We start from the raw sequence: 72,089 nt of genomic DNA, 5'->3' as shown, positions 1-72,089 counted from the left end.
TCTCAATGACAGAAAGAGACATGGCATGCATATCTCGTTGCTATTAAGGATAAAAATATGGGGTCTATTCCTACATGAACAGATCTTGTCTACATCATGTCATCGTTCTTATTGCATTACTCCGTTTTTTCATGAACTTAATACACTAGATGCATGCTGGATAGCGGTCGATGTGTGGAGTAATAGTAGTAGATGCAGAATCGTTTCAGTCTACTAATATTGGACGTGATGCCTATATACATGATCATTGCCATCGTCATGATTATTCGCTTTTCTATCTATCGCCCAACAATAATTTGTTTACCCACCATATGTTATTTTCTCGAGAGAAGCCTCTAGTAAAAACTACGACCCCTGGGTCTATTTTTCTATCATATAAAACCAAAAATACCTTGCTGCATTTTTCCTTTATTAATTTTATTTCTTGTTTTAGTTAGATCTATTTATCAAATCTCATACAATTCAATCTATCTCAATACCGAGGAGGGATTGACAACCCCTCTTACGCATTGGGTTGCAAGTTTTTGTTGTTTGTGTGCAGGTGCTGTTTACATTGTGTTGCTTGGTTCACCTACTGGATTGATAACCTTGGTTTCATAACTAAGGGAAATACTTACCGTTGTTGTGCTGCATCATCCTCCCCTCTTTGGGGAAATACCAACGCATATACAAGCAATCAGGAAGAATTTCTGGCACCATTGCCGGGGAGGATCAAGTCAAGGTGATCTCCCATCAACTTGCCAATTTCTGGCGCCGTTGCCGGGGAGATATCATCAAGATATATCAAGTACCCAATCACAAATCTCATCTCCTTGCAATTACTTTATTTTCCATTTGCCTCTCATTTTCATCTCCCCCACTTCTAAAACGTTTTTGCAAAAATAGAAAAATATTTTCCGTTTGCCTTTTCTTTAGCCTGTTTATTTATTTGCTTGTTTTGCCTTTATGACTCGAAAAACAGAAAAGAAACAAGAAATTAAATATGGATCCTCATCCACTTGCTAATCTTTTTAAGAGATCCAATTATGATGAACCAATTGCTAGAGATTTGAGTGCACTATATTATCTTTATGAAGTTTTGCTTGAAGATCCTGAATATGGAAATTGTAATGAAGTGTTAAACGGAATTTTTTATAAAGTGATTCATGATAGCTCCTTCAATGAAAAGCATGATTGCAATGATGTTATTATAAATTCTATTAATGTTAACTGTGCTAATAATGTGCAAAATCCAAAGGTTGGGGATGATAATTTTGTTATGTCTACTACTTGTTGCAATGATCATCATTGGGGTGATAATGTTTCTTATGATCTTGAAAGTTTATTTAAGCCAAATTATGAATATGATATTGATAATAATGTCTGCAATAATATCGAAAGTGGGTTTGGAAGAGCATCAATTTTAGGTAAAAATAATCCCACATTTTTGGAGAGTGTTCAATCTTATGAAATTTTTGATGAAAGTGGGTTTGGAGAGGTCATGACTTTAGTTAATGTTAATCCCACTATCTTGGAAGATTATAAAATTGTTATGCATGTGGGTCATGAAGAGGAAATTTTATATGATAGCTATATTATTTAATTTGATTATGATCCTACATATAATTATTATGAGTGAGGAAAATATGGTTGTAGAAATTTTCATGTTATTAAATTTCCTCTTGTTATGTTGAGATTGTCAATGTTTTATTCCTCTCCTTTGCATATGCTAGATATTTCTTGTCTTGATAATTTGTTTGATTATAAAATTTCTATGCATAGGAAGTATGCTAGACTTAAATGTGTTTGTCACATGTTTTGTGATGCTCTCTTTGTGTTTCAATTATTATCTCTCATGTGAGCATCGATAAAATCTCAAGCCTATCTTAATGGCTATACAGAAAGAGCTTGTTGGGAGAAAACCCAATGGTTTTATTTTCTATTTTTCTATAAATACACAATTATGCCTCTGTTATGATTGTGTTTTTTATGTTTTAATTAGTGTTTGTGCCAAGTAATGCCTTTAGGATGGCTTGGGTGAGGTTGGAGAACAGAAACTTTGACGTCCAGTAGCAGAATTGTTAAAAATAACCGGAGAGACGACAAATTCTGATTTTTTACACAAGATTTATATACGAATTTCCTCTATTTTCCTAGTTTTTTTCAGAATTTTTGGAGTTACAGAAGTATGAGGTTAATTCGGTTCTCTACAGACTGTTCTATTTTTTGACAGATTCTGTTTTCGTTGCATTGTGTGCTGATTTTGATGAATCTATGGTGTGTATCGGGGGTATAAGCCATGGTAAAGTTAGAATACGGTAGGTATAATGCAATAATAAAATATGAATAGGTTGCAGCAGCACTTATAGTAGTGAATTATTTTCTTATACTAACGGATCTCACGAAGGTTTTTATTAAGTTTTATGTGATTGAAGTTTTCAAGTTCTGGGTGAGATCACGATGGATGAAGTAATAAGGAGTGAAAAGAGCCTAAGCTTGGGGATGCCAATGGCACCCCAAGGTAATTCAAGGAGAACCAAGCAACTAAGCTTGGGGATGCCCCGGAAGGCATCACCTCTTTCTTCTAACGGCCATCACTAATTTTACTTGGAGCTATATTTTTATTCGTCACATATCATGAGTTTTTTCTTGGAGCATCTTGTATTATATGAGTCTTTGCTTGTTTTGCTTTTTAGTTTTCCATAATCATCCTTGCTAGACACACCTATTTGACAAAGCCATAATGATGTGTAACATCCCAAATTTTCAATTTGGAATGTTATACATAGGTCATCATATGCATATCATATTTTATTTGCATTTTGGTTTTGATCCTAGAAATTCTAAGCAACTCAACGACCCACGGAGAGAGTTGGGGATTTCATTCATTTACATATTTGAATTTTTTCAAATATTGAAAAGAGGATAATTTTGGTTTTAATTTTTTTTCTCTCCAAAATATTTCCAATATTAAAAATAAAAGAGAGGAAATAATATGACTTCTCCAAAATAAAAGAAATATTGGAGGAAAATATTAAAATCAAATAATAATAATAATTTTATTTATTTATTTTATTTGGATTTTTATTGCTATTTTATTTGAATTAGGAAAATATGCATTTTTCAAAATTGCATTTTTAGGCCAAGAAAATGTTCACTGTGTTCTAAATATTTTATTTAGACGGTGAAAATTGCTTTTGGCATTTTTAGAATTTTTTTATTTATTTATATATGATTTTTTCGGCGGATTTTTTTTTAAAAGCCGCGTCGCCCGACTGGGCCAACGGCCCAGCCGAGCGGGCCAAAGCCCCACGCGCCGCCGCCTCCCGCACCGGCTCGGGACCGGTCTCCCGCGCCGCCGCCGTGTTCGAGCAGGACACGCCTCCTGAGGCCGGCCCCTCCCCAAGTCAACTGCCCCCGACCCCCTTTATAACCCCCCGCCGCCACCGCCCCTCCCCACCTCGCCTCGCCAGCCGCCGCCGCAAGCCGCAGCTGCAGCGCCTGCTCCGCCACCGCGCCGCTCGCTGCTTCGCTTCGCCCGCCAGCCGTCGCGTCGCGCCCCACCCCACAGCCCCACGCCCATGCTGCCTGCGCGCCGGAGTCGCCGCCGCTTTTTTGGTTTTAGGTCTAAGACCGCCCGGTTTTTAGTAACCCTAGATTGGTTTTTTTATTTTATTTTATTTAGATCGGTTCGGTTCGGTTTTCTTCGGTTTAGGTTACTCTGCGAACGTTCGCTCGTTCATTCGTTTTAACGAACGAATTCGCCCGTTCGTCTCTGTTAGCGGGCGTTCGTCCGATAGCTTTTTCTTTTTCCGTTTATTTTTTTGGCCAGGGACCTATCCATGATTATTTTTATTGCAGATTAGCCCCTGATTTTCAAACCCTCGCAACTTTTTAACCGGTTGTCCAAATCCAGTGAAACCAACGCCAAATTCTTCGTCTCGAGCCCGTGTTTTCGGTTAAGCAACTTAAACATGATTTTGACAATTTAAAATTTGGTTTCAAGCAGATTTGAATTCAAATTTCTTTTGATCGTAGTTTCAGTTCCGTAGCTCCGATTTGATTGATTCTTTTTGCAAATTGAAGCTATTCAGTTGAACTTTCAGACTGGATGTTCTTATTTGAGTTTTACCCTTGCATCTATGCTTGAGTGCTTATGTATGCTATTGTTTGCTTGCGATAGAATATCCGGAGTGCGAAGCGTGCTACTACGAGTCTCTAGGGTTTGCGGATCGTCAGCAAGGCAAGTAACACATTGATCATACCCCTTTATTACCCAGTTTTATGCATTAGTTACAATCCTCAAACACTGCATGATTAGGATGTGATTAACATGTGGGTATTGGGAAGTAGATGTTGAGGTAGAACCTATTGCCCTTTTATTATCAAACCCTTGGGAGTTACTTCTACGTTATGCTCATGTTGCTATGATATGCTCGTAGACGTGGATTGCGTTGAGTGTATCCATGACAGATGTGAGATTATTAATTAATGGTTAACTTAAAATGGCTACTTAAATACACATCTGGATGGATTGGTTGCGGGCACCTGGGGATATACCAGTGTTGTCCTTTGTTTCGCCACCCAGGCTCAAAGGGATCATAAGATTATTCATGCGAGAAACTTCCGTGTGCAGGCACAAGCTATTATGGGCTCTAGCATAGTTGAGTATGTTGCATGACCTCTTTCAGTGGTAGGCTAGCAGATGTAGGGGATGTAGGTTGGTACTGTCTACCCAGAGTAAAGAGTTAATGCTTCTGAAAGACTGTGTCTCGGTCATCCGTTTCTCAAACACCATGTTGTGCGAGAAATCCAACGGAGGAGATGGAGTATTGTGGGGAAAAGTGCGCAAACCTCTGCAGAGTGTACAAACTAATCATGGTTAGCCGTTTCCCCGGTTATGGACATCTTGAGTATCTGGTTCTTGGATTATCATGTTGATCTCATCACTCTAAATTAATTTGTTGGGTTGTTAATTACTGTTTAATTGGGATTGAGATGGGGTTACCATTCTCAATGTTTCAACTACCATAATAGTTAAATAAAATATATTCCTTTGTTGTAGGAAAAAATTGGCTTTTCGCAAAACAATATAACCGTAAAGCCTCCACCAGCCATATATGCATGTAGTGATAGCATTTACTTATTCATTTGCTCTACTGTGTTATATTGCCAGCATATTCCATGTGCTGGCCCGTTTCGGGCTACAACATATCATGTTGCAGACTTTTCAAATGAAGAGTAAAGGTGCGCTAGGTCGTTGTCGTGCAGTCAGCTATGCCATTGGAGTTGATGGACTCACTTTATCTTCCAAGTCTTCCGTTGTTATCTTATTTAGATGGCCTTAAGCCATATTATTGTAATGAGTTCTCTTTTGAGACGTTCAATGTAATAAGTGTGTGATTGCACTCTGTTATAAATCCTTCAAGTACTGTGTGTGTCAGCATTACCGATCTAGGGATGACACTTAAGCACAGAGATTCGACCATTTGAGGTTGGATCGCTACAAGATGGTATCAGAGCACACGCTGATTGTAGGACACGACCACTAAGAAAAGCCATAGGTCACTCTTCTCTACTCATTTCTGACTCCTCTCCATTTTCCACTCTATAGGATGGCGGACTCAAGGAACAAGTTTGCACAACCGGATGAAGATACCCCTTTTGGGGGACACTTGAAGGAAGTCACTAGGTACCAGAACATCAGAATACCAAGCTTCACCGGGACCTACACCGCCACTTTACCAGAAGAGGAGCATTGGATGATTCAAGTTCAAGTTCCAGGAAGGACATTCACGCCAATTACTGAGCCCATAGAGTTTTCCTTTGATGCACCAACCTGGAGTCTAGGTAAGAGCATGGAAGCCAACATCGCCATGGGACGCATCGACGAAGTTTATCACAAGGACCTTAAGGACACCATCTACCAGATATGTGGGCGCCGAGATGAGCAATGGGAGATGATCAGCACCGGGAGGGACAGGTCCATTGCAGCTTTCATCCAGGAGTTAAACCAGCACATTCATCGATGGGAGAACTAGATGTGCGCAAGCATGGTAGATTTGAAGAAGGTGATGACCAGGAACATGGAGCTTGAAGAGGAACTCAAGTCTACACACGACGACTACAAGGAGGAAATCGCAATACTAGTGGAGAAGAATGACGACCTGACGAGGAAGCTAGGAGTATTCATGGGAGACCCTGCGCCAGGAGGATATGAGAACCATGCCGATGACATCCGTTCGGAAGACTACATCATCATCGACGACACCGACACCGACCCCGACAGTAGTGATGATGACTATGAAGACGAAGCTGGAGCGGATACCATGGAGTCTTCCATCGATCAAAATTTCTAGTAGACCACCATATTGTTAGTAGTATTCCCCCATGTGTATAGTAGTAGTCTGAGCACTTCTGTAACGATAGTTAGATCAATTGTATGCCCTTGCTTGAATTGATTTGGTGTGATATGAATGTGTTTGTCTCATGTGCATATGGGTAGTGCTTTCTCACTAGACCTCACTCTATTCTAATCTCTTCCCTCTAAACCCATCAGATGCCTCCGAGACATGACCCCGGATTTGTCTTCCCACCGGAGCTCACTCAGTTGATCCAACAGCAGAATGCCTTGATGCAGCTACTAGTCCAGAACCAAGGCAACAACAACAACAATCCACCACCACCACCTCCAGTTCACAACTTAGCCCGTTTTCTGAGGTTGCAACCGCCGGTGTTTTCCAGTAGCACCGAGCCGATAGTTGCTGATGACTGGCTACGTAGGATTGGAAGGGAGTTGACCCCGTAGGTTGCACAGATGCTGAGAAGGTGCATTTTGCCGCACATCATTTGGATGGACCCGCAGCCTCATGGTGGGAGAATTACACAACCACTTTCCTTATAGCCAATGTCACTTGGGAGCAGTTTCAGCAAGCATTCCGCACTGCTCACGTCTCAACTGGAGCTATGAGCATGAAGAAGCATCAGTTTCGCAACTTACACCAGGGAAACCGTACTGTGGGGCAGTACATGGATGAGTTCAGTAAGTTAGCTCACTACGCCCCAGATGATGTGGCCACAGATGTCGCGAAGCAGGAGAAGTTTATGGAAGGGCTGAATGATGAGATGAGTATGCTGTTAATGGTGGCAACATTTAACAACTACCAGGAGTTGGTAGACAAGGCTCTTATGATTGAAGGGAAGCAGCAGCAGATTGAGATCCGCAAAAGGAAGTATGGACAAGGGAAGTACAATTCAGGAGCTCAGCAGAAGCCTCGTTTTACCCCGAACTCATAACCATGGAGGCCACACCCACAATGGAGGAAGTTCGCATAACCACAGTGGCCCCAAGAATGGAAATGGGAATGGAGCAGGTAGTAATCAGAACCGTTCTAACCCAGCCACACCCGCCAAGAAGGACCAAAGTCACATTACTTGTTTCAAGTGCGGGACGACTGGACACTATGCCAATGAGTGTTCTGAAGCAAAGAATGGTAATGGCAATGGAAGCTCTGGGAAGAAGCCCAACCCTTTCAACAGGGGACAAGTGAACCACGTGAACGTGGAGGAGGTTGAAGAGCAGCCAGATGCAGTTATCGGTAAGTTTTTGGTTAAGTCATTTACCGCTCTCGTTCTTTTCGATACTGGTGCATCGCATTCATACATATCAAGGGGATTTGTGGACAAGTTTAAGTTACCCACCTTAGCCCTTAGGTCACCCATGCTAGTAAGCTCACCAGGAGCAGAGTATATGGCCAGCCGATGGTGCGATCGGTTACCCTTAACCATTGGTAGCCATGTTTTCCCCTCAGACCTAATAATTTTGGAGTCACAAGGATTGGATGTGATACTAGGAATGGATTGGCTATCGAAGTATGGTGGAAACATTGACTGTGCTAGTAGATCAATTCTGCTCACCACCCCGGCGGGAAAAAGGATTAAGTATGTACCCAGGCACGCGCCAAAGAGAACCCAAGTAAATTCCCTCTCAGAAGTTGTTCGGGGGGGAAGTGCCTGAAGTGCAGGATTATCCGGATGTATTTCCAGAGGAGCTACCAGGCATGCCGCCGGATCGAGACATTGAGTTTTTGATAGAGCTGTTGCCAGGCACCGGACCGATATCGAAGAGACCATACCGGATGCCCGCAAATGATCTGGAGGAGATTAAGAAGCAGATTAAGAAGCAGATTAAGGAGTTATTGGAGAAGGGTTACATTCAACGAAGTTCGTCACCATGGGGAGCCCTAGTGCTCTTGGTTGAGAAGAAGGATGGGTCATTGAGAATGGTTGTTGATTATCGTGCATTGAACAAAGTGACGATCAAGAACAAGTACCCACTGCCGATGATCAATGATTTGTTTGACCAGCTGCAAGGAGCTAAAGTATTCTCCAAGATCGATCTACGATCAGGATACCACCAGCTGAAGATCCGAGAATAGGATATACCCAGGACAGCCTTCACCACAAGGTATGAGCTATATGAGTACACGATTATGTCATTTGGATTGACTAATTCCCCTACCTATTTCATGAGTATGATGAATAAGATGTTCATGGAGTTCTTGGATAAGTTTGTTGTGGTGTTCATTGATGATATTTTGGTGTACTCGAAGAATGAAGAGGAGCAGAAGGAGCATTTGCGTTTAGTTCTCGAGAAGCTCAGGGAACATCATTTGTATGCCAAGTTCAGCAAGTGTGAGTTTTGGTTGAAGGCAGTTGGATTTCTTGGACATGTTATATCAGGACAAGGTATAGCCGTGGATCCTACCAAGGTTAAGTCAGTCACTGATTGGCTATCACCCACCTCAGTTGGAGAGATCCTCAGTTTTCTTGGACTTGCGGGATATTATCGGAGATTCATTGAGAATTTTTCCACGATTGCGAAGCCCATGACGGAGTTGTTTAAGAAGGACATCAAGTTCAAATGGACAGATGAATGTGAGGAAAGTTTTCAGGAGCTGAAGAAACGATTAGTTACAACCCAGTGTTGATTCTTCCGGATATACGCAAAGATTTCCAAGTGTATTGCGACGCTTCCCACTTAGGACTTGGAGGTGTACTTATGCAGGACGGAAGAGTTGTTTCATATGCCTCACGACAGCTTTGACCACATGAGTTGAATTATGCCACGCATGATTTGGAGTTAGCAGCTGTAGTTCATGCACTCAAAACTTGGAAACATTTTCTTATTGGAAACCATTGTGATATGTACACGGATCACAAGAGTTTGAAGTACATTTTCACACAGAAGGAGCTGAATCTCAGGCAAAGGAGATGGTTAGAGCTTATAAAGGATTATGATATGAAGTTGCACTATCATCCAGGCAAGGCCAATGTCGTAGCAGACGCCTTGAGCCGGAAGAGTTATGCCAATACCCTCGTAAGCGGAGGCTTACCAAAGGAGTTAGTCGAAGATCTCAGGGAGCTACGTTTGGAGATAGTCCTTAGAGGCTTTGTCGTAGAAATGGAGGTTCAATCAACATTATTGGCAAAGATTCAAGAAGCTCAGAAGGATGATAAAGAGATTGCCGGGATAAAGGAGAAGATGAGAAAAGGAAAAGCCAAAGGTTTTCGTGAGGATGAGCACGGCACCTTATGGTTTGTGGACCGTGTTTATGTACCCAATAATGCAGAGACCAGGAAGTTAATACTACAGGAAGCTCATGACTCGCCATACTCGATACACCCCGGAAACACCAAGATGTATTTGGATTTGAAGGAGCATTTCTGGTGGACTGGTATGAAGAAGGATATTGCTGAGTATGTCGCCGTATGTGATGTATGTCAGAGAGTGAAGGCAGAACATCAAAAGCCAGCAGGATTACTGCAGCCTATGCCGATACCAGAATGGAAGTGGGACAAGCTTGGCATGGATTTTATCACCGGATTACCCAGGACCCGATCGGGATATGATTATATCTGGGTAGTAGTGGATCATTTGACCAAAGTGGCTCACTTTATCCTAGTGAAGACCACCTATACAAGTGCAAAGTTGGCCAAGATATATATGACCAGGATCGTATGTCTGCGTGAAGTTCCGAGGACTATTGTATCTGACAGAGGGACTCAGTTTACTTCAAAGTTTTGGCACCAGCTGCACCAGACTTTGGGGACCAGACTAGAGTTTAGTATAGCCTTTCATCCGCAGACAGATGGACATACCGAGAGAGTCAATCAGATTCTGGAGGACATGTTGAGAGCTTGTGTGCTAGATTATGGATCTAGTTGGAATGATAATTTGCCCTACGCAGAGTTCTCATACAACAACAGTTATCAAGCCAGTTTGATGATGGCCCCTTTCGGAGCTTTGTATGGAAGGAGGTGCAGGACACCGTTGATGTGGGATGAAGTTGGAGACTGTCAATTGTTTGGACCAGATTTGATCAAAGAGTCCGAAGAGAAGGTTAAGTTGATTCGAGATAGACTGAAGGTAGCTCAGTCCAGGCAGAAAAGTTATGCAGACTCAAAGCGCAAGGAGGTAGTCTATGAAATCGGAGACAGAGCATATCTTCGTGTGGCACCTCTGCGAGGAGTTAAACGTTTTGGAGTTGAGGGAAAGTTATCCCCGAGATTTGTAGGACCATACCGAGTTTTGGAACGTATGGGAGAAGTGGCCTACAAGTTGGAGTTACCCGAAGGACTGTCCGTAGTTCATGATGTGTTTCACGTTTCCCAGTTGAAGAAGTGCCATCCTGAGATGGCCGATATTCCTCTGAGAGATACAGTACCCCTGGAAGCAATTCAGTTGGATAGTGATCTGACTTATGAGGAGAAACCTGTAGATATTCTCGAGTTTGCCAGCCGAGTTACCCGCAGCAAGGTTATCAACTTTTGCAATGTTCAGTGGAGCCACCATACCGAGGATGAAGCCACCTGGGAGCGAGAGGAAGACCTACGAAAGACCACCCACACCTACTTTCTAGCCAACCCGAATCTCGAGGACGAGATTCATCTTAAGGGGGGTAGGTTTGTAACATCCCAAATTTTCAATTTGGAATGTTATACATAGGTCATCATATGCATATCATATTTTATTTGCATTTTGGTTTTGATCCTAGAAATTCTAAGCAACTCAATGACCCACAGAGAGAGATGGGGATTTCATTCATTTTCATATTTGAATTTTTTTTCAAATATTGAAAAGAGGATCATTTTGGTTTTAATTATTTTTCTCTCCAAAATATTCCCAATATTAAAAATAAAAGAGAGGAGATAATACAAGAAATATTGGAGGAGAAATGTTAAAATCAAATAAATTATTTTATTTGGATTTTATTGCTATTTTATTTGAATTAGGAAAAATATGCATTTTTCAAAATTGCATTTTTAGGCCAAGAAAATGTTAACTATGTTCTAAATAATTTATTTAGACGGTGAAAATTGTTTTTGGCATTTTTTATTTTTTATATATTTATTTAGGATATTTTCCCGGCGGAATTTTTTTTTTAAAGCCGCGTCGCCCGACCGGGCCAACGGCCCAGCCGAGCGGGCCACAGCCCAGCGCGCCGCCACCTCCCGCACCGGCTCGGGACTGGACTCCCGCGCCGCCGCCACCGTGTCCGAGCGGGACACGCCTCCCGAGGCCAACCCCCTCCCAAGTCAACCGCCCCGACCCTCCCTTTATAACCCCCCCGCCACCGCCCGTCCCCACCTCGCCTCGCCAGCCGCCGCTGCAAGCAGCAGCAGCAGCGCCCGCTCCGCCGCCGCGCCGCGCCCCACCCTGCAGCCCCGCGCCCGCGCCGCGTCACGCCGCTGCCCGCCGAATTTCTCGCCACCGGTTTTTTTGTTGTTTTAGGTATAAAACCGCCCGGTTTTAATTAACTCTAGATTGGTTTTTTTAATTTTATTTAGATCTGTTCGGTTTTCTTCGGTTTAGGTTACTCTTCGTTCGTTCGTTCGTTTTAACGAACGAATTTGCCCGTTCGCCTCTGTTAGCGGGCATTCGTCTGATAGAATATTCTTTTTCCGTGTATTTTTTTGGCCAGGGACCTATCCGCGATTATTTTTATCGCAGATTATCCCTTGATCTTCAAACCCTCGCAACTTTATAACCGGTTCTCCAAATCCAGTGAAACCAATGCCAAAATCTTCGTCTCGAGCTCCTCTTTCCGGTTAAACAATTTAAACATGATTTTGACAATTTAAAATTTGGTTTCAAGCAAATTTGAATTCGAATTTCTTTTGATCGTAGTTTCAGTTCCGTAGCTCCGATTTGATCGATTCTTTTTGCAAATTGAAGCTCTTCAGTTGAACTTTCAGATTGGATCTTCTTATTTGAGTTTTACCCTTGCATCTATGCTTGAGTGCTTATGTATGCTATTTATTTGTTTGCGATAGAATTTCTGGAGTGCGAAGCGTGCTACTACGAGTCTCTAGGGTTTGCGGATCGTCAACAAGGCAAGTAACACATTAATCATACCCCTTTATTACACAGTTTTATGCATTAGTTACAATCCTCAGACACTCATGATTAGGATGTGATTAACATGTGGGTATTGGGAAGTAGATGATGAGGTACAACCTATTGCCCTTTTATTATCAAACCCTTGGGAGTTAATTCTACGTTATGCTCATGTTGCTATGCTATGCTCGTAGACGTGCATTGGGTTGAGTGTATCCATGACAGATGAGAGATTATTAATTAATGGTTAACTTAAGGTGGCTACTTAAATACACATCTGGGTGGATTGGTTGTGGGCACCTGGGGATATACCACTGTTGTCCTTTGGTTTGCCACCCAGGCTCAAAGGGATCATAAGATTATTCATGCTAGATACTTCCGTGTGCAGCCACAAGCTATTATGGGCTCTAGGATAGTTGAGTATGTTGCATGACCTCTTTCAGTGGTAGGCTAGCAGATGTAGGGGATGTAGGTTGGTACTGTCTAGCATAATGATGAGCATGAATATTACAAGTACAACACTACTCATAGCATAACATGACCCTTATCATCAACATTAAGTACCATGCAAGAACACATCAATAACATAACCGAGTAAACACTTAACCAACTAACAACAAGGAACAAAGCATATTAACGATACTCGGTAACCGACGTTAGTCATGCATCGAAGAATATGACCAACCCAACATGTACTACTATCAAGCATGACCAATATGAAAGTAATACTAGCAAGTAATTCATGATAATAGAGTGCAAGAAAACAAAGCATGACGGTAACCACCGATCCATAAGCATAACCGGAATAACGACAGTAGTAGCAAAACAAGCATACAGTTATTAAAGATTCAAGTTGAAAACCAATGCTACTGCATGGCTATCATGCAAATGGTGGTTGTGGCTTGCCTGGGGATGAAGAAAACACCGGGAAGTTGTGGGAAAACATCGCAGAAAGATTTGGCTGGTTAAGAACAAGGGAAAAAAGGTCATTTTCACAGTGCCAAACCATAGTCAAAATGATACCAAAAGTTCGGGCTCGAAGAGACAAAGATGTGGGCGTTGGTATCACCTCAATTTGAGTTGGGAGTAAAAAGATATGATAGTTTTTCTGCCAGGGACCTATGTGTAATGAAATCATCACAAACAAGCCCGCGGCGGGAAAAACAGAAAGCGCCTTCTAAGGAAATACGTTTTTCGGAACAGAAAGCGTATTTTGGCTCGAAGAAGAAGCAGAATGCGCTTTCGGTTAGCGAAGGCGTACTCCCTGGAGTACGTCTCCACTTATCCATGTGGCAGTGGGGGCCCGTGGCGCTGTGCGGCTGACAAGTGGGGCCCGCCTTAGCCATCTCTTTCTCTCTTTCTTCTCGCCTGGCTTCTTCCTCGCGCCCGACAGTGGATGGAGGAGAGGCGGGGTTGGCTCGGCCGGCGTGTGGCCTGGCCGGCTCCGGCCGTCTCCGGCCATGGGGATGGCGCCGGTGAGCGAGGCTTGGCCCACCGCGCCCATCTAGAGGGGAATCAGGCGCCGGGGAGGGACAGAACGGTGGCGCCGCGCGGCAAGCAGAGGAGGCAGCGGCCGATCTTGAGGACGACGACCACAACTACTCCGGTGACTAGTTGAGGGGAGGGGGAGGCTTGGCGGGTTGTTGGGAGGCCTCTGGTGGTGGTGGACGGAAGAGAGGGGCTCGGCTTCGAGCTAATTTAACGGCGAGGAGCGGCGGCCATGGAGGCAGAGGGAGGCGAGGAGAGGTTCTCCGGCCTTGGGGTGGGATTATATAGGCAGGGGAGGGGTGTGCCACGCTGTCATCGCCGCGGACGCATGCCGGCACCGCGGACGCGTGTGCAGGCGCATGAGCTCGGAGGCAGGCGACGCGGGAGGCACAGGGGAGAGCTCATGGGGAGAAGGAGGCCAAAGGAGCGCAGGGAGGAAGAAGACGGCGAGCTCTGAGCCAAACCGCCACTGTTCGCTCATGGGCGCGCGGCGGCTTGCATCGGTCAGGAAGCGGATGGAGGGGGAGAGGGGTCAAGGGGAACAGCGACGACGAGAGGAAGACACTGGACATGGTCACGCGCGCGGAGGCGACGAGAGGAGGAGGGGCCCGAGCAAGAAGCCATCCTAGGCGCGGCCAACGGCAGCAGAGCGCGCGCGCAGGCTTGCCATTAACGCGGTCACCGCGTGCACTGGCATGTAGCGGGGGAAATGAGCTGCAGCGTGTTGTCTAGTGGTAAGTTCTTCCAGAGTAGGTCTCAACTACGGTGGTAGATCGATGAAAACTGCTATGGTTAAATGGTAATCACCCTCTGAAGTTTACTGCAGTAAACTTGGGTGAGAACTGCTGATCAACAGGAAAGGGATTGGAGCCAGAGAGTTTGTCTGCGAGGTTTAGGGTAAGAAGGACCTTCATTCTGGTAACTTTGAGAAGATTTGGACCAGTAATGAATATAGTTGCTTCACAACTGCATTTTTGGTCCATAAATAAGATTTGGATGATGCACTCACATGGAGCATCAACTTGAGCTCAAATTTGGCAAGGCTTAGTGATTTGGTCATAGTAAGAAGCTTTAACAATTTCATACCAATTGGATTCACCAAATGGTACTTCCTTCACAGCTATCTTCACTGACCAGAATCTTGCAAGAATTTTGGAGAAACATTGGCTAAGTGAAATGGTGCTAAATTTGGTGGAGAGAAGTTATTTGGGTAGGAGAACAATCTGGTAATTTATCAGGATTTTTAAAGCAATATAAAATGCACTTGCTTCACAACCTGAAAATATTGCCAGAATCAAAGATTTGGTCCTGTGCTCACATAGATCAAGGGATGTAGCTGAAATTTGGAGGAGGCTAATTATATGATCACATGTAGAGGCATGCAAAATTTCAACTCATTTGGATGCTCCTATCTAGTACTTCCTTCATAGTGGCTTCTGTTTGACAGAAACTTTGAAAAATCACTGAGGAAGATTGGCTAGGCAAATAAAGTTGAATTTTGGCATGTGGCAATGATTTGGACATAAAAGAATGCCCAACAAGTTTGGTAGGAAACAAGATTAGATAGGTGGCACTTCCTTCACAAAGTGCCACTCTGGACAGAATGGAAGAATAATTATTGGGGAATTATTCTTGGGCTAGGACATGAAATATTTTGGGCATATTTGAGCAACATATGACCCAAAGGAATTATGAGAATTATTTGGGAATTTATGGATGGGCAGAAATATAGGTTGCTTCACAACCTAGGGCAGACAGGGTTATTCCTTTAATAGAAAAAAGGAATTTTCCCTAGAAAAAGAAATTAGGGTTTGGTCAAGCAGTGGAGTGACATGATCTTGGAAAGGTTTTGAGAATGATGAGCCACTTGGGAGGGGGAATGAAGATGATTTCCCAGGTGGCAAGGCCACAGAACCACTCCAAAAAGAAAAACAAAGCAAAAACCAATAAAATTATAAGAAAAAGAAAAGGGCCAAAAACCAGGCTGTTACAAACCTTACCCCCTTAAAGAAATCTCGTCCTCGAGATTTGGTTGCTCAGGGAACAAGTATGACTTTAGGACACCGTTTCCAACTCGGGTATCCTTTTTCCTTTAGTTATTGTTCCCCCAAGAATTTCAGATGATTAACTTACCTTGCTCTAGGGTGGCTTGCTTCACCTTTCCCCAAATTCTGACGGGTCTTTTCTCATATACCACTTCCTTTTTACTGACGTTGATTCTCCATACATGTGGTGATATCCAGTGGATCCGAGCATAAATTTTCTTTTGGTCATGAAAGCCTTTTTACTCTTGTCATGGGGTTGCTTCAAACAAATGCAGGCTTTCTGGTTTCAATAAATGCTGAGAATTAATCATGGCCATCTTCTGACGGAATCTGACTGCTCATAAGTGGTACTGATTTATTTTTGATTCATTCCTTTGGCTCGAGCATGAGATATGTACCAAAGATTCGACTGCCTTTTGTCGTGAGCAATATAACGGGGCATGGAGTTATAGCTGAGTCATACCTCAAATATTTACATCTTGAGATTGTCCTGACAGGTATGCTGGTGGGAAGATACTTTTCATGACAGGCTGTCCGGGTACTAGGTTACACAAGTGGATATACCTGGTCTGAGCTGATTGTTCGATTTTTGATTTGCCCATGTTGTCGGTATACCCAGATGTGGTAATAAGTTGTGTGATGCTTTATACTGTTGCTGATGTCAAACTGCTGAGGTTGCAAAAGAATCTGGACTTGACATAACAGATTTGGATATTCCGCACTAACCATTTTTTTAAGCAGGTCGGCAGGATATGAAGTCCTTGTAGAGCAGAGTAATCCACTGAGGGTATGCCTTTGTGGCTCCATATGTAATCTGGCCACTAACTGACTTGGTCATCCGGACCCTGATGGTGATGCAAAAATCATCATACCGTTGCTATCAGTCTCATCCTTTTGATGGTCATGATTTTCTGTGTCAGGATATCTTACTGAAATAGGTTGGGCACATATATCCTTGATTCTTCGTATGACCATGGTCGTGGCTAGTGCAATATTTTTGTCATTACTCCTGGTGCTTGGGTTCCGCATGTATATGACATATACTCGGGGCTTGTAGCTATACAGATCTCTTTGTTGAGGCCAACCATACAAGAGTTCATGAGATCTCCTTGTCGGTGCGGGAGTATGGGCCTTGGTGGCCACTGTCAAGACTGTTGATTCTGTGATGTCTTATCCAGATCTTGTAGATCCTTGTATTACATAAGATGTGTATCTCTGCTTATCTTCATTTGCATGATTCATGAGGCTGTGGGATCCGCACTTTCCTTGGGTATATCTGTTAGATCCTTGCCGTACCTCGTATGGGTGACTGATATGATTGGGGATGCATGCTCACCATATGTGTAAGAATCATATGCACCCGAACACTTGATTCTTGAGGTAGGCATATGTTTTGACTGATTTGTGCTTCTGACCAAAATTATTGCTGATCTGACTCTTGAGATGCACTGCCATATATTGCCAACTCGCCGCATAATCTCTGAGGGTGGTGCAATACTGTGGTACTGACGCGGACTAATTGGCTTACAAGAGAAGCCATCCGAGTAGTTTGTTGAGGAGGACTTGTTAAGTTCTGCTCAAATCTTTTGTCTCGGTATCGTGCAGAAGAAGGCTTTATAGCTTATACACGAAGCTTGGTCTGATTATTGTGCTGGAGAAGCCTGAGTTCCGTACTTGAGAAGCTTCTCCTCGGGTTTACTGGTTGAGAAAAATTCATTTCCGTCTGTCAGAAGCTTTTACTGAGATATCTTGCTGAAAAAGACCGGGTATCTTGGACCGGAAATTGTTCACATATCATGCTGAGGAAATTTGAGGAGCCTTGCATCATAAATTTCTTCCGATAGCGTGTGGAAGAAGACTGAGTTTCTTACATCCAAAGCTTCATACTAATATGCAGACTAAAATCTACACACACGCCCATAATATTCGGTGGCTGATTATTTGCATGAAGAAATTTGTTTGACTATCTTCCTTGAGCATATCTCATTCTGACTTTATTTCGGATGATAACATATTTCAAGCATCATGCATTGCTGAGCCAAATTTTTTTATATGATCCATACCTTTGACTAAAAATATAATATTGCTCTTGTACCTGACTTGTCTTGCTGCTGACATGATCATTACTGTTGTGAGGATTTTGTACTGATGTAGACTTGAGTTATCTGTACTGATGTGAGGAGTGCACACTAATGCAAAATTGATCGTCAGCCTCAAAATCAAATATTCCCCATTTCACTGCAGTCGGCTGAGAATTCCATTCTGTTTAGCTGAGTTTCCAAATATTTGAACTCCTTATTACTCCTTCAAGTCCGGTGTCAGTTGATGAGCAACTCTTTATAGGGAAAAAAATAATGTAACACCGGGGCCCAAAAAGAAAGAAGCAAAAGAAAACTCAACTTAAACAAAAGCACACAACAACAATCAATTCACGCACAATCAATGTCACATATTACTGCTAATCACACAATATGCATGCCTACTTAAGCACACAAATCTCGCGGGGTCTCCGGTTCTACGATCTAGCATGCTGTGACGGTGTGCACGCGGACGAATAAATGTGTGGAAGAATTGATGTAAACAGCGCTACACCAAGTGCTAGCTTATCCAGGCAGCAACCTGGACTAGCTCGGAGGCGAGGACGCACTCGGTAATCATGTAGTGGAACACGAAGGTCGCAACCACATTATTATCAAGCGGACGGAAAAAGATGCATACTCGTCCAAGAAATAGGATAGCTGGGAAAAACTGAGGCTGCTGACATTGCCCTTTCTTGATGACTAAGATCATTAAGGGTTGCCAACATGAAAAAATGAAAGAGCGATTTGGGATACAAGCATGTCCATCACCGAAATGATAGACGGGGCTGAAAGGAGGATATCGGTGAGATACCTGAGCACCATTTTTGCAAACGGTGTCGGGATCACTTGGCATCACTCTGCTGGGACAGAAATGACACCAAACACCGAAGAACGAGCAGGAAAAGAAAACTGGAGAAATGCAAAGGCTGAGCTGTAGTGGATCCGAACCGATGCCAGCTACACTCACCAGATAAACCGTTAGCAACAACTACTAAGGCTATATGCATGCTATGCAACAAACAAATGCAGCAACCAAATGCAATAAACAAGACGGACTTTAAACTACCGATTTCTACCGGTTTCTACCGCTTGCGCTGACTAGGGCGTCCTACAGCCAGACCTGCTCTGATACCAAGCGCTGTGGCACCCCGGCTCAGAGAAACAGGAACGCCCCATATTCCAGCCCAGAGATCGAGGAGAAGTCCTCTGGAATACGACACTGCTTAGCATAGAACAAACCAGCTTTCTATTATTACACGAATATGAATACAAGGTCTTCGATATTACAATGAATAACATTGGCACGACGACACTACGCCATCCTCAGTTGCTCTATGCAAGCAACAAAACAACTCGAAGCAGCGGAAAAACTTCTAGCAGCGGAACAACGACGACGGTGGTGAACTCCACTCTGCAGGGACTCTGGCTGGAACGCTTATCCTCGCTCGCACGAACGGAAACCACGACAAGCAAGCAATAAAATTCGGCATGACCTGCAAACTGGCATGACACACCAGGTCAGTACATTGAATGTACTTGCAAGCTCACAATAACCAGAAGCATTCAAGATAGACAACATCATGGCAATTGCAGGTTAAGCAGGAATTATCATGAGATCATCAGGATGACATGGCATGAACAACATGAACATAATAGAACAATATGAGCATGGCATGAACAACATGAACATAATACCGCTAGAACAATATGAGCATGGCATGAACATATAAATCTGACGATACTAGCATGCAACAAGATGACACTATATGCACCACTTATTCTGCTCGGGTTATCTCGTAACCATCACATGCAGCACTTACCAACCTCGGACATCACACGATCATCTCAGGATCAAATCAAGTCTGGTATAAACAATACCGTAGTAATCATTAAATGACCACAAGGAGCTTGATCTTTACCCATGATTCTCGCACAAGATCACGAATATACAACATCTTGGTATCCTCGATACCACGGTGATCATTCACGGATCACAAATGGAACCACTCTGGGTTCAATGGGCTACCTCGTAACCAAACGGTGATCTTTCCGGCGATCACAACCCTAACCAACACCTGGTTTCAAACGGTGATCTTTCCGGCGATCGCAACCAACTTATCTCATCATCGAACCAGGGTTGTCATTAATCAAGTTATTATTAATACTGTTGACCGATAGTATGACCAACTACGAACTGGGCCCTTATCCACGGGCGCAGCTATCGATAGATTTAATATACACTCTGCAGAGGTTAGTACACTGTACCCACACCACGGGAACCCATGGCCTCACACTCCCATTCGGGTGGACCAACGGCGTTCCGACAAAACCGATCTACTGCCATGACACTCTCCCGGCCACTCCAACTCACTCCCCACTGGGCTAGTCCTGGGTGGCCCCGTGTCTACCAAAGACACCAACGGCCACCGTCGTGGCGAAAACAATAAACCGTCCCAAACACGGACATGTGCACATAACAACAACAACGGGCACACAAGGCTTATGTCCGCCTACCTGATCAGGGTAGCGCACGCCCATAACCTTCCCTCGTTGGAGGCACCGGCGAGAGGCATGACAATAGACCCGGTTAGGACCTTCCCAGAAAGGTAAGCGTGGTTGCACTGGTCAGCTCGATATGGTGGCACCATGACTCAGCCAACAGTTGTTCAAGTTCAATTTAATCTGGTTAAACTTGAATGCAATATGCTGAGCCATGATAAAATAACATGATGCAATTAGAAAGCATGAGCATGATAACAACATAAGCATGAGAGTACAGCATAACTATCCACCATATCAACAATGATTCATGTCCAACTGAGCATGGCATAATGATGAGCATGAATATTACAAGTACAATACTACTCATAGCATAACATGACCCTTATCATCAACATTAAGTACCATGCAAGAACACATCAATAACATAACCGAGTAAACACTTAACCAACTAACAACAAGGAACGAAGCATATTAACGATACTCGGTAATTGACGTTAGTCATGCACCGAAGAACATGACCAACCCAACATGTACTACTATCAAGCATGACCAATATGAAAGTAATACTAGCAAGTAATTCATGATAATAGAGTGCAAGAAAACAAAGCATGACGGTAACCACCGATCCATAAGCATAACCGGAATAACAACAGTAGTAGCAAAACAAGCATACAATTATTAAAGATTCAAGTTGAAAAGCAATGCTACTGCATGGCTATCATGCAAATGGTGGTTGTGGCTTGCCTGGGGATGAAGAAAACACCGGGAAGCTGTGTGGAAACATCGCAGAAAGATTCGCCGAAAACACTTCTCTCTCGAAAGGGGGTGTTAAGGGCAAGGGTAAAAAGGTCATTTTCGCAGTGCCAAACCATAGTGAAAATGATACCAAAAGTTCAGGCTCGAAGAGCCGAAGGTGTGGGCGTTGGAATCACCTCATTTGGAGTTGGGAGTAAAAAGATATGATAGTTTTTCTGCCAGGGACCTATCTGTAATGAAATCATCACAAACAAGCCCCCAGCGGGAAAAACAGAAAGCACCTTCTAAGGAAATACGTTTTCCGGAATAGAGAGCGTATTTTGGCTCGAAGAAGAAGAAGCAGAATGAGCTTTCGGTTAGCGAAGGCATACTCCCTGGAGTACGTCTCCACTTATCCAGCGTGGCAGTGGGGGCCCGTGGTGCTGTGCGGCTGACGAGTGGGGCCTGCCTTATCCATCTCTTTCTCTCTCTCTTCTCGCCTGGCTTCTTCCTCGCGCCCGACAGAGGACGGAGGAGAGGCGGGGCTGGCTCGGCCGGCGTCTGGCCTGGCCGGCTCTGGCCGTCTCCGGCCGTGGGGATGGCGCCGGTGAGCGAGGCTTGGCCCACCACGCCCATCCAGAGGGGAATCAGGCACCGGGGAGGGACAAAACGGCGGCACCGCGCGGCAACAGCAAGCAGAGGAGGCGGCGGCCGATCTTGAAGACGACAACCACAGCTACTCCGGCGACTAGTTGAGGGGAGGGGAGGCTTGGCGGGTTGTTGGGAGGCCTCTGGTGGTGGTGGACGGAAGAGAGGGGCTCGGCTTCGAGCTAATTTAGCCGGCGAGGAGCGGCGGCCATGGAGGCAGAGGGAGGCGAGGAGAGGTTCTCCGGCTCGGGTGACTGGTCGGGGAGGTAGCTAGGAGGGAGGGAAGAATCTTGGTGAGGTCCAGAGGCCTCGGGGTGGGCTTATATAGGCAGGGGAGGGGTGTGCCGCGCCGTCGTCGCCGCGGACGCGTGTGCACGCGCATGAGCTCGGAGGCAGGCGACGAGGGAGACACAGGGGAGAGCTCACGGGGAGAAGGAGGCCAAAGGAGCGCAGGGAGGAAGAAGACGGCGAGCTTCGAGCCAAACCGCCACTATTCGCCCGTGGGCGTGCGGCGGCTTGCGTCGGTGAGGAAGCGGATGGAGGGGGAGAGGGGTCCGGGGGGACGGCGACGACGAGAGGGAGACAATGGACATGGTCACGCGCGCGGAGGTGACGAGAGGAGGAGGGGCCCGAGGAAGAAGCCATCCTAGGCGCGGCCAACGGCAGCAGAGCGCGCACGCATGCTTGCCATTAACGCGGTCACCGCGTGTACTGGCATGTAGTGGGGGAAATGAGCTGGAGCATGTTGTCTAGTGGTAAGTTCTTCCAGAGTAGGTCTCAACTACGGTGGTAGATCGATGAAAACTGCTATGGTTAAATGGTAATCACCCTCTGAAGTTTACTGCAGTAAACTTGGGTGAGAACTGCTGATCAACAGGAAAGGGATTGGAGCCAGAGAGTTTGTCTGCGAGGTTTAGGGTAAGAAGGACCTTCATCCTAGTAACTTTGAGAAGATTTGGACCAGTAATGAATATAGTTGCTTCACAACTGCATTTTTGGTCCAGAAATAAGATTTGGATGATGCACTCACATGGAGCATCAACTTGAGCTCAAATTTGGCAAGGCTTAGTGATTTGGTCATAGTGAGAAGCTGTAACAATTTCATATCAATTGGATTCACCAAAATGGTACTTCCTTCACAGTTATCTTCACTGACCAGAATCTTGCAAGAATTTTGGAGAAACATTGGCTAAGTGAAATGGTGCCAAATTTGGTGGAGAGAAGTTATTTGGGTAGGAGAACAATCTGGTAATTTATCAGGATTTTTAAAGCAATATAAAATGCACTTGCTTCACAACCTGAAAATATTGCCAGAATCAAAGATTTGGTCCTGTGCTCACATAGATCAAGGGATGTAGCTGAAATTTGGAGGAGGCTAATTATATGAGCACATGTAGAGGTGTGCAAAATTTCAACTCATTTGGATGCTCCTAGCTAGTACTTCCTTCACAGTGGCTTCTGTTTGACAGAAACTTTGAAAAATCACTGAGGAAGATTGGCTAGGCAAATAAAGTTGAATTTTGGCATGTGGCAATTATTTGGACATAAAAGAATGCCCAACAAGTTTGGGAGCAAACAAGATTGGATATGTGGCACTTCCTTCACAAAGTGCCACTCTGGACAGAATGGAAGAATAATTATTGGGGAATTATTCTTGGGCTAGGACAGGAAATATTTTGGGCATATTTGAGCAACATATGACCCAAAGGAATTATGAGAATTATTTGGGAATTTATGGATGGACAGAAATATAGGTTGCTTCACAACCTAGGGCAGACAGGGTTATTCCTTTAATAGAAAAAAGGAATTTTCCCTAGAAAAAGAAATTAGGGTTTGGTCAAGCAGTGGAGTGACATGATCTTGGCAAGGTTTTGAGAATGATGAGCCACTTGGGAGGGGGAATGAAGATGATTTCCCAGGTGGCAAGGCCACCGAACCACTCCAAAAAGAAAAACAGAGCAAAATCCAATAAAATTAAAAGAAAAAGAAAAGGGCCAAAAACCAGGCTGTTACAAGAGTGTACAAGCAAATCATGGTTAGCCGTGTCCCCGGTTATGGACATCTTGAGTATCTGGTTCTTGGATTATCATGTTGATCTCATCACTCTAAATTAATTTTTTGGGTTGTTAATTACTGTTTAATTGGGATTGAGATGAGGTTACCATTCTCAATGTTTCAACTACCATGATAGTTAAATAAAATATATTCCTTTGTTGTATGGAAAAATTGGCTTTTCGCAAAACAATATAACCATAGAGCCTCCACCAGCCATATATGCATGTAGTGATAGCATTTACTTGTTCATTTGCTCTACTGTGTTATATTGCCAGCATATTCCATGTGCTGACCCATTTCGGGCTGCAACATATCATGTTGCAGACTTTTCAGACGAAGAGTAAGGTGCGCTAGGTCGTTGTCGTGCACTCAGCTATGCCGTTGGAGTTGATGGACTCACTTTATCTTCCAAGTCTTCCGTTGTTATCTTATTTAGATGGCCTTAAGCCATATTATTGTAATGAGTTCTCTTTTGAGACATTCGATGTAATAAGTGTGTGATTGCACTTTGCTATAAATCCTTCAAGTATTGTGTGTGTCAGCATTACCGATCTAGGGATGACACTTAAGCACAGAGATTCGACCGTTTGAGGTTGGATCGCTACATGATGCTATGATTTGTTAGAATTGCTCCAGGTGCTTCACTTAAATATTTTGAGTTAGGAATTGCTCTAGTGCTTAAATTATATCTTTTTGAGCATGGTGGTGCTTTAATTTTGAAGAAATATGCTCTCATGCTTCACTTAGATTATTTTGAGAGTTAGTAAATTTTTGTCGGGACCCCGATCCTAAGTCACACCGATCTAGCATGTAACACATCATATCACTTTGCGGCCTCACGCACGGTATTCCCACGGGTGCCACCTTACCTGGCCCAGGACCATTTGCACCTTTTGGCTCACGTATATGATAGTGTCGCTAGCATCCATATGACAAAGAACCCGGGCCGACATGACTAGTTGTAAACCCAAAGTGGCACTAACTTACAGGGACAGGCATACATGACCCAGCAACGAACGTGTCGGTCATCAGCGAGTGAATCCGGGCTGTAGCAGCTGGGCTAACAGGACTCCGGAGAATCTGGGCTGTAGCAGGCTAACAGGACTCCGGTAGATACCGCGTGACATTTCCCCGAAGGGACAGACACAGGAACGAAGAAGGACACATGCCGGTCAGCCTAAGTGTTCCGGAGCAGTAGCAAGCTACCATGGCCCAGTGGAAGCACTAGGAGACATTTCCCGGTAAGAGAGGCTACCAAGGATAAACAACTAGGTTGTCGGATCCCACACATAGCAATACACATTACACGTACGCATAACATGCAAGTATGTGATGTACAACATGGCATCACAACATAACTCAACAACTCATATAGATAAAGGCCCAGAAGAGCCACATAGCATTTATTATAAAACAGGGGTCACATGACCCATCATTCAGAGCATACAAGTAATGGAAGCATAACATGTCTGAGTACAGACAACTACAAATGAAAAAGGCTGAGAAGCCTAACTATCTACAAGACCCTCCCAAGGGTACAAGACCATAGCTGAGGTAACAAGCTACTTGTCGAAGTCCATGAGGAACTACTAGTGAGACCGAGGTGTCATCTGCAAAACATAAATAAGGCAAACGTGAGTGCAAAGGTACTTAGCAAGACTTACATCAGATCCTATCATACATGCATTAGTATCAAGAAGGCAATGTGGGGTTTAGTTGCAGCAAGCCAGCTTTGACTCGGGGTCTATCCTGTTCTACGACTACGAGTAACTTCTTTGAGGTAAGAAAGCGCACACGAGTCCACTAATCACCACATCAATACACTACTATGGATTCATTCCCGTCTCCCTACGAGAAGGCCATCCATAGCCCTCACACTTGTCTTGAGAATTTTAGAGTATCCACTTCAAATTGTCTATGTACCACGTAAGCATCCAAGAAGTCCATAACCATGGACCCGTCTATTCGAATAGATCATGTTAACCCTGCAGAGGTGTACTTCTTCACACACGCTCTCGCCACTTACCGCCATGTACACGTCATGTATCTCGGCAACCTTCAAGCGGAAGCCTGGCGAGGGTGTCGGCCACGACCTGACTAACCACACAAGACTCTAGTCCAGGTTTATCGCCTATTCGGGTTCCATCCGCAAGGAGATCCGGCCGGGGTTTCACTCACGGACCCAAACGATGTGTGCAGGGTTCCCAAGCCCACCTCGCCGGATGGATCTACGCTTGGTACACCGTGCCACGGTGCCTAGTATATCCCAAGTCCACCCTGCCGGGTGCCACTCGGTAGAAAAATAGCACTACCTACAAACACTAGAAACTAGTTGCAACTGCTGGACAGAGATCAAGGTGGTTAATAAGTCAAGAGAGCTTGGAGCGCCCGGAGCCCAATGTGTGGTAGTAGCTAGTCATTGGACAACTTACACAGAACTCAGTTCTTAAGGACGGTCCCAATGAGACAACCCACCATGTACTCCTACATGGCCTCTCACCGCTACCTTTACCAAATCGTGTTCACACACTTAACTCTCAGCATCAGAACATATCATAACACTCCAATCCATTTCCAATGAATCAGACCTGACATAACTCTAAACAATAGCAGGCATGGCATGGTAGGAACACAACAGGGCTCATTCAACTCCTACACATGCTAGTGGGTTTCAACTATTTACTATGGCAATGACAGGTCATGCAGAGGAATGGGTTCAACTACCGCAGCATAAAGTAGCAGTTGAATCGTTGTTGTCCTAATGCAATAAAAGAGAGCAGGAGCGAGAGAGTGGGATTGTATCGAAATGAACAAGGGGGTTTGCTTGCCTGGTAGATCAACAGGGAGGCACTGCTCCTTGGACAGGTACTCTGGAGCACTCTCCGGAGCAGGACCTATCGAGAAGGACGGTGTCGACAATCAAAACACAAGCATATGCAACAATATGATGCATGAACATGGCATGAAGATGTGATGTGGTTTGTGCTAATGCATCTAGCATTCTATTTGAATGAACTGCAACTCCAAATTAAACATTTATAAAGGCCATTCATATGTTTTCACCTATACAGCAGGTTTAGGTTGGTTTGTCATGCATGAAACTGGTATAGATGGATAGATTGAATTTTTCTGATAATTTTTCATATATAAATTATTTCAATTTGAGCTATGGTTGAATTTCTGTGAATTTTTGAAGTTTTGGCTATTTTCTGGGATTTCCAAAATTGTTTAAACCCAGAAAGTCAATTACTGCGTCATGCTTGCATCAGCAGGTCAACAACGCTGACCAGGTCAGAACTGACTCGTGGGTACCACACGTCAGTGACACAACGTTTAAGCAGGGGGTTAATTAGCCTAACTAAAAATTAGTGGGCGCCGGGGCCCATCTGTCATTGACCCAGAGGGGGTCAAATCTGGTCAGCGGGGGGGGGGGGGGGGGGTCAAACCCGCCGAGGTTTAGCCGCCGGCGAGGCCCGAGATGCTGGAGGTGCTCGGAAAACCTCCACGGGGCTCGGATCGATGCGCTGAGGGCATCTCTAGGACGCTGGCGATGCGCCGCGTCGTATGGTGGTGGTCTCCGGGCCTGGGATGGCCGGAAACGCCGACGTCGAGCACCGCAGCGGCGGCCGAAGCTCGGGTCCACTCGAGTTTGTGGCTACAGCGCTGGAAATGACGGGAAAACAAAGGGGAAATGGTCAGGGCCTCACAGCGATCTCGATGGCGTCGTCAGCGAGCTCGGGGGAGGCCGGACGGCGACATGGCGTTGCCGGTGATTTCTGAGGCCGAGGGTTGAAGACGATGGTGATGGCGGCTTCACAGGGCGTCCGGCGACGCACGGTTTGACGGAGAGGACGAGGACAACGGCACGGAGCTCTTGGACTCGTCGGAGAGGTGAGGCCATGGCGGTGGGCGCGGCAACAGCGAGCGGCGGCGACGGGCGTGTTCAGTCCAGCGAGAGAGAGAGCAGAGGAGGCAGGGAACGGGGATGAGAGTGAGAGGGGTCTAGGGTGCGCCGTGGCGACGTCCAGAGAGACCGGGGCGTCAAGGGGGAGGGCAGGCAGGCAGGTGGCGTGGCGCCCATGCGCGCGGGCGGCGGGCGTGTGCCCCTCGTCCTTCTGTTGTCGCCAGGAGGACGATGACTAGCGGTTGGGCCAGTGGGCCGCACAGTGCTGGGCCGACTGGAGACGCTAGGCAAGTTACTCCTTTTTATTTCTTTCTGTTTTTTTTTCTGTAATTTGTTTCTGATTTAGTGAAAACACTAAATCAATTTATTTTCTTCTAATAATTTTTGTAGGGACTAGTTGGATTATTCCAAAGCCCCTCACCAATTAACAAAATTATTGGAGCAATAAAGTATTTATAGTATTTATTTGCTCCAATTCAAATACAATATGTGTTAATTCAACAATCCAAAATTTCATGCAAAAATGTGCATCACCTCTGGTTGCTGTTTCCAGCATTTTCCAAAAATGATGAACATTTTTGAAGGCCATTTGGGTTCACTGAAAAATAATTTTAGTTGAACCTATTTGAAAATTTCATTGATGCTAGGGTTTGAACATCCCCCAATTCAAGTTCATTTGAATTTTAAACATGATGCAAACAACAGTAGCTAGCCTAGAGCATACCAGAACTAGGGATGTGACAATTTTGAAAAACAATATGCTCTCATGCTTCACTTAGATTATTTTGAGAGTTGAATTTTCTTGAAGAAATATTTATCTCTTTTATCTCACTTAAATTTATTTGACATCTTGAAAAGTGGCAATGGTGATATATGAAATTAGTCCCAAAGTGATAGATATTCAAGAGGGATAATAAAAACTATCATGAAGATCATTGGATATTAAAACTTGATTCCTTTCAATAGTTTTGCGATATGAGATTGTAATATGTGAGTCGCGTTGGTGAGTAATTATGCTTAGTAAGAATATTGGTGTTAAGGTTTGTGATTCTCTATGCAAGCATGAAAGTCAACAGTTACGCGTTGGGTTGCAAGTATTTGTTATTTGTGTGCAAGTACCGTTTACATAGTGTTGCTTGGTTCTCCTACTGGATTGATAACCTTGGTTTCATAACTAAGGCAAATACTTACCGTTGTTGTGCTGCATCATCCTCTCCTGTTGGGGGAAATACCAACGCAGATACAAGCAATCAGTCACCGTACATCATGCCCCTCGACTTCGATCCGATCACCATCGCCTAAAACTTCTTGGCGGGTATGTACCGAGTCGACATGAATTCCCACTAGATGGCTGTCGTCAGAGAAGACCCGAACAAGTTGGTTCTCGTGAACTTCCACACCTCCCATGAGATTATCCTTCCGAGGTTTGATTATATAGGGTTTTACCGTCACGGTAGTAGTCATCTAGATTACCATGTCAGTTGAATGAACCTTGTTGTGTAGAAGATTGTAATCTGCCAAGTGCCCACACGATATGCAGATTACGTAGACTTCAAGTTAATTGCCTTGTTCGACTGCGGACTCGCCTATCTTTCTGCCGGTGCCTTCTTTAGGTGGAGACAACTCACCTCACAGTGGCACGTCAAAGCTGATACACACTTCTGTGATGCTATTGAACACAATGGCATCATCTACGTGATCGAAAAAGCAGATGGCATGACGTATTGCTGGGATAGCGCGTGTAAGTTGTTTTCATCTGATTTTAATGATAACGCCATAACACTGTTGTAAGTTTTGTGACGATTGGCATGTCCCTGTTTGAGCAGAATTTGAGGAGAACTATGGCAATGTATTAGAGACACCATAAATCAGCTATATTTGGAATGAGTTAAATCATGCGATTGACCATATCATTACAACCAATTTGTACCCTTGAATAATCAAACGGTTAGGAAGATAGAGATATTCTCCTAACTTTGTAGTAATCTATATACTACTAAATATGAGTGTGTATCAATATGCATGTTAGTTTCCTCATTTTCATGATGTAGAAACATGCTTCACATTGTTGGTTTCATCTAACCATATATACATTAGGGAAGTAAATGTGCATATGGAGAACTCTATATTTGGAAGTAGTGAAATCCTATAATGCTTACCATGTGTACATACCTATATTCTCCCTTCAGCAATCAATGGCTAGAATACTATCCTCGCAAGAATTTTGCCCATGGGACATGAGTATATAACAATGCATGGTGTGTTAGTTTCCTTGAAGAATTTATTTGTGAGGACAAAACATGATTACATAACATGCATGGCATGGTAGTTTCGTGTGAAGAATCGATTGCGAGATAACAAGAGTATAACCATGCATGGCACTTCGATATTTTCAACCCCAGTATACATTTCCCTATATTTTCCTCTCAGTTCCAACAGGGACAGATCAGTGTAATTGGGTTGTTGCATCGAAAGGCTGGAGTCCTGGTGTCTTTGAATCACTGGTGGCTGAAGCGGGGCTGCAAATTATGATGGTGTTGGATCATCCCTCTTGGAATGACTTGTTGTCTTTGCTGCTTGTTCTGGATGGGTAGTTCTCTCTTTTGTTATGCAGACTCCTTGTCATTTGGTCATCCTCGTCTATGTCACTCTTACTATGTAATAGTTGCCTCTCTTTAGAATGTCATTCTCGTCTGGACCATGAGAGTGTGGGCACTGCAGATGGGTGCGTTTTGGGGTGTAGCAAGACTTCTTATGAACTATCATGTCTTGTTGTTTATGTCAGTAGTAGTCACTAGTCAGTGTTTGAATGTTGTATATATCATTGTTTCGAACTATTTATTGTCTCAAACTACTGGTGGGATAAATGAGGGCATCACCATTCTCCAGTGTTCAGTGTATATATCCTTTTTTCAAGGTATAACTTGAGCTCAGTGTCTTTTCAATGATGTACACTTGTTTGGGCCAATGTGAGGTGTCGTTGAATATGGTCCAAGTAGTAACGCAATGCCAAACAGGCCAATTATGAACTCTCAGGCCGGGCGCTCAAAAAAAGAATGAAAAGGTACTCTTAGGCCGACATGTGGGCGCCACCAGTGTTTTCGTGCGCTTGCACGCCGAGAGGTATTGGCGCGTGTTCGAAATTCATGCTACCTTTTTATCCCCAATATCCCGCCCCTCCCCCACCTCTAGAATCTCGATTCCTACTCTAGTTCCCCCTCCTATACTTCCTGTACTCAAGCGCACTATCATGTCATCGGTCAACGCGGATCTCCGAGCAGGAGATCCTGAGGTCCATCCTGCCTTCGGGCGCTGTGTGCTGTCGCTCAACAGTGGCATGGCGGCGCTTGACGACTAGTTTGCCGACAAAGTGCTAATGGTAACCATCAACGGCGACCGGCCTCCCATATCGCCGGACGACCTTGTCAAAGCTCTTGGCATTGTGCATGGCATCCAAATAAGTGACTTGCTCGTCGAAGTATTTCCGCCACCGGCTGATTTCTTCGTCAAGTTCCGGACAACTTTCGACTGCAATCGTGTGTTCGAATCTTCTCGGCGTTTGTTCTGCGATGGCGCGCTGGTGAGCTTTGATCGGTGGCACCCAGGATGGGGCTCGGTGCCCTCTGATCTTGAGTTTTTAAAAAATCTTATCTTCACGGCATGCCTCGATGTGCTTGGAATAGCAAGTCCATGAATGAGCTTATCAATGACCTAGGAGGTGAGCTCGTAAGTATGTTTGTTCCTCCAGACAGCTGGGCTCTGGCCGTTATGGCATGGATGAAGAAGACGTCCACCATACCGAAGGTGATTGGTGTTGAGATACTGGTGCAGGAACCATGGTTGTACTATTTGTCGCCATCAAGGTCGTCGCGGACCACGTTGGTGATGTACCTGTATGGAGTGTTCGTGCATGTCGAAGAAGTGGTCAAGTCGAAGTCCGCGGGTGCCAGGGTCCATCGACGACGTCCATTACAGGAGTCAACTTTAGACTTTCCCCGTGTTTCTCGGAACGATGGATGGCACAGGGTCTACTCCATCGCGCGGCGGAGGCCAATGCTTCTTTGGGAGAAGAGGCAGTGTTGGCTGCCTAGATGTGCTCTAATTTGAGGTAACAACTGAATCTTCTCAGATACTAGTTAAATCGCCAGTACATTTCATTGTGACCTATTCTGTTTTGTCCCTGAACTTTTTTTAGAAAGGGGTGTACGTCAACTTAATGTGTTAGCAGAATGAACTTGTTGCGTTGTCTGTCTGTTTTCTTTGCACGACATTCAAGATATTTCCCCGTCATTGATAAAGACGATGAATGGTTATGTACGAGTTTGTTGGTTTCAACATAGCCCTACCCATAAAGATCCACTACTCCACCCTGATTGTGCCGCCTACGTGAAATTTTTGTATGCAAGTTCAATGTGCTATGATGTTGTATATGATTGTGTCAACTATATAAGTTTCTACTGAGCATTAGCAATGCATATGGCTGAAAGATGTATTCGCGAGAATTGACCAATGGGCCTCTCTCTCTCTCACACACACACAATTGGGACCCGTTGAATTATTTCTTCGCTCATGACAGCTTTTAATTAGGATCCACTGTACTCTAACTTCTTTCTTAAGTCATAATTTGAGCTCAGTGACTTCAAAATGTTGTACACGAGCCTTGTTTGGGCCTTTCCAGGCGTCATTGAATGTGGGCTGAGTAGCTATGTAAAGTTGTATTGTACTGCATACGCCTTTTTCGCTGAACATCAGCAATGCAACTCGGCCGAGAATTGTACACAAAATCCTAAAATAAGCGCAGCCTAGCCTATGTTTCTTCTAGTAAAATGCACAACTCAGCTCATATTTTATATAACAAGATTACCAAGCCCAACTTAAGTTTTTTTAATAATATTCCTATCTCAATATTAATATTTTATACAAAATGCAAAGTCCAAACCATCATTATTTTTTCACCCATCCCAGAAAATGAGTCCATTTCTACTAAAATCAAATGGGTTGTAAATTATAAGAAATAATAAATGGGCTTCATGTACGCAATTTTTTTCACCCAGCCCATTAAATAGGTGTATTCAAATAAATAATCAAATGCATTGTAAATTATCATAAATAGTAAATCGGGTATTATTATTTTTATCCAGCCCAGGAAATAGATTGTTTTTTGAGTCAAAGCCCAGGAAATAGATGTATTGGCAAACAAAATGAAATGGGTTGTAAAACCTAAATAAATGGGCTGCATTCCGCCATAGCTTTCGAAGCTGACTTTGTTGGCCCACTAGGAAGAAGCATGCGCAAGGTGTTGTCCATTTAGTGAACAAACGATTTAATGGTCTAAAACAAAAAATTCAACAAATTATTCTGACATCTGTAGCCGTTGGATTGACATGCAACGACGATCCTACTTCTTCAATCTCTGATCTAGTTGCTCTTGCTCTAGCTGCCAAAACCATCGCCGGCTGGAGCGCCTGCATCTGCCTCCCGTGGTCGGCTATGTTGTCGTGCAGGCCTCGCCGCCCCACCCTACTCCCAATGTTATTCTGCGGTGATGGCAGCCTCACCCCACAGCCGAACCAGTCCCTCATACTCCCCTCCTCCAGGGACTCCAGTGCCCCTTCTTCCATGACTCCAGATTGTTCCGATCTTAGTCCTCACCGTCGTCCACCGCCGTGGTCTGCTCGACGATGCGTGGTCAACAACAAGAGCCAACATGGAGTATGTTGAGAGGCTGGCAGCTGGGAACCACCAGCTACATCTTCGTACGCAAGCTCGTGCCTCCTTATTATACGGGAATAAACGATTCCTCCCCCTGACAGGTTGGACCCACCAGCTACAATCTTCGCACGCAAGGAAGTTCCTTCTTATTACGCAAAAAAAGTTTCCTCCCCATGACAGCTGGGACCCACGAGGTACATCTTCTCACGGAATGAAGTGCCTCCTTATTACGTGCAAGAAAAACGATTCCTCCCTCTTGTAGCTCGGACCCACTTGATTCGGAGGCTGACTTGTGGGCCTACTAAGTTGACACATACACATGGCTTTGTTAACCTAGTCCACAAATGATTCTAGCAGTAGTGACCGTTGGATTAACATCCAATGGCCGCGTTGCTTCTTCAATCTCTAATCTTCTTGCTCTAGCCGCTGAAACCAGCGCCGACGGGACCGCGTGCTCCTGCCACCCGTGGCCACCTATGCTGCCACTGCTGGCCATCCCATCCCTCTACTCACCCGCACCTCCTATTATTCTCTGACGATGGCAGCCTCACACCACAGCTAAAGCAGTCAACCCTCGTACTCCCCTTCGCGTGGGCATGCATCCGCTGCCGTGTCTTCCCCGGCTCCATGCCATTCCCTTCCTAGGCCTTGCCATCGTCCACCGTCTTGGTGCTCTCGGCACGGCATGGTCAACGTGGTTAACGAATGACAGCCATCGGAAGACGACTATACGTGGTGACGCTGACAGCTAGACCCACCGGCTACATCTTCGGATGCAAGGAAGTGCCTCCATATTAGGCGCAAAAAACGATCCCTACCCTGACAGCTAGGACCAAGCAGCTATATCTTCGCACGCAAGGAAGTGCCTCCTTATCCTCCCTGACAGCTGGGCCCCACCCGGTCGAAGCATATGCAACGTTGTCTTTCTGGTCGCGAACATGTACGTACATACTGGTCGATCGGTCTCTCTACAATGATGAACCATGGTAGAGCAAGCAGCAGCACGTGTCGTAGTAAAGCCCTCGACGTAGCAGGTCACGCAGTCCTGTCTAAACTTGTACACATACATACAACCACAAGGCAAACAATATGACCACGTATGTACATATGGGCGGGGTCTCGGATGCGTACTCGCGCATATGTACGGCCAGGGCTCATGCACATAAAGAGGCAATGGACGGCAGCAACAGCGTCCTATTCATCGGCAGCCAACCGGCTGGGTCAGAATGGAGAAACATCGTCGTGTTCATCGGGAGGCAACGAAATGCGTCTTGTTCATCGGAAGCCAACCGGCTTGGACGGAATAGCCAAAACAGGGTCTGGCGTACCGCAAAACAAAGGAAAGAGCCTTCTGTTCGACCGCCTATGGTCGAAACAGGATCCTATTCATCAGGAGCGGTCTGGCATACCGCAAAACTGAGGAAACAGACTTATGTTCGAGCGCCTATGGTTGAAACGGGGTCCTGTTGATCGGGAGGGGTGTGGCGTACCGCAAAATGGAGGAAACAGACTTCTGTTGGAGCGCCTACGGTCGAAACAGGGTCCTGTTCATCGGGAGGGGTGTGGCGTACTACAAAACGGGACTCTACAAGCTACTATTCATCCACAGTCTACTGCCTCGCTCCAGCCTCCATGGGCTACTGTTCATCCACCATCGACATCCTCCAGCCTCCATCGGCTACTGTTCATCCAGCCTCCACGAGGTACTGTACATACACCCCAACTGGCTGGGGTGTGGTGGCCTCCTCGGGGTCATGTTCATCCAATGGCAATGGCCTACTACCACGGGGTCCTATTCTTCTAACCCCCATCGGGAACTGTTCATCCATAGTCAACCAATCGGCTCGACTCACCATGTCTCTATTCGTTCTACATACCGCGCACATAGTAGCAATGGTCACGGTTCATCGAGAGGCAACCCAACACTGGCTGGCAAGCTACGTCTCGCACAGGGGCTCGATCAGCTTCGGTAAGCAGCAGCAGCGATTGATCGATCAGCTTCAGTTAGCAGCAGTAGCGCAGGAATCGCTCGGGTTCAGTCCGCAGCGAATGAACCGCTCGGGTTTATTTAATAGCCAAGGGATCAATCGCTCGGGGTTCAGTAACATAGCTAGTGCGATCGCTCGGGTTCAGTTAGCCAACGCCTCGCACACACGCGTGTACGAGAGAGAAACGCACAAACCACAGTGCATCGCTCGGCCCCGACCACCCACCGTAACCGGGAACTCCCCGATATTTTCCTCACCCTCGCTTCTACCATGATTTTTTCTGTCATGGACGGCCCAAAGAATGTCATGCAGGTGTGTCTCCGGTCCACCAAGGACGAGAAGCCCATTTTCTGTCATGAGTTTTTGTCATAGAAGTAGGAGCCCACCACATCTACGATGATACGTGTTTTTGTCACAATCATCGTCATAGAAGTGTCATAAGCATGGCAAAATTTTTTTCATTCGGGCCATAATGTCACGGATGTGTCTTTTTTTGTAGTGAACCCTGGTTCATCATTCTTGATTTGGTGCTTATTTAGTTCTTTTTTGATGTAATTCTTGAACATATGTACCTGTGAATCAAATATTGCATTGGTTGTAACCTGATGGATATGAATGAACTTATAGCCTACTTTAAAATTGAATTTTGGTACAATTTTAAATAGCAGCAATTAAATTAGGGTGAAAATACACTCTGCAGGTCATTACGGCGCACACGGTTTGTAAAGCACAACGTGTGTTATATACATCATAACCCGACACAGTTCATGGGGAGGAAACATGTGTAACCATGCACACAGTTGCCGTTTGTAAAGCGTGTGTGATGTCAGACAATATCACAGACGGTGCGAGCAAACTAAATGCTTGTGATAGTCGCCTTATCGTACATGCTTTACAATCATGAATTGTTTCTATGTGGCGGGCATTGTAAATGTCGCACCACAAAATATCGACTGCAATGGTAATGCGAGCACAAACGAGTAGCAAAGATGGAGCATTTGGGATATTCAAGATATCACAAACAGTTGTCTGAAGACACGCATTTGGGATACATGCCAGCAACGCATACACTTATTTATGCAAAACGTATGCATTGCTACTCCCTATCCCCGACGGTTTCTGGGTCGTGTGGGAAGGACCCCCCCTATCGCACACACTGGCTAGGTGGCGGCTTAAAATGCCGTCACAGAAAGGGGTTAAAAACCGCTTGTATAGCAGCTCGCTGTACCAGTGTTCTATCGATGCTCTCCCCATTGACATTTTGATGGGCTCCCCTTTATAAAAGTTGTTCAGGTGGACGATCTGCCTCGGTTTCCATGCAACACAGGTACTCATACGAGTGCACATGCCTATATGGAACACCATCTTTTGTGCTGTCTTCGCAGAAATGCCTCCTGTTGATTACTTCTTTCTACATGTTCCTTCCTTTCCATTTCCATACGTGATTTCTTCCCTTTTCAGACCATTTCCTATGGAAACACATCAAAGAGAGGATTTGTGGAATCCTTTGCATTCATTAGTCATTAGTAGTCATATCAAAGCGAATATCTCTTTTTAAACGAAATATCTCGGTTTAAACTAAGGTAGATGAGTGTAAAAATATCACTCATCGGCGCGTTTTAAAGAAACCGAAGAAAACACTTTGTAAGGCATAATGAGAACTTGGTAAGGTGATGAGTGGAGCAATGAACACATAATCAGAGGCAAAAAGGAAAGAATTATCTCATTTGGTGGAGTACCTTCTATAGCTTGAAGAAATTCACCAGATGTAGTGTTCGTGAGTTAACTAGCTACACACTGGGGACTGAAATACACAATTTTCACCTTTTTGCCTCAGCCGTGAGGAAGAGGAATAGAATAACTTGCCTAAAAATAATCATGGGTAATGGGTGGAAGGTAACAATCAACTGAACTCACTGATTAAATCTTATCTCAATGACTTGGTTTCTTCATAGGTTCATGGTACAGATCCGACGGTATTGGAGAAAGTTCACAGGCGAGTAGCAGACCAGATGAACGATGCCCTCTTGGCTCCATACACAACTGAGGATGACAAAAAGGTTGTCCAGAGCATAGCTGACCTCAAGGCACCAGGACCGGACGGTCTCCATGCCATCTTCTTCAAAAAAACACCGGTACCTTTTTGGTGAGGACATCTCTCAGGAGGTGTTGTTCGCTATAAATTGAGGTAATATATCGGAAGAACGGATGACACGATCATGGTTTTGATCCCTAAAACTGAATCTCCTGGATTAATTACTTAGTAGCACCCCATTAGCTTGTGTAATGTGATATATAAGATCATCTCAAAAGTGTTGGCTGCTGAAAGTGCAACTATCCCTGGGTGGTTTTGGTAATTACTAACAACATATAGCTCATTGAACTAATTCTATTTCAAGATGATCATTTCAGAAAATTCAATGATTGTCATCGCGTGGATTAGGAATGTGGACCCCTCAAAATGCTAAGGACACATATTGGCTCAAGCTCAAGGCTCTACATTTTCATTTTAGTGATCCAAGATCACATTGAGTCCATAGGAAAAGCCAATACTATTAAAAGGGGATGAGGTGTTGCTTAATGGCTTGCTTGCTCAAAATGCTCAGTGATATGCTCCAAAAGCCCTCAACCAATTTCTCATATCCACATTTGTCCCAAACCAAAAGTCAAACTTGGCCCTACCGATTTGATCTATCTGGCACCACCGAGTTCACTTGTCATAGCCACTGCCAGAAACCCTAGTCACTTCGGTCTCACCGATAGGGATCTCGGTCTCACTGAGATGGGATTGCAAACTCTTTGTTTCCCTTCGTAACGTTTTGGTCTAACCGAGATGAGCGATCGGTCCCACCGAGTTCGCAATGCAAACTCTCTGTTTCCCTTTTGTAACATTTCGGTCTCACCGAAATGAGTGAATCGGTCCCACCAAGTTTGACTGACCAACTCTCTGTTTTCCTATTACAGAAATTGGTCCTACCGAGTTTATGTGATCGGTCTCATCGAGATTACGTTATGCCCTAACCCTAATGAAATCGGTCCCACCGAAAAGCCTAACGTTCACATTTTGAACTGAATCGGTCTGACCGAGTTTCATGATTCGGTCCCACCGAGTTTGGTGAATTGTGTGTAATGGTTAGATTTTGTGTGGAGGCTATATATACCCCTCCACCCTTTCTTCATTCGTGAGGAGAGCCATCAGAACGTGCCTACACTTCCAGCATACTTTTTATGAGAGAGAACCACCTACTCATGTGTTGAGACCAAGATATTCCATTCCAACCACAAGAATCTTGATCTCTAGCCTTCCCCAAGTTGCTTTCCACTCAAATCATCTTTCCACCAAATCCAAATATGTGAGAGAGAGTTGAGTGTTGGGGAGACTATCATTTGAAGCACAAGAGCAAGGAGTTCATCATCAACACACCATCTATTACCTTCTGGAGAGTGGTGTCTCCTAGATTGGTTAGGTGTCACTTGGGAGCCTCCGTCAAGATTGTGGAGTTGAACCAAGGAGTTTGTACGGGCAAGGAGATCGCCTACTTCGTGAAGATCTACCCGAGTGAGGCAAGTCCTTCATGGGCGATGGCCATGGTGGGATAGACAAGGTTGCTTCTTCGTGGACCCTTCATGGGTGGAGCCCTCCATGGACTCGTGCAATCGTTACCCTTCATGGGTTGAAGTCTCCATTAATGTGGATGTATGATAGCACCACCTACCGGAACCACGTAAAAAATCTCCGCGTCTACATTGCGTTTGCTCCCTCCAATCTCCTCCCTTTACCTTCATATGCAAATGTTTTACATTCCACTGCCATACTCTTAGACTTGCAAGTGTAGGTTGATTTCTTGACTTGTGCTAAGTTGCTAAAATCTGCCAAGACTTAAAATTGGGAAAAGGCTAGATTTTTATTTGGTCAAGTAGTCTAATCACCCCCCTCTATACATACTTTTGATCCTACAAGTGGTATCAGAGTTTGGTCTCCATTTTCCTTGATTTCCATAGCTTTTGGTGATCATAGCCTTGGTTTCACAACCTAGGAGAGTATGGCGTCTAGCGAGGGAAATTACCACCGTAGAGGTCCTTACTTTGATGGTACAAATTTTGGTAGTTGGAAGCATAAGACGAAAATGCATATTCTTGGACATAACCCCGCCGTTTGGGCTATTGTGTGTATTGGCGTGCAAGGTGAATTCTTTGATGGGAGAGAACCGAACCATGAAGCTACCGCGGAAGAGTTGAAGATGCTGCAATACAATGCTCAAGCTTGTGATATCCTCTTCAATGGATTGTGCCCCAAAGAATTCAACAAAATCAGTCGTCTTGAGAATGCAAAGGAAATTTGGGACACTTTGATTGATATGCACGAGGGTACCGACTCCGTCAAGGAATCCAAATTGGATGTGCTACAAAGTCAACTTGACAAGTTCAAAATGAAGGATGCTAACGGTGTCGCTGAAATGTACTCTAGGCTTGCTCTCGTCACAAATGAGATTGCCGGCTTAGGAAGTGAAGAGATGACCGATAGATTCATCATCAAGAAGATCCTAAGAGCCTTGGATGGAAAATATGATACCGTGTGCACATTGATCCAAATGATGCCCAATTACAAAGATCTCAAGCCAACGGAAGTCATTGGAAGAATTGTTGCTCATGAGATGTCACTCAAGGATAAGGAAGAGCTTCACAACAAGTCAAGTGGTGCTTACAAAGCTTCATGTGATGCCCCTACGTCATCAAGTGAGAAACAAACCTTCAATGAGGAATTGAGTCTAATGGTGAAGAACTTCAACAAGTTCTACAAGAGTAGAAGCAAGGAAAGAAGTTCCAAGTCAAGGTCCTACAATGACAAAAGATCTTCGAGTCGTGAGCGTAATTGCTACAATTGTGGAAGACCCGGACACTACTCCAATGAGTGTACAGCTCCCTACAAAAGAAGAGAAAATTCTCCCAAAAGGAGAAGTAGAAGAGAAGAATCACCACCAAGAGAGAGAAGGAGTAGAGATGATCGTTATGAACGAAGAACCTCTCGGAGAAGCAAGGATTCGGAAAGGAAGGACAAATCATCAAGGAGCTACACAAAACGAAGACATCAAGCTCATGTTGGTGAATGGGTATCCGGCTCCGACTCCGACCATCACTCCGAAAGAAGTTATCACTCCGACTCCGAATATACTCAAGATGAAGGTGTTGCCGGTCTAGCACTCGTGTCAACCAACTCCAATTACATATTTGACTCACCAAATGAAGGAATTGGGAGATGCTTCATGGCCAAAGGCCCAAAGGTATCACACCCCGAGTATGTTGATTTCAATAGTGATGAAGATGACTTGCTAGGTGATGATGATTTACTTGTTGACAACTCTAGTGATGAAAACTATGATGAACTTGCTATTAATCATGCTAATCAAGATAAAACGAATGATGATGATAAGAAGGAGATTGAGCGTCTAACTGAGGAACTAACCACTCTTAAGTTAGCTCATGAAACTACCTTGGAAGATCATTGAGAACTTTTAAAGACTCATGAAAAGTTACGCTTTGAAAAGCTCAACCTTGAGCAAGAGCATGGGTTCTTAAAAGCAATCAATGATGATCTTCACAAGAAAAGTCCTTCTTACATTGCCAAGCATTTACTCTTGTCTACTTACATGCCACAAGTTAAATCTAGCAACAAGAGCAAGAAAGATTCTTCTTCTAGTAGTAACAATAGTCATGTTAAATCCAATGTTGTTGCTTCTAGTAGTTCTCTTGATTCCACTAATGATTCTCTTAGCCAAGTTACACTTGAGCAAGAAAATAGCTTATTGAAGGGAATTATAGAGAAAGGTGTTTACAAGAGCCTTGCCGGGTGTAAGCAATTTGAGGAAATTGTACGCAAGCAAGGAAGGCACCGGAAGAATCAAGGTGTTGGTTTTGAACGAAAGTTCAATGCCAATGGAGTTGAGTGGGAAGAAGATCAATACCCCAAGACGAAGTTTGTTCCTCAACAAGAGAAGTATGATCCTACTTCTTTCCAAGGGACACAAGCTCAAGATGATCTTCCACCACAAGACCACGAGCAAAAGGGCAAGGACAAGCTTCAAGAGGATATTGATGCATTTGAAGAAGCTCCTAAGGTCAAGTGGGTTCCCAAGACTACATCAAGTTCTACTACATCAAGTACAACTACAACTTCAAGGATTCCCATCAAGATGATGTGGATCCCGAAGAAGAAGAACTAGAGAGTTCTTGAGGGTGACTCCGCTAACATACTTCACTCATATCATTTTGGCGAGGACAAGTGCAAACAAGTTCCACATCTTGCACTAGTTCAAGGAGTCACAAACCCTCTTGTTGGTAAGACAAGGGACAAGGTAACCTAATGCTTTCATGGACATCATCTATGTGTACATCACTCTATGTCTATGGATATCCTTGTTTGTTCCTTGTGGGACTAACCCGTGTAGGTATTGAAAGTGCAACTCACTCCAATGGATTGCTCCAAATGATCTACATCAACATTGAGCATCCACATCTTCAACATCTACATGAAGTCATCATCGACAAAACCCAAGGTTAGTTCATCCCTCTTAGGGGGGATATCACATCTAGGGGGAGCTTTACTCTAATCAATTGAGCTAAAGCAACTCTAATGGTGTGAACACAACAATGCTTTATGTAAAAGTGGCAACCCCACTTGTGCTTAAACAATGAGTATGACCTATGATCAAATGTTCTCATTTACTCCTAAGTCAATATACTCATATATAGATGACCTAGTCATCGCCAATTCCTTGATAGATGCTAGAGTGTTTGTGCATGCTTTGTCACATATTTCATTTGCCATTTTATTGTGTGAGCATGTTGATTGCATATTTTACTCATTCGAGGACATCCATTTGTTGCTTTGATTGTTTGGCTTTTTCTCTTTTGCCAAATGGATGGACAAGAATTCCTAAGAACTTCCTCTAGCTATCTATGCTTTTCTCATCTCAAACTCTATTCATGCTACATCACAAAGTTTGATCAAGTCAGATTCGAACCACTCTCTGTGAGGAGCACTCGGAGTCCCCGATTCATCATAGACTTAAACTTCCAAAACCTCTCTATGCATTTCAGTATGACCGATCCATCCACTTCGGTCACACCGAGTTCACTGAGTTGATCTAGGTTTTCAATCTCGGTGCAACTGATTTGAACTTTTCGGTCACACCGAGTTGCAGTAACCGCTTGCGATTCTGCATCTCGGTGCCACCGAGTTGTTCCACTCGGTCACACCGACGGGGTCAGGATATATAAACCCACAGGTGAGATTTTGGAAATTTCTTCAAAACCCTCCATCCCGCGCGTATCATGCTATGCCGCCTCGAGTCTCCGAATCGTCTTCCTGTCGCCAGCGACCTCCCGCCGCTAGTTTCCATCGCCGTCAATGGGATTCTGCCCCGCCGTTGTCACCGTAGCAAACTCCCGCCGAACTAGGGTATGCGTTCGATCTTTTGTGCTAATTCCTTACTCCGATTCTTAGCACAATGCAATGCCATGTTCTTTACCACGTATGAAATCAATCTATCCAGAGAAAACTTCCTTTAGGTTAGGTTTGATTCGAAAATTTAGGGTTAGGTTTCCGCCGAACTCATCTCGGACCGACCGAGTTGTGGAAATCGGTCTCACCGATTTGGCTTAGGCCATAGCACTTGCACTTTTCGGTCTGACTGAAAGCTGCAAATCGGTGCAACCGAATTCAACTCTCTGTGAAACCCTAGAAATCTCGGAGCCACCGAACTGTGACTTAGTCTGACCGATTTCACTAGTTTAGACTCCAAAAGTTGCTTTGGTGTCACCGAGTATAACAAATCGGTAGCTCCGAAATGCTTTCTGTGGAGAACTAAAACTAAGTTTTTGACTCATTTGTTTTGCAAAAATTCTGCACTTTGTGATGCTCATCCACTCCATCTCATCTACATCTATTCACATGGTCTGCTGTCAGTTTGCTTGCTAGAATGTCTGACCAGAGTGATAGCCAGAACAAATCAGAAGAGCAAGTACAAATGAGTGAGGGCACTAGTCCCTCAAGCAGCTATGATGAGGGCAGCAGGAGCACTCCGAGTAATTTGCCCAAGGCAGCCACCAGATCAAGGAAGAAGAGAACCTCAGACTCTAAGGATGAGGACTATGTGGCTGTTGAGGAAGAAGTGAGCTCCAAGAAGAAAGTCTTAAAGAAGGAATATGGTACTGCAGCTGCTACAAAGCCTGGTTTGAACAAGAAGGCACCAGCTAAGAGAGTTCCGATGTCTAAGGCCAGATCTTCCACTCAGGAAACCATGGAGTTCACACTTGAACCTAAGGAGGTTGTTGGTGAGGGTAAGAAGAGGAAAGAGAGGGTCAAGAATACCATTGCCAGATTCATTGGGAGATCCTCCATGTTTAGAGATCCAGAAGAAGAAGATGAAGAGGAAGAGGATGTTGCACCAGCACCCAAGTCCCAAAAGCTTATGGGGGATGCTATTAAGTCTGGAGCTGCTCCTTCAAAGCCCAAGACTGCCCCCAAAGCTACTGCTCAAGCTCGAAAGACTTCTAAGCCCAAGAGAAGCACTAGGAACATTCCAGCTGAGGAGAAGAACAAGGCCCCAGTGCCTGAGATGGAAGAAGAAGAAGATGCCGAAGCCCAAGTACTAAGGAAACTTAAGCCAAAGATTCCAGATCACAATGACACCCATCCAGTGGCAGAGGATATGAGCATCAAGAAGGATGCATGTGTGAGACTTTGGAGACAGTCTGATCCATATGCCGTGAGAAGGAAGACTGCTGTGGACTACAGGTTCCACACCAAAGAACAACAAGATTTCTATGAAACCATACTGTTGGACAAGAAATCTATAGTCTGTGATATGAAGTGGGTTGATTGGGAATCATTGATGAGAATGAAGATTATTTTCCAGGAGTGCATGAAAGCTTCAAAGCTTGTGGAGTTGACAAGTTTGTGGGACAAAAGCTTACCAAATGGAATGATGAGCTCATTATGCAGTTCTATTCTACAACTCATTTCTATCTAGATGGTAGAATTGTTTGGATGTCTGAAGGTACAAGGTACCAGTCAGCTGTTGATGAATGGGCCAAGTTGATAAAAGCCCCTGAAGAGCATGAGGATGATTTGGATGTCTATGCCAAGAAGAAGAAAGACCACAACTCCATGGCAAACATGTACAAGGAGATCCCAGACAAAGCATTGGATACACACAAATTTGGATCTGTACATTACTTGTTGTCTGGTCTAGCTACAATCAGCACTATATTGAGGCATACATTGTTGCCCAAATCTGGAGATCACAAGATGATCAGAGGCCATTCAATCAACTTGCTACAGATATTTGATGTGCCTTACAAATTCAAGGTCATGAGTCTGATTGTTGAAACAATCAAGAGGACGGCTGCTGATCAGAAGAGATCTTGTGGGTATGCTCCACACATTCAGGTGCTCATCAACAACATGGGCACAGGCACTGATTTGTTGGACAAGGAGCACTTACCTTTGAGACCAGAATTTGAAGATAACACAGTTGTGATGAATGAGGATGATCCTACATCTGTGCAAGCACAAGAGAAGAGAGCAAAGGCAAAGGCTGAGAAGGCTGCAAAGATGCCATGTGTTGAGGAGGCATCTCAAGTTTTTCTTAAGTCAAAACAAGATCAGCTAGCTTATCTGATACAAGCAACTTTGAGGATTGAGAAGGGCTTGGCCACCCTGACTCAGAATCAGGAGAGCTTGGAGAGGATCATTGAGAAAAAGTTCTATGATCTTGATCTGAAAGTAGCAGAGATACAGACAGTTGTTGAGCGGCTCCAGGAGGAAGCAGAGGAGAAGAAAGGAAAGGCTACTACAGAAGCTTTTCAGAGAGTGCCCAGAGGTCAGAGATCTGCTGTAGTGCCAGTGCCTAACACTAGAGCAACTAGTTCAGCACCAGCAGCAACAGCTTCAGTGCCACCTCCAGTTGCCACTCCACCAGCTCCAACAACTTCTACTGATGCCTTCGTCCTTGGAGTCCTCTCTACACCACCTCCCGAAGAGCCTAGAGAGACGCATAGCACTATGCATTTTTCAAACCTTTTGGTAACTTGTTGCCAAAGGGGGAGAAATGTATAGATCATAGGCTTTGAGAGAGAGTGTTGCTTCTTTGTATTTCTTGCTATTTGCTTGATACTTTTGTGTGTGCTAGTTTGATACCTTATGTCTCTGTGTAGGATACTTGTATGATCATGTGTTTGATCATATTCTACTTTATGTTTGCTTGCATGATATTATCTTTTATATCCCTATATGATCATTCACTTTGCTTGGTGATGAGTGCATGTGTTAATTCCTATCATTTTGAGCGCTCCACCAAGATGTATGTGACATGGAAGAGTAACCCATGATCCTAATCGATTGTGCATTTGCATTCAAAAGAAAATTTTAAATAATGCACAAATTTAGGGGGAGCTCTTGCTTATCACATACTTCTCAAAGCGACGATGTATTTCAATCTTATTATCATTTGTCGAAGCTTTGATCTATATGTTGTCATCAATTACCAAAAAGGGGGAGATTGAAAGTGCAACTATCCCTGGGTGGTTTTGGTAATTACTAACAACATATAGCTCATTGAACTAATGCTATTTCAAGATGATCATTTCAGAAAGTTCAATGATTGGCATGGCATGGATTAGGAATGTGGACCCCTCAAAATGCTAAGGACACATATTGGCTCAAGCTCAAGGCTCTACATTTTCATTTTAGTGATCCAAGATCACATTGAGTCCATAGGAAAAGCCAATACTATTAAAAGGGGATGAGGTGTTGCTTAATGGCTTGCTTGCTCAAAATGCTTAGTGATATGCTCCAAAAGCCCTCAACCACTTTCTCATATCCACATATGTCCCAAACCAAGAGTCAAACTCGGCCCTACCGATTTGATCTATCCGGCGCCACCGAGTTCACTTGACATAGCCACTGCCAGAAACCCTAGTCACTTCGGTCTCACCGATAGGGATCTCGGTCTCACCGAGATGGGATTGCAAACTCTCTGTTTCCCTTCGTAACGTTTCGGTCCAACCGAGATGAGCGATCGGTCCCACCGAGTTCGCAATGCAAACTCTCTGTTTCCCTTTCGTAACGTTTCGGTCTCACCGAAATGAGCGAATCGGTCCCACCGAGTTTGCCTGACCAACTCTCTGTTTGCCTATTACAGAAATCGGTCCTACCGAGTTTATGTGATCGGTCTCACCGAGATTACGTTATGCCCTAACCCTAATGGAATCGGTCCCACCGAGTTGACATGTCGGTCCCACCGAAAAGCCTAACGTTCACATTTTGAACTAAATCGGTCTGACCGAGTTTCATGATTCGGTCCCACCGAGTTTGGTGAATTGTGTGTAACGGTTAGATTTTGTGTGGAGGCTATATATACCCCTCCACCCACTCTTCATTCGTGGAGAGAGCCATCAGAACGTGCCTACACTTCCAGCATACATTTTCTGAGAGAGAACCACCTACTCATGTGTTCAGACCAAGATATTCCATTCCAACCACAAGAATCTTGATCTCTAGCCTTCCCCAAGTTGCTTTCCACTCAAATCATCTTTCCACCAAATCCAAATCTGTGAGAGAGAGTTGAGTGTTGGGGAGACTATCATTTTAAGCACAAGAGCAAGGAGTTCATCATCAACACACCATCTATTACCTTTTGGAGAGTGGTGTCTCCTAGATTGGTTAGGTGTCACTTGGGAGCCTCCGTCAAGATTGTGGAGTTGAACCAAGGAGTTTGTACGGGCAAGGAGATCGCCTACTTCGTGAAGATCTACCCGATTGAGGCAAGTCCTTCGTGGGCGATGGCCATGGTGGGATACACAAGGTTGCTTCTTCGTGGGTGGAGCCCTCCGTGGACTCGCGCAACTGTTACCCTTCGTGGGTTGATGTCTCCATCAATGTGGATACGATAGCACCACCTATCGGAACCACGGAAAAAATCTCCGCGTCTACATTGCGTTTTCTCCCTCCAAACTCCTCCCTTTACCTTCATATGCAAATGTTTTACATTCCGCTGCTATACTCTTAGACTTGCATGTGTAGGTTGATTGCTTGACTTGTGCTAAGTTGCTAAAATCTGCCAAGACTTAAAATTGGGAAAAGGCTAGATTTTTATTTGGTCAAGTAGTCTAATCACCCCCCCTCTAGACATACTTTCGACCCTTCAGCTGCCCGTCTGAAAATTATTCTTTCAGAGATTATTTCGCCATATCAGAGTGCTTTTGTCCCAGGTAGACTCATCATAGATAATGTGCTTGTCTCTTATGAGTGTGTGCATAAAATAAAAAATAAAAAGGAAGGTCGGATGGTTTTTGTGTGCTGTGAAACAAGATGTGCATAAGGCCTATGATAGGGCTGAATGGGTTTTCTTAAGGAATATGATGATCAAGCTAGGTTTGCATGAGCAATGCATCAACTTAATTATGAATTGTGTGAGCTCTATTAAGTACACAATCAGATATAGTTCTCAGGAAACAGAAGTTGTACACCTACGAGAGGTATTTCTGCACATTCTACCTCTTTTTACTGTGTGCGAAAGGATTATCAATCCTATTGATGCATGAAGAAGTTGCAGGTATTGATGGTATTAGAGTGTGCAGAAATGCGCCATCGGTGTCACACCTATTTTTCACCGATGATCCTTTAATTCTCGGGATGGCGGATTTGTTAAATGTAGCTTCCTGATGGCTCTATATACTACGCATTTTTACAACTCATATGCTGCATGTTCTCTTCAGATATCATGTCCCATTGAACCAAATATATGTCCATTATGCATAATTACCGGTTTTCACACTTATCATTGTGAGCATTGCGCATTCATGTATTTATTTATTTTTAATAGTTTTCCTTTTTCTTGTGTTTATAGGTGTACTGGAGCAACCAACGACCAATCACGATAAAAGGAGAAAGGATGGGTTCAATACGGAGTCAGCCAGGTGTCGGACTAAGCCATTTCGAAGGTCGGAAAAGTCATTAGTTTCCAAGTGCTCCAAATCAATATCTATGAGTAGAAACGGATCAGCATCGTTCATACGAATCCAACAAGCCCAAGAACGTCAAATTCCGAGTTCGTATGAAGAAATGGCGGCCGTTTTATAGGAGGATTCCAGACCAAATGACGACATTTCGAACGATCGCACGCGGTCGTTTGACATGCACACAACTCCGAAAGTTGCCCTTTGAAACGGTATTCTTCACTGATTTTGTCCCCAATTGTTCCCACGGGATCCTTGGCTCAAAATGAAGGGACTGGCAGAAGATAAAGCTCATCTTGAGCCGTTGGATGACCACATCAATGGAGGAGATAGCGGAGGCCTTCATATAAGCACCATCAACCCTAGCCTCTGCTTCAAGAATCATTCATTCATCCATGCAACTATCATCCATCTCCATTGCTGCTCCAAGACCACCTCCATCGAGAAGAGAAGGGCCAAGCCAAGAGGAAGAACAAGGGGAGCCTCCAACGCGAGTACCGGCCTTCGGGCCGGTGCGTTCTTCATCACCGGCGCCGCCACCATCACCATCTCCACTGCGGCCGCTGCTGCCATCACCATCACCACTCCTCTCTTCAAGTGGCTCCATGCCGGCTTTTAACTTGCTCTCTCCCTCTATGATGTTTTAGTAGTTGTGTTAGTTCTTGATGAATTGGATGAACCCTTGCATGATTCGTACTTTGTTGAATAAGCTATCCAATATTCTCTTTATATGTGTTGCATTGATTGTCGTATGGTATGGTGATGACTCTGATTCCCTTGAGAACGTTTACTACTCAAGCACTGTTTCACGTAGTTTGGTCCCTTTATTTTATGTCTTCTATTTCCTATTTGTAGTTTAGTAAACACTTTATCTATTACTTGTGTTCCTAGCAACTTACTAAAGTAGGTTATTTTCAAACCATGGTTTGGGTGCGTACGTAGCTCGTTAAGTGACAGCGTAGCTGCGGGGTTTGTGGTGCCTTCCTATTCGCTCCCTATGGGTTCGACACTCTATTTATCACGAAAGTGCTACAACAACCCTGTGCACTTGCAGGTCATCAAGCATTCTCTGGCGCCGTTGCTGGGCAGCATAGGCTTGGTTATTACTTACCCGCTCGCATATTGTTTATTTATATTTGTTAATATTTAATTAAAAATATCATAAAAATATTTTTCTTTGAGATGTGTTCTAGAGGAACTCGTATGGCTGCAATGAAACAAATCGAAGATAGAAGAACAATTTATGCTCAACACCGACATTCACCTAAAGGTATTGAAGTGGGTGAAACATTGAAGGCATTGGATATTATTGCTAAAGCTAGTTTCAGCATTCCAGTTTTTTTGTGTACATATTTTTCACAAAATATTATCTTCATGTGTTGGGTTTTTCTTCTATACTTTTTGTTTGGATGACATAATCAGTTTCAGATAACAAAACAAAGGCAAGAGGAAGCAGGTAAGGGAGGCAGCAGAGGGTCATTATTCTATATAAGTGGAAGAAGATGAAGGCGGTGGTATCCGAGGTAAATTTCACATGTTCAGCTACTTGCTTACAACGATTCACTGCTTTATTACTCCAATTTTGTGCCCCAACTGATTAATAATGTGTTAGTGCTTATTAGTACTGCATAACCTAACGCCAATATAGAAAATTATTAGTTTTCTCCAAAATAGAATAATTCATTATAGTCAACAATTGGTTTTCCTGATGCGTACTCTTTTCGTTGAATGATTTTTTCTCCGATGTTGTTGAGAATGTATATGGATAGATTAAACAAAGCATCTATAACCAGAGAGGAACATACATTCTTTTATCCAGCATCAGGGGCGATCGCCCACCTGAACGATTATAGCGATCAATATTCTGGACATTACAAGCCGGGCCAAAGTGGGCCATTTGGAGGTACATAAAACATAGGAAGGCCCGAGAGGAGTGGGCACACAAGGACCTACACCATTGTACAAGGGGAGCACAATCTAGGTGAGGCGAGGCCTGAAGGACCCATGTCCGCAGGTGGTCGAGCAGCATGCCTAAGAGAAACACAAGTTACCACTACTATTAACAAAGGACACAAAGCCAGATATTTATGGATTTTTCTTGACTGTAATGACTTAATTTTCTCTTGAAATGGAGAATCTTATTTATGTCTCTTGTAATGGCCAGTAATGAGATATATAAGTTTTTCCACTTCAGTTCAGATTTACAATATAGCAAATAACTTTCCTATATGTTGTTTGGGGTATCGCTTTAGAAATTATTGCATGATGCCCTTAAGCCCTTTGTTATAGCTTTTCATATATTAGTTCTGGTTCTTAAGTGCGGCATTTCAAGGTTCTCCATTCGAAAACCTCATATGAAGTAGCAACAATTACTAGAGACTAGAGTGATGGAAGATGAAGAAATTGGAAATGGTAGGGATGGAGAAACGTGCCACCTTATCTCACTTTATTCTTTTCTTATGTCACTTTATCCTTTTGCAAGGAGTGAGTGCATGGGAAACGGGAACCACATGCAATCCTGTTTGATACATATTTCTGAATTTAAATAATTGTTTGATCAATGTGTTTGCAATTTTTTGTTCTATGGCAACGCACGGGCACTCTTGACGTGATGCCTATGTACATGATCGTTTTGTTAGATGCAGAATCGTTTTGGTCTACTAATCTTGGACGTGATGCCTATATACATGATCATTGCCTTGGATATCGTCATAATTATTTGTTTTTCTATCAATTGCCCAACAGTAATTTGTTTACCCAGCGTATGCTATTTTCTCGATAGAAGCCTCTAGTGAAAACTATGGGTATATTTTCTATCATATATTAAAATGAAAAATACCTTGCTGCAATTTTCCTTTACTTAATTTATTTTGTATTTTTGTTAGATCTATTTATCAAAACCTATACAATTTAATCTTTCTCTTAACTGTTGAGGGATTGACAACCTCTCTATGCGTTGGGTTGCAAGTATTTGTTGTTTCTGTGCAGGTGTTGTTTACATAGTGTTGCTTGGTTCTCCTACTAGATTGATAACCTTGGTTTCATAACTGAGGAAAATACTTATCTCTACTGTAATGCATCATCCCCTCCTCTTTAGTGAAATCCCAATGCAGTTCACAAGTAGCAGCTCCTCGTTCGCCTCCCTCTGGAAGGGCACTACGTCCCTAGGGTGCATAATTTTGCACTCAAAATCCCATGGGAAGCCGAGGAAATGAAAAACAGGGTGCGTCGTTCTCGGCTCAACCAAGCAACAACGAATTAAAGACTCGCACACCGACAAGGCACTGTAGAAGGCCTAAACAGGAGCAGCATGACTACATGGTTTAAACCATCAAGCGGCAGCTGCGCACCTTTTCAAAGGACCCAGCCGTCAACAACATCAAGCAGATGGACGACCGAGGTAGCAGGCCGCGCACACCAACTTCGTCATCGATGAAGATGAGCTGGTAAATAGCAAGGTGGTGCACACGTGCGATATGGCAGGTTTCGGGCTAATAAACCCAGCAACACCCACCTTGTTTTTACTCCCTTTCTCCTCTTTATCTCCTTTTCACTAAGTTGTATATTTTACAAGTCTCTTTTGCTAAAGCTCGGCATGTATGGCTTGACCATATGAAATAAGGAATAATGTACCCGTCGAGGTCACTACGCATGTACTCATGTTCCTTTCATCTACTGCCTTCAAGCCAAAAGAATACTTTCACGATACAAATGTTATTTATATAAATAACCATGGGCTCAGCTTTTAATCTCATGCCTAACTTACAATTCCTTTACTTTTCATGCCCACCCTGCGGTAACACGCCCTAGGCTAGGAGGGATGGGCGGAACAGCCTCATGTCCCACCACCGTTGTGGTAGGAATGGCGGTCTCTGGCTATTGCGGTGGTGCTAGAGATGCTTGGGGCTAGGCTTTCATCTGGCCCTACCCTTCCTGGAGGACCACGTCCCCTTGACCCTGTTTGGCCGAGGTTTCGGCCTCGGCCGCAAGAACCTGTACCTCGGCCCTTGTAGTGTCGACTGGGGGAGCCAGGTCGGATGATGTTTCCCCTAGCCCTTCAAGACCAGGGGGTCGCGACGTGCTCGGGGGTCCGCTGTCCGCCATGAAGAACGGAGGAAGCCCGTCCTAGGCGTCATCGCCTATGTGAAGGTGTTGTGGACTAACAAGACACATACCATGAGTTTTACTTTATGAACATGCTCTTGAGCTTTACTTCAATCATGTCAACATACCTCTGAGGTGCCGGCTTCTTCCTCTTTGGTTGGAGGAGGTCACCGTCTGACTCGTCGGAGAGTGTGATCTTCTCCGGTGAGGCCCTCTTGTTGGCAGGATCGGCAGAGGACTTGCGCAGCCTTTGGGCTGCGTGTGCTCCTTGGCCTCCTCGGACTCCACTCTCTTTCCCTTGAGGGAAGGCCCTCCTTCCCTCGTGTTCTCCTCCTCGTCGTCCTCGTGGGTGGAGGAGGCGTGGGTCTCCCCGGATCGGGTCACCGAGGTTTCCATGTGAAGCACCACATACGGGCCCTTGATACGTCTCCAATGTATCTACTTTTCCAAACACTTTTGCCCTTGTTTTGGACTCTAACTTGCATGATTTGAATGGAACTAACCCGGACTGACGCTGTTTTCAGCAGAATTGCCATGGTGTTATTTTTGTGCAGAAATAAAAGTTCTCGGAATGACTGAAAATCCACGGAGACACGTTTTGGAAATAATAAAAAATACTAGCGAAAGAATCAGCATCAGGGGGCCCACACCATGTCGACGAGGGTGCAGGGCGTGCCCCCTTGCCTCGTGGGCCCCCTGAGACTCCACCAACCTCAACTCCAACTCCATATATTCACGTTCGGGGAGAAAAAAATAGAGAGAAGGATTCATCGCGTTTTACGATACGGAGCCGCCGCCAAGCCCAAATCTCTCTCGGGAGGGCTGATCTGGAGTCCGTTCGGGGCTCCGGAGAAGGGAATCCATCGCCATCGTCATCATCAACCTTCCTCCATCACCAGTTTCATGATGCTCACCATCGTGCGTGAGTAATTCCATCGTAGGCTTGCTGGACGGTGATGGGTTGGATGAGATTTACCATGTAATCGAGTTAGTTTTGTTAGGGTTTGATCCCTAGTATCCATTATGTTCTGAGATTGATGTTGCTATGACTTTGCTATGCTTAATGCTTGTCACTAGGGCCCGAGTGCCATGAGTTCAGATCTGAACCTATTATGTTTTCATGAATATATGTGAGTTCTTGATCCTATCTTGCAAGTCAATAGTCACCTACTATGTGTTATGATCCGGCAACCTCAAAGTGACAATAATCGGGACCACTCCCGGTGATGATCGTAGTTTGAGGAGTTCATGTATTCATTAAGTGTTAATGCTTTGGTCCGGTACTCTATTAAAAGGAGGCCTTAATATCCCTTAGTTTCCAATAGGACCCCGCTGCCACGGGAGGGTAGGACAAAAGATGGCATGTAAGTTCTTTTCCATAAGCACGTATGACTATATTCGGAATACATGCCTACATTACATTGATGAACCAGAGCTAGTTCTGTGTCACCCTACATTATAACTGTTGCATGAGGAATCGCATCCAACATAATTATCCATCACTGATCCATTGCCTACGAGCTTTTCACATATTGATCTTTGCTTAGTTACTTTTCCGTTGCCACTGTTGCGATTACTACAAAAACTGCTACTGTTACTTTTGCCACCGCTACCCTTACTTCCATATTACTCTACTACTAAATTCTTTGCTGCGGATATTAAGTCTTTCAGGTGTGGTTGAATTGACAACTCAACTGCTAATACTTGAGAATATTCTTTGGCTCCCCTTGTGTCGAATCAATAAATTTGGGTTGAATACTCTACCCTCGAAAACTGTTGCGATCCCCTATACTTGTGGGTTATCAAGACTATTTTCTGGCACCGTTGCCGGGGAGCATAGCTCTATTCTTTGAGTCACTTGGGATTTATATCTACTGATCACTATGAGGAACTTGAAAGATGAAAAAACCAAGATTTATCCCTCAACTACGAGGGGAGGTAAAAATCTGCCATCTAGCTCTGCACTTGATTCACCTTCTGTTATGAGTAAACTTGCAACACCTACTCCTGCTATTGATTCTGACATGTCGCATGTTATTGATGATGCCACTTCTGCTATGCATGATGCTTATGATGAAACTACTTCTATGCTTAATGATACTGTGCCATTAGGTGAATTTCTTGATGAACAACTTGCTAGGGTTAGAGAGAATGAAATTATTGAAACTGATAATATTGATGAAAGTGATGATGAAGATTCTCCCCCTAGATATGAATTGCCTGATGTGCCTGAGGGTTATGTTATGGATGGAGAAATTTCTAGAGACTTTTTTTCTTGCAAAGATAGATATGACCTTAAAAAATTGTTAGCTAAGCTGAAAGAAAAGTCTTCGAATGCCAGAATGAAATATGACCCTGCTTTTGCTACTTCACCTATTTGTATTTCTGATAAGGATTATGATTTCTTTGTCGATCATGAGTTAATTACTTTGGTTGAATCTGATCCTTTTTATGGCTATGAATCTGAAACTGTTGTGGCACATCTTACTAAAGTAAATGATATAGCCACCCTATTCACTCATGAGGAAAAAATTCGTTACTACTATATCCTTAAGCTATTTTCGTTCTCGTTAAAGGGTGATGCTAAAGCATGGTTTAATTCTCTTACTCCTGGTTGTGTGCGTAGTCCCCAGGATATGATTTATTACTTCTCTGCTAAATATTTCCCCGCTCATAAGAAACAAGCTGCCTTAAGGGAAATATATAATTTTGTGCAAATTGAAGAAGAGAGTCTCCCACAAGCTTGGGGGAGGCTTCTCCGATTACTTAATGCTTTGCCTGATCATCCTCTTAAGAAAAATGAAATACTTGATATCTTTTATAATGGACTACTGATGCTTCCAGAGACCACCTAGATAGTTGTGCTAGTTGTGTTTTCAGGGAAAGAACTGTTGAGCAAGCTGAATTGCTATTGAATAATATATTGAGTAATGATAATGATTGGACACTTCCTGAACCAACTCCTAATCCAACTCTGAAGAAAAGGAGTATTCTATTTCTCAGTCCTGAAGATATGCAAGAGGCAAAGAAATCTATGAAAGAAAAGGGTATTAAAGCTGAAGATGTTAAGAATTTACCACCTATTGAAGAAATACATGGTCTTGATAACCCAACGTATGTAGTAAAGGTAAATTCTCTCTATAGATTTGATGAGGGTGATATTCCTCGTAATAAGTCTACTAGCCAATGCTTAGATTAGTTTGATAATTTTATTGTTAAACAAGAGAACTTCAATGCTTATGTTGGTAGACAATTGAAATGTAATGCTTATATGTTTGAACACTTGAGTGATTATATGTCTAGAGTTAAAGGTGAACTTAAACTTATTAGTAAACATGCTTCTATGGTTACCACTCCGGTAGAACAAGTGCTTAAAGCTCAAAATGATTTGCTCAATGAATTAAATAATAAGAAAAATGATAATGATGTTAGAGTTATGACTAGAGGGGGTAAAATGACTCAGGAACCTTTGTATCCTGAGGGCCACCCTAAGAGAGTTGAGCAAGATTCTCAGAGAACTAATGTTGATACACCTAGTCCTTCTAAGAGGAAGAAAAAGAAAAATGATAGGACTTTGCATGCTTCTAGTGAACCTGTTGTTGACCCACCTGAGAATCCAATGATATTTCTATTTCTGATGCTAAAACACAATCTGGTGACGAACATGAACCTAGTGATAATGTTAATGATGATGTTCATGTTGATGCTCAACCTAGCAATGACAATGATGTAGAGATTGAACCTGTTGTTGATCTTGATAACCCACAATCAAGAATCAACGTTATGATAAGAGAGACTTTGTTTCTAGGAAGCACAGTAAAGAAAGAGAACAATGGGTTCAAAAACCCATGCCTTTTCCTCCTAAACCATCTAACAAAAAGGATGATGAGGATTTTGAGCGCTTTCCTGAAATGATTAGACCTATCTTTTTGCGTATGCATTTGACTAATATGCTTAAAATGAATCCTTATGCTAAGTACATGAAAGATATTTTTACAAAAAAAAGAAAGATACCGGAAGCTGAAATTTCCACTGTGCATGCCAATTATACTTTTAAGGGTGGAATACCAAAGAAACTTGGAGATCCGGGAGTACCAACTATACCATGCTCCATTAAAATAAACTATGTTAAAACTGCTTTATGTGATCTTGGAGCCAGTGTTAGTGTTATGCCTCTCTCTTTATACTGTAGACTTGATTTGAATAAGTTAACACCTACTGAAATATCTTTGCAAATGGCCGATAAATCAACTGCTATACCTGTCGGTATTTGTGAGGATGTGCCTGTTGTGGTTGCAAATGTTACTATTTTAACGGACTTTGTTATTCTTGATATTCCCGAGGACGATAGTATGCTGATTATCCTTGGTAGACCCTTTTTGAATACTGGAGGGGCTGTTATTGATTGCAACAAAGGCAATGTAACTTTTCATGTTAATGGTAATGAGCATACGGTACATTTTCCGAGGAAACAACCTCAAGTCCATAGTATCAATTCTATTGGAAAAACTTCAACGGTTATTATTGGAGGTTTTGAATTTCCTCTTCCTACTGTCAAGAAGAAATAGGATATTCTTATTGTTGGGGACATGCATATCCCGGTTGAGGTACCCTAGTGTTATTCGAAAATTCTCCGGTTTCATGCGATTCAGAAAGAGTTTGTTAACAAGACTTGATCAACCTTGTTAGTGGATTCCTTTTGATGAGCATGAGATGGATGAACTTAGAAAGCACAACTCTCTGTACCCTCCTTTTACTTTCTGTTATTTAGATTAAATAAAGGAAAAATAGTATTTTCTGTCTGTTTTCTGAATTATCCTTGTAATAAAAAATACCCCGAAAATAGAAGTTCTCCAAACGTCCCGAAAATGAAATATAATTTTTTTGTAGAATATTTAAGAATATCTGGCACTGAGAACACACCAGGGGGCTCACCATCTGACCACGAGGGCACAGGGCGCGCCCACCCCCCTGGGGCGCACTCCCTGCCTCGTGGGCCCCATGTGGACCCCCTCCACTTATTCCTGCACCCACTCACTTTGTCTTCCTCCAGAAAAAAATCCTCCCATAGCTCAAACCCGTGTTCTAGCTCACCTTGCTGCCATTTTCGATCTCATTGCTCAAAGCTTCATTCACAAAACTATTTTGGGCGATTGTTCTTCGGTATGTGAGTCCTCCAATGGTCCAATTAGTTTTTGTTCTAGTGTTTATTGCAAAAAATTTGCTGCTAAGGTGACCCTGTTCTTGAGCTTGCAGGTCAAATTTATATGGTCCAAAGTAGTTTTAATGCATGATATAGCCTCTAGGCACTTGTGGGAGTAGTTGCTATCGATCTTGTTGAGTTTGGTTCACTTTTATTTTGAGTCACTAAAATTTTAGAAATTTTTCAGAGAAAGAAAAAATGTTTAGGAAAATGTACCAAGGTGGTTCCTCAAGGAAGCAAGGACCAAGGCTCGCGATATGTGAGCCGGATGATGAACCACCGAAGGAAGCTCAAGTGCGGCCTTGTGAATGGCCGTCAGAGGAGTTTATGGTCCAAGCAGGCATCAAGGATGAATTTGACGCGTATGTGCGTAACGCTGATCTTGAGGGCTTCATGTCAGATAAGTGCCCACAATACTACTACCTAACTGATTCTTTGTGAGAAGGTTTAAATTTACATCCTCGTGCAATTCTCATATTGTTTTATTTGATCTTTATGATAAATCATATACATGGACCTAGAAGATTTTAATACTGCTTGTAAACTCCCGCAGTGGGGCAATGTTAGCGAACCTCGCAAATATGAATATAAAGACTTTCTTGCTAGTATCACTGTGGGGGAATTTAGAGAAATCACACAAGCTACCATAGGGAGCATTCATTTTCCTTCCATACATTATTTTGCTCTGTTTATAGGTAGATGCATTAACGGTAAAGATGAGGCTTGTCATATGTGCGTTCTAGATCTTAGTGTCCTCAAGAGTGTGGTATTAGGTGATAAACTACATAACTTGGGGGCCATTGTTGCACGAAGGTTGCATCTTAATGGTACAAGTGGAGATTTGTTTGGTGGAATCTATGCGACTCATGTAGCTAATTATCTTGATGTTCCCATACATGAAAATGATATGGAGTTACCTCCTGCTTATCTAGATTATAATGCTATGGTTCGCCATCAGTTTATTGAGAGGAATGAACAGTTCCTCCAGTACCGACTAATCTTTGACAGACGTCGCACTACCATGTTGCTCTCCCTGCTCCTACTTTCTTTGACTTTCAGGCAAAAAGGAGATATGTTATAACCAGGGAGGAGGCGAATGCGTATGAAAGGAGGACGGAGGCAGCTCGCCTCCAAGCTGCAGCTCGTCAGGCAGTATCCGCTGCATCTCAGTACGACCCCAGTTACAACTTTGGATATCCGCCAGGCCAGCAGTGGCCATAGACCAACTTAGGCCAAAAGCCTAAGCTTGGGGGAGTACGTATTTCTCACCGATATTACATTCATGTTCACACACTCATGCCAGTTGTTGGTGCACATACTTTTTCATTGTACTATCCATGCTAGTTTATTTTATTTTCTAAGCCTTCTTCTTGTGTGTCTGAAAAACCTTAAGAAAAACCAAAAAAATTAGTTGTAGCTTTTATCTAGTTTACTTTCCATACCTGTAGTAGTAGTAATTAAAAGAAAACCCAAAAAGATTTCTCGTTCTTCTTTTGCTTGTTGGGAGCTTTCCCGTGTAAATAGTTTTATTTCTTTTCTTTGGGGTCGAGAGGAGAAGACCATGATGAAAATGTTGACTGGCTCTCATATACATTATTGTTGAATTAAACAAGAGCCCATATTACCTTGTCTTCTCCCTTGTATTAAATGCTTGCAGATTCCAACTTAGTCCAAGCACGTGCACTATTATTATTATCCACACCATTTGGTCGTGCAAGTGAAAGGCAATAATGACGATATATGATGGACTGGTTGAGATGAGAGAAGCTGGTATGAACTCGACCTATCTTGTTTTTGTAAATATGATTAGTTCATCGTTCCTGATTCAACCAATTATGAATGGAACATGTTTGCAATGACAATTAGAGATTATAGTTGCTCATGCCATGCTTAATTAGCTACGAGTTTATAATGGTTTACCTTGCGTGCCAACATGCTATTAAAATGGTTGTGATGTGGTATGATAGGGTGGTATCCTCCTTTGAACGATTTGAGTGGCTTGACTTGGCACATGTTCACGCATGTAGTTGAAACAAAATCAACATAGCCTCCACGATGTTTATGTTCATGGTGATTTATATCCTACTCATGCTTGCACTCATTGTTTATTAATTTTAATGCATGTTCATGACTGTTGTCGCTCTCTAGTTGGTCGCTTCCCAGTCTCTTTGTAGCCTTCACTTGTACTAAGCGGGAATTCTACTTGTGCATCCACTTCCATAAACCTCAAAGTTATTCCATATGAGTCCACCATACCTTGCTATATGCGGTGTTTACCTGCCATTCCAAGTAAATTTGTATGTGCCAAACTCTAAACCTTCAAATGAAATTCTGTTTTGTATGCTCGAATAGCTCATGTATCAACTAGGGTTGTCTATATCTTCCATGCTAGGTGGGTTATTCTCATGATGAGTGGACTCCGCTCATCACTCACGAGTAAAATGGCCGGTAACCGGGATGCCCAGTCCCATGCTCAAATCAAAATAATTGCAAACAAAACTCCCCCAGAATTTTTGTTAGTTGGAGGCACCCGTTGTTTCGGACAAGCCATGGATTGATGTTTGTTGGTGGTGGGGGAGTATAAACTTTACCATTCTCTTTGGGAACCGCCTATAATGTGTGTAGCATGGAAGATATCGAGATCTCTTGGTTTTTATGTTGACAATTAAAGTATGCCACTCAAAATATTATTTATCTCTGTTTCAAAACTCGGGCTCTGGCACCTCTGCAAACCCCTGCTTCCCCCTGCGAAGGGCCTATCTATTCACTTTTATGTTGAGTCATCATCCTCTTATTAAAAAGCACCAGTTGGAGAGCACCGCTGTCATTTGCATGCATTACTATTAATTTACATTGAGTATGACTATGACTGGATCTCTTTTACCATGAATTACAATGTCTAGTCAGTCCTTGATCTTCAGAGGTGCTCTGCATTTATGTTTTGCGGTCTCAAAAAGGGCTAGCGAGATACCATCTTGTTATATCATATGATGATTGTTTTGAGAAAGTGTTGTCATTCGAGAGTTATTATTATTGCTCGCTAGTTGATTATGCCATTGATATGAGTAAACATGAGACCTAAATGTTATTGTGAATATGGTTAGTTCATAATCTTTGCTGAAAACTTGAGTGCTGGCTTTACATATTTGCAACAGCAAGATCAAATAGAGTTTGTAAAAGTTTTTCTCTATCACTTTCAGTTTGTCAACTGAATTGCTTGAGGACAAGCAAATGTTTAAGCTTGGGGGAGTTGATACGTCTCCAACGTATGTACTTTTCCAAACACTTTTGCCCTTGTTTTGGACTCTAACTTGAATGATTTGAATGGAGCTAACCCGGACTGATGTTGTTTTTAGCAGAATTGCCATGGTGTTATTTTTGTGCAGAAATAAAAGTTCTTGGAATGACCTGAAAATTCATGGAGGCACGTTTTGGAAATAATAAAAATACTGGCGAAAGAATCAACATCAGGGGGCCCACACCTTGTCCACGAGGGTGGAGGGAGCACCCACCCCCCTAGGGCGCGCCCCCTGCCTCGTGGGCCCCCTGAGACTCCACCGACCTCAACTCCAACTCAATATATTCACGTTCGGGGAGAAAAAAATGAGAGAGAAGGATTCATCGTGTTTTACGATACGGAGCCGCCGCCAAGCCCTAATCTCTCTCGGGAGGGCTGATCTAGAGTCCATTCAGGGCTCCGGAGAGGGGAATCCGTCGCCATCGTCGTCATCAACCTTCCTCCATCACAAATTTCATGATGCTCACCGCCGTGCATGGTAATTCCATCGTAGGCTTGCTGGACGGTGATGGGTTGGATGAGATTTACCATGTAATCGAGTTAGTTTTGTTAGGGTTTGATCCCTAGTATCCATTATGTTCTGAGATTGATCTTGCTATGACTTTGCTATGCTTAATGCTTGTCACTAGGGCCCGAGTGCCATGAGTTCAGATCTGAACCTATTATGTTTTCATGAATATATGTGAGTTCTTGATCCTATGTTGCAAGTCAATAGTCACCTACTATGTGGTATGGTCCGGCAACCCCGAAGTGACAATAATCGGGACCACTCCCGGTGATGACCTTAGTTTGAGGAGTTCATGTATTCACTAAGTGTTAATGCTTTGGTCGGGTACTCTATTAAAAGGAGGCCTTAATATCCCTTACTTTCCAATAGGACCCCGCTGACACGGGAGGGTAGGACAAAAGATGTCATGCAAGTTCATTTCCATAAGCATGTATGACTATATTCAGAATACATGCCAATATTACATTGATGAACTGGAGCTAGTTCTGTGTCACCCTACGTTATAACTGTTGCATGAGGAATCTCATCCGACATAATTTTCCATCACTGATCCATTGCCTACGAGCTTTTCACATATTGATCTTTGCTTAGTTACTTTTCCGTTGCCACTGTTACGATTACTACAAAAACTGCTACTGTTACTTTTGCCACCGCTACCGTTACTTCCATATTACTTTGCTACTAAATACTTTGCTGCAGATATTAAGTCTTTCAGGTGTTGTTGAATTGACAACTCAACTGCTAATGCTTGAGAATATTATTTGGCTCCCCTTGTGTCGAATCAATAAATTTGGGTTGAATACTCTACCCTCGAAAACTGTTGTGATCCCCTATACTTGTGGGTTACCAGCCCTCAGTTAAGAGGGCTGTGAGTTGTGGAGACCTCTCCTCCTCTGGCAGCGGCACCGGACACAGCATATGTTCTGCCTTGGGGATGCACTTCTGAAAGGGAAGAACCAACAATTCAATTAAGGTTTGCAAGATTGAAAGGAATGCGGAATGTAAAGCTGCATATTAAAATTACCTTGTCGTGGGTGGCTTGAAAGCCGTTCTTCCTCCCCTTTGGGAGAAACTCATTTTGGGGCGGGTTGAATAGTGTCGTCCACATCCCGGATAGGGAGGTGCAGAATAAGTAGTGCACAAGCACCGCGTCCTCGGGCTGGCCCGAAGCTGGAGCGGCAGGATGCGGTGGTGGAGCTTGACGTCAACCACATCCACCAGCTTTATCTTCTTCTTGTTAGTCAGAAACTTGATCTTCTATTGCAGCTCCATCACCTCTCTGGGTTTCCCCTAGTCCATGCCCTTCCTCCTCTAGGAGGCGAGCCTCCTTGGAAGACCACCGTGTCTTCATTGCGTTTTATCATCCCATCTCACTACAAAAAAAGACACATCCGTGACATTTTGGGCCGAACGAAATTTTTTTCTGTCATACTTATGACACTTCTATGACGATAATTGTGACAAAACCCGGTATCATCATAGATGCGGTGGGGTCCTACTTCTATGACAAAAAATCATGACAGAAAATGGGCTTTTCGTCCTAGGCGGGCCGGAGACGCAGCTGCATGACATTCTTTGGGCCGTCCATGATGGAAAAAACCGTGGTAGAAGCGAGGGCGAGGAAAATATTGGGGTGTTCCCGGTTACGGTGGGTGGTCGGGGCCGAGCGATGCGCTTTTCTCTCGTACACGCACGCGCGTGGGTGCAAGGCGTTGGGCTCTAACTGAACCCGAGCGAGGCGTTGGGCTCTAACTGAACCCGAGCGATCGACCGATGACTGTTAACTGAACCCGATCGAGCGATTCCTTCGCTACTGCTGCAAACTGAAGCCGATCGATGCTGCCTCTGGATGAACAGTGAGCGTTGCTGGGGGGTTTGGATTAACAGTTCCCGGTGGGGGTGGATGAACAGTACCCCGTGGTGTTGCCTCTGGATGAACAGGACCCCGATCGATCGAGCCGGTTGGGGCTGGATGAACAGGACCCCGTGGAGGGCTGGATGAACAGGACCACCCCGTGGAGGGCAGGATGAACAGTAGACGGTGGAGGGCTAGATGAACAGTAGCCCGTGGAGGGGTGGTTGAACAGGAGCCCGTGGAGAGGGCTGGTTGAACAGTAGTCATTGGAGTAGCACGCGGTGGAGGCTGGATGAACAGGAGCCCGTGGATGAACAGTCGCAGGTGGAGGCTGGAGGAGGTCGACGCTGGATGAACAGTAGCCCATGGAGGCTGGAGGGGTCGATGGTGGAGATGAACAGTATCCCGTAGAGTCCCGTTTTGCGGTACGCCACACCACTCCCGATCAACAGGACCCCCGTTTCGACCGTAGCGCTCCAACACAAGTCCGTTTCCTCTGTTTTGCGGTACGCCACACCCCTCCCGATCAACAGGACCCCTGTTTCGACCGTAGGAGGTCCGTTTCCTCCGTTTTGCGGTACGCAAGACCCGTCCCGATGAACAGGATCCCGTTTCGAACATGGCCAGTCGAACACAAGGCTGTTTCCTCCGTTCTGCGGTACGCCAGGCCTCGTTTCCATCGGCTGTTCCGTCCAAGCCCTCCCGATGAACACGACGACGCATTCCGTTTTGACCCAGCCGGTTGGCTCCCCATGAACACGACGACGACGCAGTTTCTCCGTTCCGACGCAGCCATGTACAAGAGCCCTGGCCGTTCATATGCGCGAGTAGGCGTTCGAGACCCTGCCCGTATGTACGTACGTGGCCGTATTTTCTTTCTTGCACACTGGCCGCTGTACGTAAGTGTACATCCTACGTGCACGCCTCTACATCGACCAGTATGTACGTACACGTTCGCGACCAGAATGACAACGCTACGTATGCTTCGACCAGGTGGGTCCCGACTGTCAGGCACTTCCTTGCCGGCGAAGATGTAGCTGGTGGGTCCTAGCAGTCAGGGGGCGAATCGTTTTTTTTTGCCAGGACGCACTTCCTTGCGTGCGAAGATGTAGCTAGTAGGTCCCAGCAGTCAGGGGGAAACGTTTTTGTCGCGAAATACAGTTGCCCGTCCGGTGGGTCCCTGCTGTCAGGTGGAGGAATAATTATTTTGCACGTAATAAGGAGGCACTTCCTTGCGGCCGCCGTGGACCCAGCTGTCAGCCTCTCCACGTACAGTACTCTTTAGATGGAAGTCGTTCCTTGACCACGTCGGGCCGAGAGCACCAGGGCGGTGGACGACGGCGAGGCCTAGGAAGGGGACGACGCGGAGCCGGGGAAGACGCGGCAGTGGAAGCCCGCGCGGAGAGGAGTACAAGGGTTCACTAGTTCGGCTGCGATGTGAGGCTGCCGTCGCCACAGGGCCTGGCCAGCGGTGGGAATAGTAGGGGGCGGTGAGGCCTCTGCGGCAGCATAGCCGACCACGGGAGGCAGGAGCATGCGGCACGACCGACGCTGCTTTGGGAGGCTGGAGCAAGAAGACCAGAGGTTGAAGAAGCACTACGGCCGTTGGATGGACATCGTACGGTCACTGGAGCTAGAATCATTCATATTGACTAAGTTGACAAAGCACTCCGTCCCCGTCAACTTAGTAGGCCCACAAATCAGCCTCCCACCAAGGTGGGTCCCAACTAGCAGGGGGAGTATTCATTTTTTTGTGCATAATAAGGAGGCACCTCCGGTGGGTCCGAGCTGACAGCGGGGAGAACATTTTTTTTCGCGACATACGTTGGCCCGTCCGGTGGGTCCCATCAGTCAGGGGGAAACTTTTTTTCACCAAATACGGTGGCCCGTCCAGTGGGTCCCTACTGTCAGGTGGAGGAATAATTATTTTCTGCGTAATAAGGAGGCACTTCCTTGCGGCTGCCATGGACCCAGCTGTCAGCCTCTCCATGTACAGTACTCTTCCGATGGAAGTCGTTCCTTGCCCACGTTGACCACGCCGTGCTGAGAGCACCAGGGCGGTGGACGACTGCGAGGCCTAGGAAGGGGACGATGCGGAGCCGGGGAAGACGCGGTAATGGATGCCCATGCGGAGAGGAGTATGAGGGTTCACTGGTTCGGCTGCGGTGTGAGGCTACCGTCACCGCAGAATAACAGGGGGTGTGGGTGAGTGGAGGGATGCCCTGGCCAGCGGTGGGAGTAGTAGGGGCGGTGAGGCCTGCGCGGCAGCACAGCCGGCCACAGGAGGCAGGAGCATGCGGCACAACCGGCGCTGCTTTGGGAGGCTGGAGCAAGAAGACCAGAGGTTGAAGAAGCACTACGGCTGTTGGATGGACATCGTACGGTCACTGGAGCTAGAATCATTCATATTGACTAAGTTGACAAAGCACTCCATCCCCGTCAACTTAGTAGGCCCACAAATCAGCCTCCCACCAAGGTGGGTCCCAACTAGCAGGGGGAGTATTCATTTTTTTGTGCGTAATAAGGAGGCACCTCCGGTGGGTCCGAGCTGACAGCGGGGAGAACATTTTTTTCGCGAAATACGTTGGCCCGTCCGGTGGGTCCCATCAGTCAGGGGGGAAACGTTTTTTTCACCAAATACAGTGGCCCGTCCAGTGGGTCCCTGCTGTCAGGTGGAGGAATAATTATTTTCCGCGTAATAAGGAGGCACTTACTTGCGGCTGCCGTGGACCCAGCTGTCAGCCTCTCCATGTACAGTACTCTTCCGATGGAAGTCGTTCCTTGACCATGTTGACCACGCCGCGCTGAGAGCACCAGGGCGGTGGACGACGGCGAGGCCTAGGAAGGGGATGACGCGGAGCCGGGGAAGACGCGGTAGTGGATGCCCATGCGGAGAGGAGTATGAGGGTTCACTGGTTCGGCTGCGGTGTGAGGCCGCCGTCACCGCAGAATAACAGGGGGTGTGGGTGAGTGGAGGGATGCCCTAGCCAGCGGTGGGAGTAGTAGGGCGGTGAGACCTGCGCGGCAGCACAGCCGGCCACGGGAGGCAAGAGCAGGCGGCACGACCGGCGCTGCTTTGGGTGGCTGGAGCAAGAAGACCAGAGGTTGAAGAAGCACGACGGTCGTTGGATGGACATCGTACGGTCACTGCAGCTAGAATCGTTTATATTGACTAAGTTGACAAAGCCCTTGGTACACGTCAACTTAGTAGGCCCACATGTTAGCTTCCGAAACGGTGTGCCCCAGATGTTAGGGGGAGGAATCATTTGTTGGGCGGGTGAAGCTAGAATATCCGAGATTGAAGAAGAAGCACGGCATCCGTTGGATGGACATCCAACGACCACTGCTGCTAGAACCGTGTGTTGACTATAAGTTGACAAAGCCTTGCATATGCGTCAACTCTCTTTTTTTAGGGGACACATCAACTTAGTAAGGCCACAAGTGTGTGGCAGAGAACTTATAGCCCATTTGAGATTTGTAAGAATGTGCAGCCAATTTTTGAATTCTAATGGAATTTACTACATCCCATTTACAGTTTGTTAAAAGTACAACCCATTTGAACCAACCATTCAAAACAGAATTCAATAAAATTTCCCACATTTTGATGGGATCCGAAATGTTTTTATCCCGAAATTTCTAGTCAGATTAAATACAATTTCAATATAAATTTATATTACGTAAAAATCAAACGAAACATTGCGCTCGCAACAATTAATGAAATTAAAATTTTCAATATCCAAAAATAATATTTTATAAGGTAATTACGTGTTTGGTGCATTTTTTATAGTTACTGCCCAGTTTTTATAATTACATCTCATTTATTATTTCTTAAAGCCCATTTTCTTGTTAAGCCTAATGCATCCCTCCTAGGAAAGATTTGCAGCCCAGCGGGGCGGAGAATAACAACTTGACCTTGCCTGGGTATTCCTAAAAAAAAGTATAGCTGGGCTAGCCATTTTTAGCTTGAAAAAAAATTAATATCTTGGATGGATATCTGGACTGGGCTAGATGGGCCACAGCCGCCCAGTTAATAGCTGCAGCGATGTTTTCGTTGTTGTTCAGAGGAGAAAAATTAATATCTGGGCTAAACATCGCTCAAGAAAACTCTACAGTGCTCACACCTCAAAAACACAAATACTGCTCGAGCTGCTTGGTCCCAGCTGTCGGCCGCTTCTTGTGCAATTCTCTCGTTTATTGACTACATAGGTTGACAATGGTGTGGGACCGTGATGTCAGGAAACCAGGAGGAAGCAAAAAAATTATAGTTTTATATACTAATAAGGAGGCACTTGCGTACGTGCAGCTATGGCCCTGGTGGGTCCCCACTGTCATCCTCTCCAAGTAAAGTCATCTCCTCATGTCTATTGACCATGTTGACAACGCGAGACAGCGGTGCCACAGCGAGCGCAACAACTCGAAGGACGACAGAGAGGGCCTCGCGGGCCCTACGGATGGTCTGATACAGCGCCCGCTACTCATTCAGGAAGCCAGGATCATAGGGCCACATGTCCGTGACGGCATTGTCGTTCGCTTGTTCACCAGTGCTCGTTGAGGAGACGGAGGTTGCAGCAAAGGTCCTCCTGCGCTGGTAGCTCTTCCGCCAATAGGGCGTCGAAGTGCGGCCGCACCTGCTCTATGGTGAACACGGCATGAACCAGCTTGGACAGTGGCGCCGGCTCCTGGTCGGAAGCTAGGTCCATCGTCCGATTGTCGTCGCTCAGCTCGGCGAGGTAGCTAGCGAGCCAGCATGTCCGGCTGCTGGACCGACCCGCCCAGACCGCCTCCCTCGCCCACGCGCGCTTTCCGCCCGAAACAGTCAGCGCCGCCCACCCCGCTTCTCGATGCATGTGATTGCTCCGCCTTCAAACGACACAAGTGTCGTCCGTCCGTCCTTCTGCCGCCCACAGTAATGATACGCGGTTGCCGAGGCGGCTACTCCGACGCCACACGTCCGTCCCTCCGCCGCCCACCATTGCTATATAAACTGCTGCGCCGGCCATAGCCACAGTCATCTGTATCCGTTCCTATTCTCTTGTCCACACCACTACTGCCCACCATGGCTTCCTCGCGCTCCAGCGCTCTTCGGGACGGGCGGACGACGGACCACAAGGAGATGGCAGCCATTGCTGCCGACTGGCTGGCCGGCAAGTAGCCGGAGGACGACGACGTCCCATTAGAGAACATGCTAGTCGACGATCCAGTGCCAACCCCTTCCTCCGTGCCATCCTAGCCGGTGCATTGCACCATGACCATCGCCGAGGCCCGTGCCCAATATATGGACACGGTGAGGCAGAAGCGTGAGGAGCAGTTCCGGGAGGCGCAGGCCGATGCCGCCTACAACCACCACCTCCTCCAGGAGCACCTGCAGGCGGAGGAGCAGATCGCCACGGAGCGGGCGGAGCAGGAGGCGCTGCTCGACTCGTACCGCTCCACCCACGAGGGCCGCCTCGAGCGCTGGCGGTACTGCATGCGTGTGGCGGAGGCTGCGGCCACCTACAAAGAGGGCGATGAAGCGGGCGAGGCGCTGTTTGGCGAGACCGAGGATGAGCAGAGGACAATGCCGGCTCCGACGAGTCCCCGCTCCGCTGGCGTCGACTAGGCCCTGCTCCATCGAGGCCCCACGACGCCAACAACGAGGCAGAGGACACCACCGGCTTTGCTGAGGCCCCACCCTGCCGGCAACGAGGGGGAGGATTTCCCCCACTCTACCGAGGCGCTGCCCGCCAGCAACGAGACAGAGGACATCGCCGGCTCCGCTAAGGCCCCGCCGCGCTGCCAACAAGGCCGCGCCACACAGAAAACGAGGAAGAGTAGAACACGGTAGGTCGCCGCTGCTCGGGTCCAAGTAAGGCCACCGCTGCTACCCTCCGGTTGCTGGCACTGAGCTGTACATCATGGAGCAATCCTATGATTACAGGATGATTGAAGAGCGCTCTGTGGTTGAGCAAGCTCATGAGATACAGTCATTTGCTAGAGAACTTGAGCACTTCAGTTGTATGCTACAGGAAAAGTTTGTTGCCGGAGGTATCATCACTAAGCTTCATCCTTGGTGGATCTCATTGGCACTCTTGATGTGGAAGAAAAGGCGAGAGCAAAGGACACACGTGCTCGAGGAATTGAGGGAGGATCTAGTGCCAATCTGGTATAGAAGAACTTCCAGCCCCACAAGTTCAAGAACAAGGGCAAGTTTGATGGTAAAGCAAAGATGGGAAGAACAAGGCTGTGCAACACATGAACTTCAAGAAGAAGAATGACAAGAAGAAAGGTGTTTGTCATGTGGGGATCCTGATCATCGGGCTCCTAGTTGCCCTAATCGCTATGACAAGCTAGGCGGGTTGACCACTGATGGTCGGTTAGCTTCTTGGCGGCGACGTGGAGTCGGAGAGCTATGTTGGAGAAGGACGCAACTTCTACTTAACTGCTGGTGCAGTTGGTTGACTGACACGTGGGCCCAACAGGCATCTAGGCCACATGTCAGTTACGCAACTGCACCTGCAGTTAAGTCATGGAAGCTTCTGTTCGGCTCAGCCGGACACAGGTGGGTAGCTTCGGTTAATTAATTATACCTCCAACGTACCCCTTTTTAGTTGAAGAATGTATGAAATGTAATGAAATCCGGCATGTTTATATGAAATCCGACCATGTATGAATGAATTTATTTCGGTTAGTTCGAATTCTTGTATCACTGGCAGTGGATGAACATGCAAAACAATACGTACTAGCATTATTCCCCGGGTGGTCACCTCGTTTGCAGCAGTTTCACATGTACTCCCTCCGGTCCTTTCTAGTCTGCATACAAGTTTTGTCTGCAGTCAAAGTATCTCTACTTTGACCAATCTTATAGAAAAAAGTATGCACTTTCACAATGTGCGAAGTAAAAAGGAACAGAAGGAGTACAAAGAGTTTGAGCAGCTTTTTAGCGTTCCTGTACATTGCAATCAACACACAGCCTGGCAATTCATAGAGAACATTCAAAACAATCGATGATTATGCATCTCAGCGATTCACATGTCAGAGCCAATATTTACTTCACAACTAAAGAATAAAGAAAAAATGGATCGACGCTGCTGACAGCAAAGGGCGTCCCATTCGAAAATATCAAACGCATGTCTTCTTGCTAAAATCAATGAGCAAAATTTGACAAGGTTTTCCCATTCCAAAATATCAAATGCCTACGATTGTGGAATGGGCAGGGTTTGCCATCAGTTCGGACATTGACATGGCACCTCGTGCTAAATAAACCAGCTGTTCTTTTTGTGCAGTTCCACCAAAATCAACCAAATTCGCGCGTAGCTTGTATGATTTCGCCCTTATATGTTGCAATGCCTTGAACTTATCGGCACCTCCTTTCTTGTGGTGGAAATGAATGATTCGATGTATTCATGAACATTTTGTGCAGTTCCCATTGAAATCAAGCTGAGCACCCCTGTTTGCACAAATACAAAAAAGTGATTAGTATAAAGCAAATTGTACTATGAATTGACAGTTTAAACAGGCACCTACATGGTCCATGTAGAGCACACTTTTAGAAAAATGGAACTCACCGGAAAGAATCCTAGAACAACATTGTACTCGCGCATCACAGCAAGAAAATGGAGATTTGTCAGTCCTTCTGAGCTGAAGTTAGTTTGGTCTTGTGGGGGGTAATGTAACCATCCTTCAACTGCTCCTTCTGATGAGAAGATAGACAGGGCTTCTTCATCCTGGCATAATCGGAACTAGTCACTTCACGTACTCCATATTCTTCTTCAGAGGAGGATGATCCTGTTGTGCAAAGACAAGAGGATAACTAAATGCTAGCATCCCTGTTTGCTCGAAAAAAGGAAAGGAAATATTTAAAACAACACAGATGAAGCACTTCTCAAGGACAATACCACTTTTTGATGACAGTATCTAAACAGTAGCACAACACCAATAGAGATGACAAAGCTCAATCATATGGATGAAATCAGTGGGCGAGTACCAACCTTTGTCAGGAGGCTTATTGTGTAGAGCATACAGATGAAGCACTTCTCCGGAACCATCTGTTGCTATCTACTGTGGTGGCCATGCTTACTATATACTCCTCGATTAGATTAATGTTTCCAACATCTTCTTGTGCAGTTCCACTAAAATATATGGTATCTTCAAAGAAGATCCCTGTTTGCACAAGTAGAGATAATTACGTATTACATTAAGAGTGGCATCAAATCAGTGGCAAAACAATTGCTCGTTCCAGCCATAGCAATAAATTAAGATGCAAAACTATATCATTACTTGTGTCATCACAGTTCCAGTGCTTCATTACAGCACCAGGAGTTGATTTTTGTTTTTCTTCCGCTTGTTCTTCCCCTTCATCACTTGGTTCAATAACAGACAAGCTTCGCCTTCAATGTAAGATTTGGCATGTCAATTAGGTTGCACAAGTATAGCACTAAACAATGACATTAATTTTCTGATGAAAGTGGCAAAATACAGGCCAACAGTTGTGAAATATCCTTATCTTACCTCAATGGGATATTGCGGTGCACATACAGATTGGAAGTCTTGTCTCCATTTGTGCAGTTCACTAAAATCAAGCAACA

Source organism: Triticum aestivum, chromosome 1D (assembly GCF_018294505.1).
Source record: "Triticum aestivum cultivar Chinese Spring chromosome 1D, IWGSC CS RefSeq v2.1, whole genome shotgun sequence".
NCBI lineage: Eukaryota > Viridiplantae > Streptophyta > Magnoliopsida > Poales > Poaceae > Triticum > Triticum aestivum.
The sequence above is the reverse complement of the archived record's forward strand: the minus strand, read 5'-3'. Positions refer to the sequence as shown.